Source organism: Podarcis erhardii (genome assembly GCF_964252035.2).
Source record: "Podarcis erhardii genome assembly, chromosome: 4".
Lineage (NCBI taxonomy): Eukaryota > Metazoa > Chordata > Lepidosauria > Squamata > Lacertidae > Podarcis > Podarcis erhardii.
The window spans coordinates 70,853,063-70,925,151 of NC_138508.1; the positions used below are offsets into that span (position 1 = coordinate 70,853,063).

At 42.7% G+C, this 72,089-nt stretch overlaps 2 long non-coding RNA genes across 2 annotated transcripts; one reads left to right on the forward strand and one right to left on the reverse strand.

The window, feature by feature from the left end:
• Positions 1 to 14,489: 14,489 nt before the first annotated feature.
• LOC309340196 lies at positions 14,490 to 21,843 on the reverse strand. Its single transcript, XR_014155854.1, has 3 exons — positions 21,655 to 21,843; positions 18,150 to 18,248; positions 14,490 to 14,589 (listed from the first exon to the last, which is right to left on the reverse strand). It is a non-coding gene; the product is annotated as an uncharacterized lncRNA (long non-coding RNA).
• On the forward strand, positions 14,499 to 27,710 carry LOC309340192. The gene is made up of 4 exons (XR_014155849.1): positions 14,499 to 14,606; positions 16,239 to 16,345; positions 26,725 to 26,897; positions 27,580 to 27,710. It is a non-coding gene; the product is annotated as an uncharacterized lncRNA (long non-coding RNA).
• The last annotated feature ends 44,379 nt before the right edge of the window (positions 27,711 to 72,089 follow it).

Below are 72,089 nucleotides of genomic sequence, written 5' to 3' on the forward strand. Positions count from 1 at the left end.
TATGATTCTATGATTCTATGGAAGTGATAGTGTCTGTTCCAAAATATGGAATCTCCATACCCTCCAACCGTTTCACCCCCAAAATTGGACATCAGCATGGGGCATGCTTTCTAGTCTGGTGCTCGGGTGAATGTCAGGATGGTTGCTTCAAAGTGCTTTCTAATCCAGCACTTTGATAATGAATATCGCCAGAGCACCGGACCAAAAACCAGGACATTCCAGGATCCAAACCGGAGGTGTGATTAGCTTTTGCAATCCAGAATGCCCTGCTTAAACTGGGGCACTTTGAAGGTATGGAATCTCTAAGGGTTCTTCCCAATGGTCTTTTTATTGAGCATTCATCTTCATTTGCTTTCACAAGGCTTACATGAAGCTTAGGTAGTTTCTGGTTATTATTGTGCTGGTTTACTTTCAGTGTATTCATGCATCCTTTTCACACATTTCCAAGCATTTTCCAATCGTGTTCCTAATCACAAAAACTCAATTTATTTTAAAAAGTGGATTTTTGTATGTGTTAACACAACAGAGGACTCTAAGCAACTTTAATGATGCAATCCGAAATTTCCCAATATGCGTTTGGATCCTTCCTGCAAAGTACTAACAGTTTGAAGGCACCCCAAGTCAACAGTCTTTTAAAAAAACTTAATTAAAATAAGATTTTAAGGCTGTGTGCTGTGCTAAAATTGGAAAAATAAAACAATCCCATCAACAAAAGAAAATAGAAAAGCATTAATAAGAGCAAACAAAACTAGGTAGCTGAATTAACAGCCACTCGGAAGGGATGAATTTTGAATCTCCTTTGGACAATCTGTAAAAAGGAGAGCTGCAGAATTCAGAGCTGGGCAAAGTTTATTAAATAGCCTAGGAACAAATGATGCAAAGGCCTGATACTCTTCATTTCACACTAGGCTGGCACCTGAATATACGCCTGCACAGAAGATCAAAAGTGTGTGGGCAACAAGATAAATAGAGGAACTCTCTAAACGAAAGAAAAACTTGGCTACTGTTGGTCTTGAGGTAGACTAGTTTATGCTTAGTCCAGGGCATTCTGACATCCTAGTCTGGATCATGTAATGTGCCATAAACACTGTACAATTCTATCCACACTTATCTGAGAGAAAGTTCCATTGAATTCAATGGGGTCTGCTTTTGAGTAGATGTGTGTAGTCAGTTATTAAAAGAATTGAACTGTTAAATAGGAGAACATATTTGCCCATTTGGGTCCTGAAACCCAATTAAAGAAATTTTGTGTCTGCCTTATTTCTGAAACCAGTCTTCTCTTCTGATCTCCATTGCTGTGCCCAGATGCTCTGACAAGCAAAGCACCATCATGAATAGCAGTTAGTAGATATGCAATAGGTTTCCCCACCTAGCTGCTGTTGGACTCCATCTACAAGAACAACATGGCCAGTGCTCAGGAATGATGGGATTTGGAGTCCAACATCTTCTGGAGGCCACCAAGTTGGAAAAGGCAGTACCAAAGCAGCCATCATAGTTGATAAAATTGAAAAGGTCAGCGAAGGCAAGTTGAAGAAGGCAAAACCCACATGATTTTATGTACATAAACCAGTTATGTCATCCCGGAATAATTTGTACCCAGCCGTGAAGCAAAATTACTGTAAGCAGCCAAAGCTCATCAGACCAGGTTTAAGGGTGGGAGTGGTGGGAGTTTGGACACAATCCCCAAATGATGCAGAGGAGGTGGAAAGAGAGGCAGAAAATGTGAAGAAAAATCACAACTTCCAAGCCACGGGTAGACAAAGAATATATTTCCCAAATGGCCACTTTGGTGTTAGTGTGAGATTAACATCCTGTGCCAAAACCCAATTAGTTTTCCTTCCAGCCCACCAAAAGGGCTCAAACCTTCCAAAATTAGCCCTCCCACATGCCACAGGCTTATGCACCAAGTGAAGCCAAAAAGGCATTTAAATTTTCTTTAATGATGCCTCCTCCTTAGCAGCTGAGTCATTAGTCTCTTGCTTTTTATTGCCCTACACTATACCATTGCCCTTTCCAATAATAATTTTAATGCTCCCAAGCCCCATCTTGCTTTTCAAAATGGGCATGAATTAGCCTTGGACTTGTATGGGATGAAGCTGTGCCTGTAGAGGCTGCCTTTAAACTGGTGTTAGGTTTAGTATTTTGGCTATATGTGAGGCAATAGATGCCATGAAGCGTTACAGAAATATTGCATCTGATATATAATGAACTCCTGGCTCACAAGCTAAGTGCACACACCTCACAAAAAGACTTGAGTTCTCGGCTAAGGCCTCCCAAGGAAAATCACCTTAAGCCAGATTAAATGGATCTTTACCAAAATCAGAGAAATGAAACTGTTGTGTACATCAGTTAGTATGTTTTGGGGCAAACAGGCTGAAATAGCTCCTCAAACCCTTGTTCAGGGGTCCCTCTGACCTGACATTTGAGTTGTGGGGAGGCTACAGAATAACATTTGGGGGGCTGAATTAAGGGTGTTGCTCTGGCCCTGTGGAACACCCTCCCATCAGATGTCAAGGAAATAAACAACTGACTTTTAGAAGACACCTGAAGGCAGATGTGTATAGGAATTTTTTTTAACGTCTGGTGTTTCACAGTTTTTATATTTGCGTGTCGAGGTCCCCAGGGCCACCCCAATAACTCACACATCACACAGAATTTTTGTTTAAGGTTTTTGGCATAATTTTGGCCACAACTTTATTAAAATACAAACATGTGAGTGGTTGCTTAGGCATTGGTTGCGACTATCTGCCCCCACCGTGGGGGACAGACTGACATTCCGCTCGCCTGCGAAAGTCAGAAAAGTGGAATACACTTGGGGGTAGCAACGGAGCAGGGAACCTGCCCTCACCCCTCCCCAAATGCAGCCAGGAGCTCTTGCAGTGGCCCAAGCCCCCTTGACAGTGTGGACAAGCAATAGTTAGCCCCCGATTCCTTTAACGGAATCCCTTGCAGCAGCAGCAGCATTAGAGGGGCAGGCACAACCAATCCATGCCCCTCAACCAACCAAACCATAAACCAATGCCTAACTGCAACCTTACAAGTTGTGACGATTTGCCCCCCCCGCCCCCCCGAATTTGGGTTGTTCACTTTGACCTTGCTATGCCTGTCATGGGGTCGTCTGCTCTTGGGGCAGGGGCCCAGTAGGAATTTTGTCCATCTGGCTGATTGGCTGGGGCCATTTGGTTTTTGCCTACTGTGTAGCAAATCATCACAACTCTAATGCTGCTGCAAGGGATTCCATTAAAGGAATACAGGGGCTCACTATTGCTTTTGTCCACCCTGTCAAGGGGATCGGGCCATGCAAGAGCTCCTGGTTGCATTTGGGGAGGGCTGAGGGCAGGTTCCCTGCTCTGTCACTACCCCCAAGTGTATTCCCCTTTTCTGACTTTCGCATCATGCGGAATGTCAGTCTGTCCCTCATGGGGGGGGGGGGCAGATAGTTGCAACCAATGCCTAAGCAACCACTCACAAGTTTGTATTTTAATAAAGTTGTGGGGGACACCGTGGGGGACAGACTGACATTCCGCTCACCTGCGAAAGTCAGAAAAGTGGAATACACTTGGGGGTAGCAACGGAGCAGGGAACCTGCCCTCACCCCTCCCCAAATGCAGCCAGGAGCTCTTGCAGTGGCCCAAGCCCCCTTGACAGTGTGGACAAGCAATAGTTAGCCCCCGATTCCTTTAACGGAATCCCTTGCAGCAGCAGCAGCATTAGAGGGGCAGGCACAACCAATCCATGCCCCTCAACCAACCAAACCATAAACCAATGCCTAACTGCAACCTTACAAGTTGTGACGATTTGCCTCCCCCGCCCCCCCGAATTTGGGTTGTTCACTTTGACCTTGCTATGCCTGTCATGGGGTCGTCTGCTCTTGGGGCAGGGGCCCAGTAGGAATTTTGTCCATCTGGCTGATTGGCTGGGGCCATTTGGTTTTTGCCTACTGTGTAGCAAATCATCACAACTCTAATGCTGCTGCAAGGGATTCCATTAAAGGAATACAGGGGCTCACTATTGCTTTTGTCCACCCTGTCAAGGGGATCGGGCCATGCAAGAGCTCCTGGTTGCATTTGGGGAGGGCTGAGGGCAGGTTCCCTGCTCTGTCACTACCCCCAAGTGTATTCCCCTTTTCTGACTTTCGCATCATGCGGAATGTCAGTCTGTCCCTCATGGGGGGGGGGGCAGATAGTTGCAACCAATGCCTAAGCAACCACTCACAAGTTTGTATTTTAATAAAGTTGTGGCCAAAATTATGCCAAAAACCTTAAACAAAAATTCTGTGTGATGTGTGAGTTATTGGGGTAGCCCTGGGGACCTTGACACGCAACAGCCATATTCTGCCCCATATACAGGCATGGTATGTGAAAAAAAGAAGTTTCATTTGGGCTTTTCCCAAATTTCAGACTATTTGATAAATTGATTTGCATTACACTTACACAACTATCACCAACTGCAACCAAATATAGTTACATCTAAAGCAAGAAAATACTTATTTGTAAGGAAACATTTGTCTGCAAATATGTGTTTCCTTTTTAAGGCAACGTAAACCTGACACAATTTTAGCAGGTTTTCCCCAAATGCTGCCTCCATAAGCCAAGGTGAATTGTAAGTCAGGTTCTGCAGAAATTGCATGGACATCTTGTAAAACTTAATCTCGGGAAAGTAGATTCTCCCGTAGAAGTTGAATTATAATTAAAATAAAATGGATTTACATTTATGCCTTGAAAGCAAAGGTCATAATAATGCTGTACAAGTCCAATAAAAATATTGTATGGGAACAATACTCTGCAAAAAATCTACTTCTTTTTATAACTTATCGAAGAGGAAAGAGTGCAAATGGTTAGTCACATTATCATTTTCAGATTGCTCTTGCATGAAAAGGGCTGTTAGAATTTTAGAAAACACTTTAAGAAACCACCCAAGAAATGTAACCAATGTCCTTATTAGTTCCATGTGTAACTATGAAGGAATCATTAATAAAATTGCAATCAGTTGATTTTATATGAGACCACAGATTATATGTGGGGTTTCTAGTTACTACTTTGGAAGAATCTTTATATGGTTCAGCCTTGATTGCTTAATAAGCCACTAATTTTTCAGCTAACAAAAGTAAACAAGAACTATCTGAAAGAAAAACAGAGTTACAGTGTTTGGGGATGGGAATCAGATACTAGTGAAGTTTCAAAGCTCTGAAACTTGTATTTAGCACAAAAGCACCCAACCAAATATTCACATATGACTTTGGGATTTCAACCATATGAAGTAGTTTCAGAACTCAAGATTTCAGAACTCAAGCACATTTGTCCATTTTGAAAGCTATTTTAAAAAGGCACACCACAAAGGTATGATTCAAATGTTTGGGCAATGCACATGGTGCGGTCCTCATGTCATTAGGCAAGGCATATATGGTATAGCCCTACATCACCCTGGAACCAATGAATTTACTTATTTGAACGAGAAAATTCCACTACATGTGGAATGCCTCAGGAAAAATATGTTCAGGCCTTATCTTCTTCGTGATATATAAACATTTGGACAGGAGAACTTTGCTATGAAACAACCCACCATGTGTATTTTGAGATGGAGATGCCATGAAATACGTGGATTTCCTATGTGAAAATGTGAATATGGAAGTGGTCCTGGCCTATGTGAGGACACCATCCTATTAGAAACAGCACATTTCAATCTACTTTTAGGTAGAGGGTTGTATTCAATAGCTGTGAGAACCGAAGGTGCTTGCACAACCTATCTCTATATCCCCTTCCTCTCTGCAGCCCTTACAACCCCTAAAATCATCTCTGGGTGATTTTGGGGTCCCCTCTTGAACCTTATGAGTGGGAGGCAGAATTATCAGAAATTGGACAGAGGAACATGATTCAAGTGCACTCTGAGGGAGCGTAGAACCACCCAGTTTTAGATAATTCCTCTTTCCCTTTGGAGTCCTGTACAACACAGCTCACACTGCTCAAAATACACCCCCCCCCATTCCCCCCATAGAGGCTTTCTGGGGGCAAGGTTGCAAAAAGGAAGGAGGGAAAAGAAAGATATAATTATATAATAATAATTTATTATTTGTACCCCGCCCATCTGGCTAAGTTTCCCCAGCCACTCTGGGCGGCTTCCAACAAAGACCAAAAATACACTAAAATGTCACACATTAAAAACTTCCCTGAACAGGACTGCCTTCAGGTGTCTTCTGAATGTCAGGTTGTTTATCTCTCTGACATCTGATGGGAGGGCGTTCCACAGGGCGGGTGCCACTACCGAGAAGGCCCTCTGCCTGGTTCCCTGTAACTTTGCTTCTCGCAATGAGAGAACCGCCAGAAGGCCCTCGGCGTTGGACCTCAGCATCTGGGCAAAATGATGGGGGTGGAGACGCTCCTTCAGGTATACTGGGCCAAGGCCGTTTGTGCAAGCTGCCTTCTACGTTTGCAAAGCTTATTCATTGCAGGGCAATAGTTATAAAAATGTTTCAGACATCTGCTGAAACCTGAACCTTCAGAGGCCCTTAACCTTAGTAGATTTTCTGGGGGCTCATGCAAATAGGAAGCTGCTTTCACTGGCATCTGGTTGGCCACTGTGAGAACAGAATGCTGGATTTGATGGGCCATTGGCTTCATCTAGTAGGCTCTTATGTTCTTACCAAGTCAGACAATTGGTCCACCTAGCTTACAATTGGTGACATTATCTGGCAGTGGCTTTTCAAGGTCTCAGACAGTAAAGTCTTCCCCAGTCGTTCCTGGAGATGCCACCTGGGATGCTCCACATCAAATAATGTGTTCCACCAATGAACTGTGGCTCTTCACTTATGATTCTGCCATGATATCCTAGATCTAGTGTGGACAGCTCTGTGCTTCCCATCTTAGAGGAAAGAGGAATGAAAACTGTTAAAAATTAAAAAAAGACAAATAAATGCATTCTAATTTGAAGAGCTATTTAGCCATGAAAACCAACAGTCTTGTTTGTTTCCTAATGAAATACTTTGCATTACTTGAATACCAGACTCAATACTTGGTTTGGATGCACAACATGAGAGGCCACTGCAGGGTGTGCCATGGCAGAGGAAGAGGTTCTAGGAAAGAGACACCAGTGGGTATCATTTAACTCAACTGGCAGAAAGCAGGATTTCAATGTAGATGGAAGAGACTGTCAAGCAAAACTGTGGCTCAGCTACACACTTCAACATTCCAAAGTGATCTTCCTGCTCTTTCCAGCTGTCATAATGCCAAAGACTTGCACTTTGTTGTGGAAGTGTGCTCTGATCCTTCTCAAAACCGCCTTTCCTTTCACAGTGCCAATATGCCAGGTATTTGTTCCCATATATTTCAAACATCTTTCAGTGGACTAAAAAAAATGTGGACATACTCAGAATATGGAAAGACTGTCAAATTATATTCATTAGTCTATAGTGAAAACAGGCAAAAACTGAGTCTGAGAAACGCTTTATTAAAAAAACCACAACCCTACTGTTATATACTCAATTTCTACTTATTTTTGAAAAGTCTAGATTAATTAGAAAAAGCTGTGTTAAATACAAGTTTAAGACATTTTGTAGAACTCCTACATGTATGTTAATTGCCAATTTGACATGGTTTTTTGATCTGTTGTTTCAGTTATTTGCCATCTGATCTTTAATATGCACAATTCTTTATGTGTAACAGTTTTATCATTGCTTTTTCTAACTTGTGGAATACTTGCAGAGTTGGACACCCCCTCCCTTCTACTTTTGCTTCTATAGCACACTTTCAGGAGTTCATAGTATTTCTAAAAATGTGACTCAAGGGAAATACTTCCTGGAAACACTGTTCTCTCTCATTATAAAATGTGATGGAAAGATTATTCTCTCTTGGGAGTGTTTGTGAAAGTGCTACTAAGAAGAATTAGGAGAGAGACATTTTCTAATTATGTTTCTTGTGTGCATAATCCAGAGCTTGGAAAGTTCATTTTAAAAAGGAATTAGATCCAGTTCAGTCCCTGCAAAAAAGAACTATTTCCACTCCAGTTCAATTCACATGGGTAGTCCAATTGCACTAGTGGGAATCCTTGAAGTGACTTCTGCTTGTGCAATAACTTATTTAAATACAACCCACTGATTCAAAGTTAAACAGTATTTGAATCAGTGGGTTGTATTTAAATAAGCAGTATTCTGACACAGGCACATAAACGGGATCTTGGTGGTATGTTCCTTTTTGTCCATCATAGGGGAATGTACTATATCCCAGGGCTGGGCACCAGCCAAAAGAAATGACTGGTATATGTGTTCAGAGCTGTTCCCGGGTCTTCCCAGTTTGACTCAATATTCAAAACTGAATTTGATCGGTTAAAACTGAAGTTCTAATACCTATCTCTATTTACTATAACAGGAAATCTAAAAACAGCTATAATACACCCCCTTCTTCCAGAACTGGATGCAATTTGCAGGCATAGACATCCCTGCAGAGTGGATCAAATCAGCCAACTTGAAAGCAGACACATTTAGGGATTTTTTGTGCAGTAATTTATAAGGTTTGATTTTAGTTTTAAAGGAGAGCTCTATAACGTTTTCATTTTCTTCCAGAACTGGATGCAATTTGCAGGTATGGGCACCCCTCTGAAGGAAAGAAGCATGCCAAATTTCAGAATGGACAGTTTTGGGGTAGCTACTATAGGAAACTTAGGGGCAGGGGGTAGAAAAAAGGGTATAGGTCCCCAGAAAAAATGGGGTGGGTGAAATGTCACCACTAATAAATAACTCTGTTGCCCTGAGGGCCGTTGATGGCTTCTGCTCCCTACTGATATTGGGAGGGGATACCATCCCTTGTCTCTGTGAAAGAGAGAGAACTCTGTTGACTTGCATGGGAGAAAAGTCTGGAGGAGAAAAGACCGCAAAAGACCGTGGATCTCCAGGAAAGACTGAGATTGGGGAAAAAATGCCATCCTCTCAGAAAGGGCCCTGTTACTCCAAGGGTTATTGGTGCAGGTGGCTTCTGCCTTTTGCAGATTTTTGGAATACAGTGGTACCTCGGGTTAAGTACTTAATTTGTTCCGGAGGTCCGTTCTTAACCTGAAACTGTTCTAAACCTGAAGCACCACTTTAGCTAATGGGGCCTCCTGCTGCCGCTCCGCCACCGCTGCACAATTTCTGTTCTTATCCTGAAGCAAAGTTCTTAACCCGAGGTACTATTTCTGGGTTAGCGGAGTCTGTAACCTGAAGGGTATGTAACCCGAGGTACCACTGTACAATGAAGATCACTCCAGTGACTTGCACAAGGGAAGGAATTGTCAGGCTTCAGGGAATCGGTTTTCTCCCCCCTTTGGCAATAGTTAAGCAGAACAAAGGAAAAGGAGTCTTCTTACCAGGCACTTTAATGATCACAGCGAGAGAACAAAGAATTCCTTCCTAGGAATGGCAGTGCTCCCAATTAAGGGTTCCACCCACTTCCTCCCTAGTCACCCATGTCACTACCACATCTTGTAACCTGATCTCATAACCACTGTGCTGTCAACTTATCAGCTCTTCTTGACCTTGGACTGAGCAGATGGCTGTTTTCTAGAGACAGTGAATCTGTTAACCCTCCCTCTCCTAGTGCATCTTCTCCTAGTTGTTCCCCATCTGGTATTTCCCAGCTTCTGCCTATGTCCCTCTGCAAACCACTGTTCCAAATCTATACTGTCCTCCTGCTCCTGGGAAGATTCAGGATCCTCCTCAGGAGCAGGAGGAGAGGGAGGCTCCCGCCATTCCTCCTAAGTGCAGCCCTCCTCAACACGGTCCCTGACAGGAATTGCTTTACGTGAGGGCGAGGGGACAGTTTTAAATCCTTTATTCAAATCACTCTATTGAAGTGCCCTGGGGAAATAATTCAGTGCGATACAAAGCTAGACCTGTCAATCAAAATGAAACTCTCCCCCCCCTCCTTCCCATCTTAAACTTTGTTTGCTTCTCTATTCTAATTGGTCTCATTTCTTGGATTGGCTGGGTGAAATGGTTGTGTATGTTTTGGACAGCTAAGGCCAAAAAAGCTCAGGGAGTCCCTGAACTACCATGATCCACTTTGTTCATGGTACCACCCAACTTGGAAACATAAGAACCTACCCAAATCATTCTGATTCTCTTTGTAATTTGGAGTATATCCCTAAAACGTATGGATCTCTACTGTGTGTGTTGTGGTTTTCCTGACATTGGTAAACCAGAGGTAGGATGTGCTTGTGTGGTCTTATGTAAGCATTATAACCTTTGTTTGTGTCCTAGAGCTAAATGCCATCTTATGAGTATGCTTAATAGACACTATGGTACTGCAGAGTCCCATATTTTTTCTGCATTCTCATGTATTTTCTCAGTATGATATATATATGGAATGTCTGGATGTATGAACCATCACTATAGCTAACTCACAATTATTGCGTGACAGTGATCGGAATCTTAAGGAAGCTTTCTTATTTTCTATTGCAGCCCCAGTTCGGTATGTTTCTGGTTTAATTTTAGTGTTTTTCTACTGAACAAATCTGTTGAGACTAATACAAATGCATATAACAGTTTGGAATTAATACTAATTATATCAAATCATTTTTTCATGAGTAAGTTTTGAAACTTGCACTCAAAAATACAGGTTCAGTCTTATTAATAATTTTTAAAAATCTTATTTCATAAAGAGCCCCATGAATCAAATAATTTAAAATGATTCTCAGGTCATATTTAGTTTGAAAAATTAATGAGGCGACATTATCCACATATAAAATAGACTATGAACTGTAATTCTGACTGCAGAGAAATGGAATTCTTTGAATTTAAAGTATATGCCATTAAAAAATAATAATCAACTCACCAGACGCATTTGACTCTACATCGATATAAGTGTGTATTATTTTATCTCAGCAAGCTCAAGAAGCCCATAAAAAAGATATTAAACTTTAAAACTGTTTTTGGAGACCTGTAATTAATGACTAGGGACGCGGGTGGCGCTGTGGGTAAAACCTCAGCGCCTAGGACTCGCCGATCGCATGGTCGGTGGTTCGAATCCCCACGGCAGGGTGAGCTCCCGTCGTTCAGTCCCAGCTCCTGCCCACCTAGCAGTTCGAAAGCACAATTAAGTGCAAGTAGATAAATAGGTACCGCTTTATAGCGGGAAGGTAAACGGTGTTTCCGTGTGCTGCTCTGGTGCCGGTTCGCCAGAGCAGCTTTGTCACGCTGGCCACGTGACCCGGCAGTGTCTGCGAACAGCGCTGGCTCCCGGCCTCTAGAGTGAGATGAGCGCACAACCCTAGAGTCTGTCAAGACTGGCCCTTACGGGCAGGGGTACCTTTACCTTTACCTTTTAATTAATGACTGATTCTGAGCTGTTAGGAAGAAAATATGGTTTTGTAGACTAATTTGGATACCTGCTCCAGAAGGGACTTGCTCTATTTTATTCATTGTACAGGCCACTGTACCATTAAGCACCAGACAAATAACAGCAACAATGGTAGTAATATCAGACCAGCTCACACTTATCAGAATATCCCCTCCATTTGTGGTGGTGAATGCAAATATTTACAAGCAAGGATCATGCATATATGAAGAATGAACTGCATCACATGCTACATTCCAAATGTGATGGGTGCCTGCAAATGTCTACACTTTTCTGCCATGTATATGGTGGGGAGGCCCTTTTCTAGTATGTGTATGAACCATCCAACACTAGCCTATTACGCAACCTCTAGGATATCTGTATGCCTTGACCCGGGGAAGGGAAACTTGTAGCCCTCCAGATGTTGTTGGATTCCAGTTCCCATGACCCCTAACCAGTATGGCAAATGGTCAGGGATGACAGGGAGATGTTGTAGTCCCACAACATCTGGAGGGCCTCAGGTTCCCCATCCCCTAACACTGATAATAGATAAGTAATCAGTTATTTGATTTGTCTCATTCCAGCTTGGAGGACCTTCAGCTATTTGGGCAAAAGTCTGTTTACAAACTGAGGATTTCCTTCCCCTGCTTTAAAGAAACAGATGATGGAGCTCCTAGCCTGTCCGGAAGTTACTGCATCACAGATGTGGGTGATGCAGCCCAGATGTTGTAGCTCGGCAATGTGAGTAAAGCATACTTAATATGTTTAGGGCAACTTTCTTCTTTATTAAAAACTCTTTATGAAATGGGTACCTGGGTTCAGACTGGGCTCAAGTAGCCCAAGAAGCAGAGGCTACACAGCCACAAAATAAATTTACTTCTGAGCCATGTCACTGAGTTCAACAGGATTACCCATGAAAGATCTTTACAGCTGCAGTACTTAACTTGATGTATATTGGTTTTTAGTATTACATTATGGGCCTTTGAGGAAAACACCATCAGTATCTATCAAAATCACCTAAGGTCAACAGAAACAAGTTTCACTTTGTTTTCCTTTTCATTTCCAAGGCTATTTGGAATTTGATCATGCCAGGTGAATGAATGCTACGTACAGGAATGAGCAACAACAGATTGGATCCAACGATCCTTCTGAAGTATCAGAGTTTCCCCCAGGTGCTTTTGACTCAAGTGTTTCCAACTTGGGGAGGGGGGGGGGAGAGAATATAGATTTAAAATGAGATTTAAGTTAATCAGTTTCAAACTGAATGGTTGCATTATTTCCAAACCAATCTGGTGGGTTGAACACATTCCAAACCCACTTCATACAACACTGTGCCTAATATTTCTGCTGGTTGTTGGAGATAATTGTTTAAAACTTCAGAAACAGATGCTAGTACTGGATCTGCTAATGACTCCTGTGGTTCTGCCTCCATCATAAGAGCCAACTTAGGGGCTGTGGGGGCTTCAGCTCCCACAATGAAATATTTGAGGAGGCCAAGCCCCCACAAAGTTGACGGGCATTCCCATTCAAATGGTGTGTGCGCACTGCGTCATGTGATCGATTATGTGGGGTGAGACCCCACAATATCTTATTCAAGTTGGCATGACTGGCCTCCATTGTTAATGGAGATGGGGGAGAAATCAATAACAGACAAAAGTACAGTAGTGTGGAGCATATCCACTGAGCTCCAATGGGGTCCAAAGAATAAAGACATCCTCCAGTCAAGGGATGGATTGGGGAGTCTGTAAAGCAGTTGATCTTGTTGCCAGGGCCACACACCAAGATGGTGCTTTTCCCTAACCTTTAAGGGTTGCCAGTTCACAATCTGGACAGCATTACCCTGTCTCCATATGGACAACTGCAACAGAGGATGGGTCTGTGGAGGGAACATAGCTCAGTGGTACACTACATGTGTTACATGCAAAAAGGTCCTTTTTTAGTCCCTGGCATCTCCTTGTAGGTCTGGGAAATCCTAGAAAGCTGCTGTCGCCAATCATTGTTGCTAATATTGGGGTACACAGACCAATTGTCTGAATCAAGGTACTTTCCCCTGTTTGTCTGCATATTGCCATTCCACTTCCCACTACTCCATTTCCACTGCTGCTGCAGCAATATCCTTCCAGTTTATAAGTCTAATTTTTGTGTGTGTGTGGGAAGGAATTAAGATATGGGTTCCTCACATCCTTTTGCACTTCAAAGCTTCCTTGTTGTTGCTGGGCTGCTCCTGGATAGGAACTTAATGTTGTAAATGGGTGAATGAGATGTCCTAAATGGATTTTTGGCAACCAAGGTTTTTAAAGAAACTTGTTACATATTTTCCAGAATTTATTTTATCCAGTTTCTCATGTTACATGTATTTCCTCCACCATGCTATCAGCTAGGATTGCCATCTTACATCACAAACTTTGTGCCAAACCCTCTAAGTCTTCCATCAAAGGCAGTTAGGTCTTCTCCCCCGTCTGCTTCCTTTGTGTCCTTTCATCCTCTCCTTCCCTCATCCACTGTGCAGTACACGTGAAAGGTAAGACATCTCCCCTGCCATTATGCTATCTAGTTTTCTCTATTTTATTTTCTTCTCTATGGGCACCTCCAAACTGTTGCTATTTGGGGGCAGAATTAAATCACATTCCTGCGAATTCAGGTTGCCGTAACTTGCTTTCTCATGAGATCAGATTTTTGCTATAGGTGGTGGGGACATTCACTGAAAAGCCTGTTCTGATGCAGGGTTACTGAACATCCTTGCAAACAAATCATAATGAATGCTTATCAAATGGCCCATGTGGTCTTGCATCTCCCAAAACAAATTAGGATTAATGTTCAATAAACAGGTCATTTGGAAGCTCCCTATCTCTTTTTCTTTTTCTTCATGAAGGGATATTTGGGATTGGGGCAGGATTTTTCTTTGATGGGAATATGCTTGAAACTTGCATCCATAGTTGTGCGGTAATAGTGTCATAAAACCAGCATGAATGCAAAAATCTATATAAAAAAGAATAAGTATGGAAAGGGAGGCTGCTGGCTAATGAAACCATCCACAGGAAACCTAGTCAATTCATGCAACTCTTTTTGATGTGTTAAACCTGATAGCAATTGGCTTTTTCGGTAGCTTTTGGAATGCTTTAACCAGACAAATGCTTCACCGTTTGTCCAGATCACAACTGCGACGTACTGAATTTGCAAATCATCAAACTGGTTCTTCTAGATGCTTCTGTGTTTTGCTGATCCTGGACCAGTTTCTCAGTCACTGAACCTTATGTGAACTGAGTTCCTTTACAGTCGCATGACATTCCTGAAAAAGAAAACAGGGTGAGTTACTTTGATAGATGGATCCCCAAATTTCAGTGAAATGTATCTCAGCCCTTGTTTTCTTTGGTACTTAGCTGCGACAATTCTTTCCTGGTTTTTTTCTCCTTCCCCACCCAATCTCTCCTTAGGATGTGTTGATCATGTTATTGCTGCTATTCATGTGCCCGCAAACTATTTTTTTAAAAGTTGTATTATGGTAATGCATCTGCATCTGGGAAAGGGTGAGGCAAGCACAAAACCCCTTGAGCAATTATTCTGTGATGGTGCACAGAGTTTCTTTCCACTTTAATTGCATTGCTCACCGCATGTGTCTGGCTGTCTCCTTTAAACATTACTCCTTTTTTTTTTAGTTTAGCATTTTTGGACCCCAACTACTCGCCTAAGCTGAGGTTTGCCTTAGCATCAGGGGCTTCGGTGCTATGTGGTGTGGATCATGTTGCACTTGGGGGGATAGAGAAATATAAAAATTAGCAACAAATCTGAAAGCACTTACTCATGATGAAAAATGTGTCTTGTATAGAAATATTTGCGGAGGGGATGTAACGCAGGGAGTGTATTAAGATTCAAAGATATCGGAGATGTGGGTTTTTATAGTTTTAATTTCATTTGCTTTTAATCTACTATCAAGTATCCTGACTGCATATTTTTATAGTGAGCAACACCAGTTTGAAATATGCTATCTACACTGAGCAACAGAAAGGACAGATAGGGTCTGATCATGTAAAAAACAACAACACCAAGGTAGAGGTATCTATTTATTGCTAAGCATTGCCGGACAGCTAGATTTGCTGGCATGCTAATCTGAAGCTGAGCACTATAGTCAACCCACAGTCTAGAGCCTGTTGCCAGAAGGCTCCCCACTCCAACCATCTCATAACCTCTAAATTCCCTCTCCTCCCTCTTGATGGCTGTTTTCTGAAGGGCTTCCTCCTGATTTTGGCCAGCTAGATCATGTAGCATACAATGTTCCTGTTCTTGGAAGAGGGAAAGGAAAGACGGCAGAGCAGTCATCTACACAATTTTTGCAACCGCCCCTGCTTCCTCTATCACGGCTGTATTGAAGTATGATATATCTGGAAACATGTGAATAATAGCAGCTAAAGACACAATTTGACAATCTCTGTCTTTGTCTTATGCTGTGATTTCCAAGTTCGTTTATCATCCCTGGGTTGTTGTTTCTGCTCCACCACTTGCTACTACCTTTATCAATTCCCTCATTTCAAATCATCAAATAAAGTTTATGAATTGAGTTGCTGGTTTGGTGATTGTGGCTCTTCCTAACAAAGTAAATTACCTAGTTAGGAGTGTGCAATGTTTAGTGTATGATCCTCTCTAAATTCATAGCCAGCATCTATGGGAAAGCATATATTAATTCCTGTTTATGAGAAAGTTTGGTACATTACATTGTTGCGATAACAGGCTACACCAAATATTTTCATGTTTTGCAATCCCGTTGAGTGCCATGGTTCATTCTAGCTCTTGTTTCTGTTTGCCACTTCTGTACTTTTTCTGTCGTGAACTGCTCTAGGATCTTCAGATGAAGGGCAGTACAGTATACAAATTTTAACACAACAACAACAATACTATTGGTTAGGACTTCTTTCTTCTTTCTCTTACCTCCATTACTCACAGAGTGGTCACAGCTGATCAGAGACTATGCAGTGAAAATGGTGACGCCATGGTGCTACAAGCCAGTCAGCTTTGTCATCGAGGGCAAGCAAAGTCAACTTAGAGTGAAGGTACTTCTTTTCTTCATTACTTACATGAATGATCTAAGTCAATCAGGAATCGAGAGAGATTATAGTAGTACATTCCTAACCAGATTTGGCAACCTGCTGGTACTGTTAAGGGATGGAAATTAGAGTGCAGGCACCACTTTCTGAATGGATTGAGTTTTATCAAAATTGTAAATAATTGTTCAAGTCTGTGTGAATTCTTGACCTTGGCAAAAAGGTTAATGAAAAACAGCAGATACCAATTCATGCCTAGTTGATCATCACCTTCATTTTGAAAAGCCTTTTCAAACATCAAAACTCTAAAGTCTTCTGCACACCTGCTAAGAGTGTTTTAAATCAAGAATGACCACCATCTCATTATCTGAGAAGAGGCTTTTAACTCTTCCCAAACCTGATTGTAAGTACACATAATTGAAGCTTTTTTTCCTGGCTTTTATTGCAAGATAACTCTCTAAGCAAATATGGAAACCCTGAAGAAACAGAGATCAGAAAGCCATTTTAAGAATCAACACCCCATTATCTGGCTGGAAAGAGAAGTGCTTCAGATTCACCTACAGATCAGATCATGTATGCCCATGCTATGCAGCGTTTTCAAAAGAGTAGATGGGAAAATGCAGATATTTGGTGCGAGAGAAATCTGAAACTTCAATAGCTATCTTATCCCACTTTTAGGTTGATCTCTCTCCTACCATCTCCCTCTCATTTTATGATTTTTTTATTGATGGAGAATGCTCAGAAACTTTGCCAGGAGCTTGTTCCTTATAAGGGACACCAGTTTGACTATATGCCCTTCAAAGTCAATTTCAGTTTTCAATGGACTTTAATGTCAAATGATTCATTCCTGGAGTCAGAGTGAACCATTCTTCTCTACTGCTTGCCATGATGGGGGAGGCAGTGAGTTCAGGATGAACAAGCACATCAGCAGAGCCAATCTGGTCCTCCTATCGATGGACCTGTACAGCCCTGACCTAACCACTTCTCCTTCTCCTGGTGAGTGGCAGCAACACTGTTGCTGGGAGGCTATTGCTCAACTCTGTCCTTACCTGATGTCATTAATTCCTGCACAGCTTTACAGCTAAGATCAAATGTAGAATTATCTTGCCATCATTCCTTGTTCTTCTCATTCATGCCTGTCTTCATAATTTCAGAATGATAGATCTGAGGCTGATCAATGGAAACAGATGGGTCAGCACTGCGATTTCCCTACGAAGTATTCTTGTTTGAGTCCTCTGTCATTAATATCTTTTGTACATTTGTTGCTTTCATGTGCATTTTTAAAACCAGGATACGGTAACAGCACCATCAGCTCCTAGTCCCAGTCTGTGGCTGAAAGCCACGAACACCAGTATATTGAGAAAACTTTTGATTAGTTTCCATGCTTGTTTCAAAACGTTAAGGGAGACAAATCAAACTGCTCAAGGGTGACCTCTGGTCTGACCATTTCTGTTTAGAGGGGGATTCATGGTGTTATAGTTTAGAAATAACAACTTTGCACATGATTGGCCACTAAAGTATTTAAGGCGGCAGTATGGCACAAACAGAAGACAGAAATCATATGCTGTCATTTCCAAACCTTGCTAGAGCCATGCTTTTTTAATCATAAAAATGAAGCAAGTGAAAGCCATGATGAAGTAAAAGGTAAGTGAGGCCTATGCGGGGAAAAGGGTTCAATCGGCTATTCCTAAAAGCATTTCAAAATGGCAGGATCAAAAAGGGTTAGCTAAGCTATTAATCTCAGTTCAAAGAGCCATCAAGTAAACTCCCCACTGTGCTCAGAACTAGATTGAATCCTTATGAACATACCAACCTGTTGGCTCTGGACCTTGTAGAGCAAGGAAAAACAATTGGGAGGCAAGGGATTTTATTGTTCTTTCGACCAAGTTCCATGCCTGCTGGCTTTATCAGTCTGTCAATAATATTTTAAAACAATTCCAGTTTACTTAGCTAAATTGTTATTCTTCTCACTGTATAGGACCCCCCCCCCAGCCCAGAAATGTGCTTCACCAAGAAATGTGCTTGCTTGTTATTTCTCTTTGTATGTGTTCTGAATATAGTAGATATTTCAATTTGCGAGGTCAACAATATTACACTTAGTGCCTTTTTCATACGTACTCAGAATGTTCCATGTAAGTATCTCAGTAATTTTCACAACAATCTTGTGTGATAGGCCAAGATATTTTATCCATATATGAGGAGCAGAAACTTATCTAAGGCCACCCAGTGATTTTGTGGCTATGTTGTGATTTGAAGAGGGGACTTCAAGCATCTTGCTCGTTCTCTTAACTACATTGGTATTTTCTGAAAATTGAAACTAAATATAGATGGGGCAGGAAAAGAACTGAATAATACTTGGCTTCTGTGAGGACTAACTGTTGAGGAATGTGATAAGATGAGAATGGGCCATCTTTCAATTTCATGTTGTGAATGGTGATGAGAGATTTCTCCCAATCTCAATTTGGCATGGCTTTGTTCTTTCCAAACCTTTCTAGACAGTTCTTCAGAAATGAATGGGTTTCCATCCCCCATGAAATTTTGAAAGGATCTGACCCACTCCAAATGCCTCCCTGCCAGTCATTCACTTACCCTGTAGCCAGATTACAAACTCTATTTTTTGAGCTCCCACCACCCCCCTCTCTTTATCAAAAAACTTGTCTTCCAACAGCCATAATAAAAAATTAAGAATGACAACGCATGAAACAAAAGAAGGCACCAGAAAGAGTGAGTGCTTTGTTTATATAATCAGCTGATCTGAGAGAACATTATGGTCTAATCTTGTGCCATGAGAACCGATATAGTTTTATTAATATTTATGAACATTAACTCCTTAATATCACAAAATCTGTATCAGTTAACAAAAAATATATTTTACCAAATCACATTCCTTATTTGCTTAAATTTGCAGCATCAAACTGAAAGAGTGTGGTACATTTTGATCTGATTCACATGCACTGTAAATTATTTCCAAAGGCTGTTGCTTTTTCAAAGAGCAACAGTCTTTGGAAATGATTTAAGTATTGTACAAATGGTTCATAGAGAATGACAGAACAATTATTTTTATCACATGCACAAATCCATTGTGTTTTCAGAACATGTGAAGAATATGTGTTCTAACTGGATAAAAGCGGAGCATGAACACACACACACACACACACACACGCTATTGTTCAACGGGCAATCAATACCAACAATTCCATCAGTAATTTTGAAAATGCTCATGCAAGCAATGAGTACCAGAAATTTGATCAGACTGAATTCAAACCACTCTTAAACATTTGCCAGTAACTGAAACTGAAACCAAACAATGTGTTTTGAGGTTTATAGAAACAACAACAAAGTATTTTTTTTAAAAAAAATGATTTAGAAATTCTCAATTGCAGACAAAGCTGACATGTGATGGTTCAATGGAAACAGAAATAGCTATGCTAAACTATCCATGGACAAGCATATATTGGGCATAGTCCAGCCAATATTTTAACTCTCATTGAGTTCAGCGAGAGAGTTGAAACACATGCTTAAATGTCTCCCACAATGGAAAAGAACTTAAGTTAGCTAGATTATGGTCTTCATTTTCTAGACTGGATTTCAAGTATATGTGGCCAAAGAAAATAGCTAATATGAGTACCCCATTTTTAACCAAATCACACATCTGATCATTTGCAGAATAAAATAGGCAGATGGTCGAAAGATTCATTTCTATTGGACTGGATCTGGACCAAGTAAGCCACATGTAGGTCTTATTGAAATCAATGTGAAAAGTTAGTCATTACTCGCTGAGCTCCCATTAATCAGAATGGGACATAAGCGCGGCTACTTTGGTTTGGTTCCTACCCACTTGAGGTGGGCAGGGAGGCTACTGCACACCTGGTCTCCTGTTATCGGCATCAATGTGCTTCTCCAGAAGGGAAGAGGCAGTAGTGAGGATGGCACAACAGAGAGCCAATCAGGCGCTCCCAACACTGCACCTGCATTGCACCAAATTCCTCACCACCTTGCTCCTCTCAAAGTGATGTAGTTTATGGGAAGCCAGGTTGTGGTGCAGCTACTTCCTGCCCGGCTGCCCTTCACCCACTGATTCCCCTCCCCTCATTTCTAACTGTAGCATAAAGTGTGCCAATCGCCAGCTGCAATCCTGCATACAGTTATACTCTCTATATGTGACAAGTTTGCCCACCACCACGCCCCAGGCTTTGAATTTTCTTCCCTTGGGGGCAGTAGTGGAGGAAGGGGGGTGCGAGGGGTGCGGTCTGACCTGGGTGTCATCACTGAGGGGGGTGACAAAATGACAAAAAAGAGTTGTTGTTTTTTTAATTTTAAAATGGGCTCATTAAACTTTTTAGTTCAGTCAACAAACGTAACGAAACATGGCTGGCACTGGGCGCCACACCGCAGGGCCTGCAGCGTGCCTGAGCCACGTGTCTCTCCTGGGAGTGACGTGGTGGCTTGGGCGCCTGCAGGTTCCACGCTGCCTGAAATGGCAGCGTGGGACTTACATCTGCCCTCTGCCTCTCCCTCAGCTACCCTACAGTTGAGGGGGAGGTGGTGGAGAGTCTCCATTCAGCGCCCCCTGCTCCCATGGACAGATTGCCCTGCCCATGGCTGCAGGACACGTGGGCCGCACCCAAGACCTGAGCGGCTAGCTACGCCACTGCTTGGGGGTTCCCCAGCTGGTTCCTCCCACCATTCCTCTGCGTCCAACCAGTCCATGACGATGCATTATTTTAAAACATTGATTCCAAGGAATTTAAAGATGGACAGCAAAAAACAATGTATTTTAGCTTACCAGAACTTAAAATGGTTCCAGAACAGCACATTGTGTTTGTGTATTGTGAACAGATGTGAAAGAAGTGAGAGCCAAAGAAAAGCATGAAATTAAACTTAAATGCAAATGCCAGTATTTGAAAACAAAAGTACATACCCACTTCTTCTTTTTCAAAAAAAGTTCCCTAATAGTCCTTAGTACTCACTTTAATTTTGTCTCCAGCTGCCAAGATAATATTGGACATGAAAACTGCTACCCATCCCTGTTAATCTAGAAATGAAACACCTATCGCTATTGTTTCCAAATTATATTAATGACTTCCATCTGATTTGCTTTTTTAAATCTAAATATACAATGACGTTGGCAAGTAGTTATGTTCTCCTATTCCACCCAGTGAAATGAACACATTCTTAGATTAACAGAAAAATAAACCCAAGAAGCAAGTCACTATTCCCCCTCTAATATTTTCCCTCACCAGATTGTTGCAATTTGATATTTTCCCAAAGCAGAAAGCAGTTCACAAAATTAAAAAAGGGAGAATTAATCATTTTACCTTCTCCTTGACACTTGTCACTCTGCAACTGAAGTAACGTAAAGTAGTGGCGTTTGTCCTCAGGTTTTCCTGGACATGTTTGTCACCATAGCAGCAAAACAGACCTTTTTCTTTTTTCTTTTAACAAAAGCAGATGCAAAGTCTGCAAATCCCTGGTCTCTTCAGACCACCAGAATGCTTTGAGGTGTATTCATATAAGTCCTACCATTTAAAAGGAATGCAAATGAAATGCCTCTCTGATTTGGACTGTTAGGCGAATTGCATCTCTGCTCCCCCTGTACCTTAGCTTATATTTCCTTTGAGTGCCGGCAGATTACAGGTGGCTTTCTTTTTAATTTTTGTTTTATGTTTCTAGGGCAGACAATGGAGTCTTGTTATAGTTAAGTAGCTGCCAGTGAGCAAAAGGGTTCGGCTTTATGTGGAGCATTGCTGTGCTGTAATGAGACCCAAAGACAATATTGGCAAGCATCAGTAGCACGCTTCATTTTTAACTGTCTACACACCCAGCTGGAAGTTAAATAGGAAAGTCAAAAGATTAGATATCATAGCAGGGTGGGTTAGGACAGTGACTTTCAAATTTGCTACCATCACTTTCCACAGATATTTGACTCCTGAAGTTTCCTGTGAGTTGCAAAGACTGGTGGACCATGTTGCAGAGTCCTATATCAATTTCTTATTCTGGGCATGCCTCCAAAGTTGTTCTGGTTTCTCCCCACATTTTTTGTTAATTCCATTTCCCCAGTTGTCACATTCAAGGATCATTGGAAGGGGGAATAAAGGTTACTGGCCCCAGTCATAAAAGAGGATTGTGGTTCAACGGAAGAGCAAGGGCTTTAGATGCAGGAAAATCCAGATTTAATCTCTAGCATTTCTAGTTATAACTTCTACTCAGAGTAAAGGTAAAGGTAAAGGGACCCCTGACCATTAGGTCCAGTCGTGACCGACTCTGGGGTTGAGGCGCTCATCTTGCTTTATTGGCCGAGGGAGCCGGCGTACAGCTTCCAGGTCATGTGGCCAGCATGACTAAACCGCTTCTGGCGAACCAGAGCAGCACACGGAAACGGCGTTTACCTTCCCGCTGGAGCGGTACCTATTTATCTACTTGCACTTTGATGTGCTTTCAAACTGCTAGGTTGGCAGGAGCAGGGACCGAGCAACGGGAGCTCACCCTGCCATGGGGATTCGAACCGCCAACCTTCTGATCGGCAAGTCCTAGGCTCTGTGGTTTAACCCACAGCACCACCTGCGTCCCTCTACTCTTAGTAGTTCCATTTAAATCAGTGGTCCTAACTTAGTCATGTTTATTAATGTGAATTTCTATGGGTCTATTCTGAGTAAAACTTACTTGGATACCATCCACTGGGAGCTTGTGCCAGTCAGTTGGTAATATCAAGCTAGATAGTCATTAGTAACCTCATCCTCCCTGGGTGTGTCTAATCCTCTTCACTACATATTCTGAGAGAGAATTCCACAGCTATATGTTGTGTGAAGTACTTTACTTTGTCTTTCCTCATCTGTATTCATTGAATGGCTCAAAATGAGCAAAACGAAACCCAACAGCTCTAACCACGTGCTGAATGTTGTTTAAGTTCTCCCTTCATCTAGGCTCAGAAATGCCTCTCCAAGCAAAGTCGAAGGGCAGAGCCACACCATACATTCAAAGCATGCAACATTTCCTCACCCCCCCCGAACATCCTGTAGCATGTTAAGCAGATTGGGATATGTTGTTCTGGGCAAGGGGAACCTACAATGCGCAGAATCTTTTGGGGGAAAGGCATGTGCTTTCAATGGGTGGGGAATTTGCTTTAAATGTACAATGTGCATCTGGTCTAATAGACTGTCTCATTCCTGCATCCTCCTGTTTTCAGGGGGAAGCACGTTGATCTGGAATGCAGGAAATTTGGTGAAAGAAATTGCCATTGATTCTATGGAGCTTTAGGATGATTGATTTCTGAGCAGAACACAAAGTATCCGAAGCGTCTTTTGAGGATCTTCCTTTCTGACTTTTGTACTGTGTATAATTATTAAATTATATTGGTATTACTTTTGTCCCAAATGCATTGCTTCACTGTTGCATCTAGGAATGAGAGTAAATGGGGGACGATACTTATTTGTTGATTACCATGTTAACTGTCTATAGAGAGAGAAACAACAGCACATTTGTTTGAGAGCTGTATAGCAACTTCCATACCTAAATGTAAATTCAATGCACTTTAGATGAGGGTTACAAAGGAATCAAATCCTTAATGGCAGGGTTAACTGCATGCTAATAAAAGTCACCTAGGGGATATATTACTTAAGCTTTTCTTTCTGCTGGAAAAGTACAAGTGAGTGAAGATACCACATTCAGGAAATAAGATTGTCCTCTGCATAGCAAGGGCAACTATGTTTGAAGGGTATCACTAACATCAAAAGCCCTCTCTGGGGTGAAAATGAAGCCCTCCCAATAGGTCTGACCTCGATATCCATTCCAAACAAATATAGCATTCCTTTCCAGTAGTAGTGATGGGCTTGTCAAAAGAATTCTCTGTTAGATAGATAAACAACTGGTGGCTTCTGCAGCTCCACAGATGCATTCCGACTCCCTGCTAGTTAATGGGCCTCCACCACAAGATGATGCATGAGAAACCAGACCATGAGAACAGCTTGGGTCAACATCGTACCATTGACACTTTCGGTTTAGAATGTGGAACATGTGCTGCTCTATAAAAGTTGTGCGTAGAATTCTACATGACAACACTGCAAATGCCACCACAGGCTATGCAATGCCATCAAACTTTCCAACCTTTGAATGTTGTGGTTTCAGAAATTTACTACATATTCCATTATTTGTCTCATATATATATATATATATATTCCTTATTTCTTAGTCAACCTTCATCAGAAGATTCCAGGATGGGATGCAACCCTGTGAAGAAAACTAATCACACAATTTAAGAATAAAGTGTATAAACCAATAAGCCACAAGATTAAAAAGCAGAGTGAAAACATGAAATGTTCTTAGAGGAACTGAGAAGGCAATCCTGACTAAAATGTTATCTAAAATGCTGGGGCGAATAGGAAGGTCTCTGAAAATATTGTAATTAATATTAAAGGCAATCATATCTCTTTGGGGAGGGCATTCCAAAGTAGAGGTGCCACCACAGAAATCTTAGGATTTAAGCATCTATTTAAAATGCTTTCTGTAACAGAGATGCTCTCTTATGTCTGTTTGTTAACTAATTAGAAAAGTGATTCCATCTTTATTCCATCCAGTTGTGCTTTCGGGCATAACACATTACTCTTAGCGTGTAAATTCTATACATTTTTTGGTTTCTTCAGACATGATATAAGAATTTAATCGCCTTATCTAAGCATGTCGGCAATGAGGTTAGTGGCTTCAGTTCCCCCAGTGCATAAATAAAGAAAAGTCAGATTATGTTGAAAAGCTTTTCTAAGTTTAGGGCCTGAGATAAACTTCGCAATGGAGAGAGAGAGAGATCTCAACTGGGATTTCTAAAATGACATTAACCCTTACTAATAAAACACAGATAATTAGCCAAAATAATGATAAAACCCCAGCAGATTTATTTTCTCACATGCTTTCCTTTTTATTGTGAGCCTTGTGGTATTACTTGGCAACCTTCAAGAAGAGTAATGGCCACACTGTTAACACATGCCCAGTCATGCTATGCAAACCCAGAGTACATTAATCTACTGACCCATGTTCTTAGAAGTTTCTACTTCACTAAATTTATGAAAGTCTAGACCCAGAATCCTGCTATTCTGCCTTTGACTGAATACTGTACATATCACTGATCTCCATGTATGGTTTATTACATCTAAGGTATAGTAAAATCATCGATCATCTACGACCTGCTGGTCACTAGGCAGGTATTTTTGTTTTAGATTTATGAGAAAGTGTATAAAGAAAATGTCCTAAAAGAATAAAGATATCTGTTAAAATCTTACAGCCGGCACCATCTGGTATAGCCATCACTAGTGTTTTACGGCTTGCATTTGCTTGAAGTTAAAGTTTATAGCGTCCAATGTGTGGTAAAAGAATTGTGTCACCTCTCACCCAGTTGTTGTCGTACTATATATAGAGGGTGTGTTGCATCCATCATCACTGTGGCGACCACTTCTCAAAATATATATCTGGGATCTGTGATTTGCCTGAAGGTACAAAGGTGCTGAATAGTGAATGAAAACAGATACACTCTAAAATTTTACTAGCCGTCTCTGCCTGAGCTCAGAAACAGGGTGTTTTCTCCTGGTCCTTTTTCTTGAGCTACATAGCCAAAGTGCTTGGCACAAAGTTAGGAAGGACAAGGGGCGCCCCTCAGATGCAAGATATTGGGGACCACCAGATAAAGGTTATCACAATTCAAAATTCTCAAATCAACAGTTCCTTGATTTTAAGAGCATATTGTGTGGTTGAAAACCTAGGCCTACTATCTTAATAGGACTTTATAGAGTTGTATCCAGATGTAATCATGCTTTGAGTAGACCAACTGGAAAAAAAGTAACTTAAATTTGAAGGATTGCCATGCCCACTTGTCCGCTTTGATCTGTGGAACTGGCACTTTTATCAGTGCCATGTTCAGTTTGCCCTTGCAATACTTCATTGTGGCAGCACCTCTGGAACTCCCTGCCCATTGGTATTATACAGGCACCTCAGATGAACTTTTGGTGCTTGCTGAAAACTTTTGCTTCAGGCAAGTCTAACTAGGCACACAATCTTAATGATTTAAAGTGCACAATTTTTAGCATGCTCTTTTACTATGTAGAATGATTTTCAAATTGGTGATTGTATTTCTTTTTTTTTATTTTAAAAGACTATTAATTTGTTTTTAGTGTTTGCTTTTGTTGGTATTTTAAAGGAATTCTTTAGACCAATGGTGGCCAAACTTGGCCATCCAGCTGTTTTGGGACTACAACTCCCATCATCCCTAGCTAACAGGACAAGTGATCAGGGATGATGGGAATTGTAGTCCCAAAACAGCTGGAGGGCCGAGTTTGGCCACCATTGCGTTAGACTGTAAACTGCCTAGAGGGGCTCTTGAAATGCTTGTTTGTTTCCTGTCATAGGCTCCTTTGGGAGGAAGAGCAGGATATCAGTGGAATAACCAACCAACCAATAACCAACCAGGACGACTGGTGGTAGATAGCGCTGTGGATGGAAGGAGGGGGTAGCCTAGCTAGATCAAGCCTTCAGGTGATATTTGCCTGCTTTTCTCACTCGCCCAGAGCCCTTCCCACAGGTCAGTTGATGGTGGTCAGTAAATACATAACAAGTAATCAGGATCCATCCCACAGGACAATTAATGCTGAATGGCCTTCTGGAAGCCAGAAGGGGGAAGTCCAACTGAAGCTGGCAAGTGGTCTTCTCCTTCACCAATCTCTTTCCCAGAATCCTCTTCAGACAATTGGTGAAAGATGACTTTGTGAAAGGGCACGGGAGTGGGGAAGGAAAGTCCAACTGAAGCAGATTCTGAGGTGTTTCCACCTGCTTCCTGTGCTCAGGATCCTTTCCACAGGGCAGATGGTGGTAGAAATACATGATACTGTGCACATGCGTGGCACCATCAACTTGCATGTGCCAACATTACAGAGAAAGGGATTCTGAGGGCGGGAAGCACATTTTCTCTGAGACCTTTGAAAAGCAGCTTGCGAATACCAAGCTGATGATAACTAACCAAGCCAAGAGAGCTTTCGCATCACTAGCTGTCAAAGCCTGTCTGCTTCAGTGATGCTCGGAAGCAGGTGTGGGGAATCTTTGGCCCTCCAGATGTTCTTGAACTGTAGCACCCATCTGGAGGGCCACTCCTGTTCTGGAGGTTTCTGGCACCAGTTCTTTACTGGGGAATTGTTGGTACCTTGTTTCCAGCTGGCTTTGTCTCTTATTTGTTGCCGTTCTTGTTAAATCTCCTCTCTCTTCCACAGTGGTTCTGGCTCTGGTCATCATCACCTCCTGCTGCCCGTAAGTCACTGTGTGTCTCCACTTTCAACTGGCAAAGGCGGGAAACAGGAAAACACACACTCTGGTCATAAATTTCTGAACCAAGCACTTATCTCCAAATATCGGTGTGTTGCTCTGCTTATATTAAAATCACATTGCAGTGCCCCACCCTTAACAACTTTACTTGGAAGCAAATTCTATATGAATGCTTGCAATTAAGTGTGCTTAAGATCATGACTGAAGTCCTATTTTATGGAATAGCAATTCTGGGATCAGAATTGGCCCATGAGCCAGTGAATATAATTACTAATACAAGCACACAAGTGCTTTCCCTGTGTGTCTATAAGGTCCGGCATGTGGAACTATTTATTATCTCTCCAGTGATTTTGGGAATTATCTGGCATCACATTGGTTCCACTTTGGCTTTATGACTGCAGTTTGTCCAACTGTGTGAAAAACACATTATTTATGACAATGCGGTATGAAGGCATGGCGTTTTAAAACAGTATCCTTGTTAGAATGCGGATGCTTGCTTCCTGCTTGCTGTTTGGAAATGTTTGCAAAATGTGGACCGTTGCTCTTTTCATACTATGATATTCTGCTTTCTCCCGCCTTTAATCTGAAGCTGCTTGAAGTTTTAGATTAGGAGTGGGAGGTTTGAGGTTATTTTAAATGATGTGGGGAAAAAAAATCTCATTATGCTGCCAGAGAAAAAGACTATTACTGAAAATTAATGATAATGAACCAAAAGCATTAAGCTATCAGCTGTCGGAACAGCTAAGCTACTGACACATTTTAACATCAAAGCTGAGACTAAATTATGCCTATTATTGCTAGGTAATAAAGTGATATATTCTGTACATCTGCCTTAGCTGAAGAATTATGCACCCCCAACTTTATCTGTTCTCAGCATGTCACTGGGATGTGCTAGAACAATCTGACTAGTTTAAAATTCACATAACTCTTTCCCTGCTAAATATATCAAACTTGTAAGGAAGGTGCATATATTAAATGCTCTTGCAGAAGTAATTATTATCCAGATTAATCTACTTTTGTCCACAATGACAGGGCAAGGTGCCCAAACCTTTGTGTGGCTGTCCACAGAAGGCATTACTGCTGGCAGTGGGCCTCAAAGTCAGGGATACTGAATTTAAAAAACCCCACCCACCTCTATGCTATTCTGTATTTTATCTATATATCTTAGGTGTTTATATATCGGCAAGGCAAATAAAAGCAAAATTAAAATGCATGCAACAAAGCAAGCCAATCATTAAAAATGTAGAAGTAGAATAAAAGAAGGCGACAAAGCTAAAGCTGACAATACCTGAATCTGATTAAAAAGCCTGGGAAAGTAAAAAGAAGAAGAAATTTCCTGGTGCCAAATGAACAGAGCCAGAGTCCCACCATTGAGAAGGTCCTTTTCCTAGTAGCCATCAATCATACCTCACCCACAAGGGCACCCAAATAAGAATCTCATAAGGTTTAGGTAGGTCCATTTGGGACCAAGCAACCCTTCTGGCATTACGTTGAAACTCTGAGTTGTGAAGTTAGAGTCAATTTTCTCATTTATTACACTAGAGAAGGACTTCTCCAATTATGGCGCTTCTTCTCTGCATGCTTTTCAAGTGCCCTTTGTTTAGAGATAAATCTTACATAGATTCATCCCTTGCACCCCCTCACCCCGAGAGCAGAGACCAGACATTATGCCTGTTGTGTGCACAATGGCAAGAATGACATCACACTGGCAAGCTCTATCCTGCCCCGTAACTTTTAGGAAAGCTCACTACATGATTCAGCATTGCAGTGTAAATTTTCCCACCCAAGACTGGTACACAATGACATGGAATGAGGGTACAAAAGCTTCCTAAGTGGTAGTGTTGGAGCTTGTGTTAGGGATTTCGAAATGCTGTGTAATGGGAAGGAACTTGGTATAGTGTTCCTGTTTTGGTGCCATTCCCACTGTGCACATAACATCCCTTCCTTTCATACCTTACTTCTTCACCCATCCCTCTAAACTATTGCAATTGCTCTACGCATAGAAGGTCACATAATGTTATGAAGTGAAGAATGTGTGCAGAAGATATGCAGACCAGACTCCATCAGCCAAGCTGGGAGTATCAATAGAATTTTGTCTGAGGCTATAAAAGCATAACTTTAAAGATGATCTCCTTGTAGGTTGCTTATGTCTCAGCAAGTCACATTTTGGAACATCTGAACCTTGTCTGGCAGAATTTTCTGTACGTATTAACATGAATGTGGGGAGTGAAACCACTTCTCACTCCTGGAGGACCAACAAATTCTCCTTACACCATCTGCATGACATTATGGGTGAAAGAACTCAACCAATTATCAGGTGCTAAAGTACTTCGGTGCCCATATAGCCAGAAGGGAAGCTGATAATTGGTAGCATCTAGTCATATTGTGCATCCTCATTTAAAAATCTAGAGAAGCAGGGGAATGGCGAAATTCTCTATAAAAGACCAGGTTGGAATTTTTCCTTTGCAGATAGGCTGCAGTCAGGGCAAAAAGTGTCTGCCCCATCATTGATGGAAATATCAATATTATCTTTCCTTAGAAATTGTTATGGTCAAAAACTCTTGGCGGTTTTTTCGTACCACAAAATAACGTAAATCCACTTCCCAGTGGGGAGGAGTTGCGGTGGACCGCGTGGCCACCCACTCCCCTCTGGGGTGGGGGACGAAGTCCCGCATCACCCGGAGGTTCCCGGCCATGTCATTGTCCAGCCAGCCAGTCCGCTGGCTGGGAGGGGTGTGGCCAGACCCCATTTAAACTGAGGCGTGAGCCAGAGAGCTTCCTCCTCAATTTCCTGCCTGCCCCCCCCCCCCTATTTTCAGGTTTCAACATTGGTCTTGCTATGGACTTTGGTTGGTTGCCATTGAGGGGCCTGGTAGGAATTTTTCCACTTGGCAAATTGGCATGGGCCATTTGGTTTTCATCTACCTCATAGCAATCATCACAACTTTGTAAAGTTTAGCGGTTAGGCATTGGTTGATCTTATGATGGGGGAGGTGAGGTGTGGCCATCACCTGCCCCTCCAAGCTTCAGGGTATTCTGTTAAAGGAATCTGGGGGTGTGGATCTTGTCCAAAGCCCAGGGCTGGGCTAGGGCCATGCCACAACCCCATCAGCCACCCAGGGGGAGCTCGAGTTGGTTTGCATCGATGGGGCTCCCCCTACCGGTGGTTAACCCTTACAGGACTCCCTGCAAGACGGGCAGGAGTCAGATATAGTTGGGTCAATTCCAGTGGCCTAAATTTGCCCAATAACCATTAACCTAATATCCGTGTCCTTGTGTCTTATTCATCAATGCGGGGGTGGTTTTTGGGTCTCAACACACAGTAAACATCTTTCCTCAGTCCTTGAGAATTTCCTGTGCTAAGCAATGTTGCTTAACGTAGGTGACATTGTCCTGTTCTGGAAAATAGTTACTTGTGAGTATGGGAATGTTTCTTTTGAACCTTTTGGAAAAGTTAAGCGCAGTTCCATACTTTTATATGCAGCGGGGTGGGCTGGGGGTGGGGACATGTCGTCTATGCAATGCATGAAAGAGACAGATCTAGGTTGCATTTAGGAACTCCAGCATCAAAGACAATGTTCTTATTTTGTGCTCATATGCATCTCTTTCCTGACTTCCTGACGAATTCTATTAGTGCTGAGCATTCAGTTTTAAAGGATGCCTTAAAAGCATGGTTCCTCAGGTGAGCCAAGCCTGGATACCAACAGAGTCACAAGGAAATTATACTGGGCCTTTTTATAACAAGAAAAGGGCATACTCATTCATGCATTAAAAGTACCTGTCATCTTGTACTATGTCTTTTTAATGTACTCTTGCTGTGATATAAAGGATCCGATTGAATTCATACTCACACACAAAGATATACTTGTGACTCTAGCAAAATAAGCTGTCCAGTTTTCTTCCCTGACACAATATATACCAAAATATATAACAAAATTTGTCTTTTATTTCCCTGTGTTTAAGAGGAAAGTCAAAAACAGGCACCTCCTCCCTTCCATGGGAGTTACGTTCCACATAAAGAAATCACGTAAAGTGGGGAGCTCCCTCTAATCACCCTTTAAATGCCCTCTCTGCCACACTCTATTCAAATCCATACCAAAAATACTATATCCAAAAATATCCACAACTAGAATTGAAGCTCATGGGGGGCTGGAGGAGCACGGAGGATGTGCAGGAAAGCAGGGGCTGCGCTACCCCAGATGCCAGCTGTTAGGCAGGGAGATTGAGCAGTGTAAACAAAGCCCCGTTGAACTTTTGGTCTCTTTGGGGCTTCCTCTGCCCCTCACTGACTTCCTCTTTGGGCTCTTGGGAGGGCCTCCTCATGAGTCACAAGAATTCCCCAGCTCTCTTCCGCCATTTCTGGGTTTGAATTGAATTCTTTATTTCCTGGTAACATGCATGAGTCGATCGCATGTAACTTGGGGGGGGGGGTGCCTGTAATCTGCAAAGTTAACTTCACCAACTTTGCTCATTGAAAATGGAGACATTGCTTAGTTTACATTTTTATCCATATCTTTTGTAAAACTCTGTGTCTGCTAGTGATTTGGAACTCTAACAGGAGATGGTGTCAGATATGTGGGCTGGGAGGACTTGGCAGGTGGCTGCACTGCACAGGTGGAAATATTTTGTATACTGAGTAGAACATAGTGGAGGAAGCTGTAGGGTCTGTTTCCCCATTACTCTGCAATTTAAAACACACAAACAATTTTGCATTGCTTTTGAACATATGTCTCAGTCAAATATGTTCTTTAGTTGTTGTTGCATTTTTTTTTAGCCTAAAGTACATTTTTAATACACATTTTTTGTACAGGTTTTGAGTCCCGAAATGTATTGCCAGAAAACTGAAGGACCACCACATTCCGCCCATGTGTTAGCCTGGGAAGCTCACATTAGGTTGATTCATTTGTGGACTGGACAAAGAAGATGAGCTTCCACAGCACAGATGCAAGCCTGAAAAATACATGGTTTATCAACTTGTGAATGAACCTTGTACCCACATGGTCTCTTTTAATCTCTTCTGAGATCACATATCCAGCTTCAGAGCTTCTCTCGTGCTTGCTTAAACCAGTTCACCATGACACCCAACCCAGGAGACATGCTTTAAACACTTTAAACAATCCAGGATCTAAAACCAAGATCAGGTTCTAGGAAAAAGATTTTATGCATTTTTTGTTTTTTTTTGTAAAACGCAGATAATAAAACATTTAAACTTACTCATTCTCTGAGAGTATTCTTCTTATTTCTGTTATCTTTATGTTCCCATAAACCCTCCCATCATCCCATCAACTCTCTCACATACTCACACCTATCAGGAGTACAGTAATAACTCTCAATTCCAAGCGCCAAATGCAGCACTCCAGGTCTGTCTGTCTGGCCCAGGAATCTCCTCAGGTGATGGCCCTTCCTGAGACACACTGTTCACTGACTCTATTTGAAACCCCCAGGGGTTTTTTGCCTGGCTGGAATGTGTCCTTCAACTCTGGCCTCTAGAAAGTTGTCCGGATGGGAATGCATCTGAAAAAGAGTCTTGATGTGAAGAAAGGTTCCCATCTGTTTTCAAGAAAGCTTTGGCCATCATAAGTTTGTTGGTTTTTAAGGAAGAACAAGATGGCCGCTATTTTGAAAATATATGTCTACATGTATAATGAAATAGTAAGCCTTGAAGGTGTCAGGGATCTCAGTCTCTTCTTCCTGCAAGATACTAATTTAGATCCTTCTCACCCAAACCCTTATTTGCTTTTTGAAAGACTGCAGGACCTTTAACAAAGCAATTGTGGTGCTTATATATTTGTTCATGTGGAGATCAACATATACTGCTGGGAGTATGGAAGGTCTGGCTGTTGTTCACCTGTGGTTCTTATAAAGTGTTATGGCCTGTGAAAGACTTGCTGTAGGGCCCGTACCTTTCATGTGTTAACAGCCAGCATGTTGTTCTGTTTGCTTAAAACTCACACACACACCATAAAATGAAACAGTGTATTAAATACAAGAGGTAAAACAAGTCCCCAATGTAGGAAATCGCTTTTACATATGGCCTATAACAAAAATAGCATGTATTGGGCAGCTGAGGAGATGTAGCAAATTCTCTAATTATTATTTTGATTTTAACATAGCAGTTGTGATGGGACAGTATCTTCCCCTGCACCGAGAGCAGCACGTTAGTTTAGGCCACAGGTTAAGGATAGGTTGTGTGGCTCACACAGTTCTATTCTCCACAGAGGGTTATAGCCAGAGGCTGCCACCCCTGCCTTCAGCAACTACTGCCTGAGGCACCTCTGCCTAATGGTAGGGCTGGCCCTGTTAGTTTAATTACCAACCTTCGATTTCAGCACAGATTTATACAAGGAGTTCTCTTTTCACTCCTCAGATGCCGTAAACTGGGAGAGGTTTTTGTCTGCATGTTGGCTTTCTGATGCAATCTTCTTTGCTTTCAAGTTGCTTTTGCAGCAGATGTTTCCTGAATTAATCATTTGTTACATGAGGGACTTTCTTCCACATAGACATCAGATAACACCCCTTCTCTAAGGCCATTAGTTTTCTTTGGCAGCCATACCTATACTGCATGCAGTGTATCATTTACTCACCGTTGTGTCCGTAAATTGTAACATCAGGAACATTTTGATCCTGTGAATTTTGCTTTTATGCAGCTTTCTTTTAAAATAGTTTTACAAACAGAGCAAATATTCATTCACTCATTATTCTGCTATCAGGGAAGAATGGATCCCCCTCAACAGAACCTATTAGTTGTTCAAGTTCAGAAGGTTGCTCTGTCCCACTATGCATAAAAACCACAAGGAAAATGCCTTGTCCTATACAAAAGAGAACGCCTTCTAAAGTCAATCCACTAATTGCTTACCAAGTGTACCATGAAGGTTGCGTCATAGGGTAAGCTGAAATAAAATCTAGAGCATGGCAGTATTACTCCCATTATTTTTCTCACCACGTTACAAAACTGTGGCATGGAAGTACATTGAAAACTGGATTGCTCTTTCCAATTTGGCAGTTTATGAAGAATTTACATCTTTGAATTTTATAGGTAGCCAAAATATGGAAATTTATAGGTAGCCAAAATGTGGAAATTTTCCATATAATTCTTCTGTGGCTACTTTTTCCTTTGTCGATAACACTATACAACAAAAGTGAATTCCTGAGTTGAAGAATGCCAGTGCCTCTTCTGTGTCTCTGTTTTGCTGCATGGGTTCCATGTGAGAGAGGCAAGTAATCATTTAAAAATTGGAGGTGTTTTGGTCACGTGATTTTTCTGTTAAAAATGGTCATATAAAACCCATCCTTAGATGCAGATCATAAAAGTGCAGCACTTACAAAAGACTCCAAGTGTGAATGTGGACCTGAGGATGACCCTGCTTGATCCCCTTCCCTTTCTTTGTCCATCTTCATTACGCCTCTATCTGGCCCTCAGGATTTCCCCCTGGCCACACCCATCACTAGCCCTGCTCTGTGGCCTTCTCAGATGCTTTTGCCTGGCTGGATTGTGCCCTTGTGAACATTATTCCTGTTTGTTGGATGGAGAAATGTGAGTGGGCATAGAAATGTTTAACCAGGCAGAGGGCCTTCTCAGTAGTGGCACTAACCTTGTGGAATACCTTCCCATCTCCTGTCAAGTATATTGTATTCAGGAGACACCTGAAGGTAGCCCTGTACAGAGAAGCTTTTTAAGATTTAATTTTACTATGTTTTTATGTATGCTGGAAGCCACCCAGAGTGGCTGGGGCAACCCAGTAAGAAGGGTGCGATACAAATTATTATTATTATTATTAATGATAGTTTTAACATTTGTATAGCTGGAAGGTAGCCTACTGCACACGTACACCTATTGCTCTACCTAATCTTGCCTGCAGCTCCGCTCACCCCTTGGAAGTTTCCCCATGAGGCAGTGTGGGCCTTGAGCTGAGGAAGGTTACCCTCAGTTCGAAATAATTCATTGATGAAAGTGGATTCTGTTTTATTCAATATTTGAATGCCCCAAATGAAACAAATGAAAGCACTATAGTGAATCAGGCAGTTCCTTGAGTCGCATAAGGATTCGGGGCATGTCCCTATTTCATTTTTTTACAAGAGTTTGGGAATCCTAGTGGGCATGCAATTGAGTAGAAGTCATTCTTGGGCAGGTGAGAACAGATGGAAAAGAGAAAGTGAACAAAGAATGGACAGAATCTGGCATTGATTAGTATTTTCTTTCATAGGTGGGATGAACAGAAAGGAATACTTATTAAATTCATAAGTTGAACAAAAGCCAAGGATGGGCTGCAAACACTAAAGGGCATGACCAGAATACACAATAATCGTGGTCTATTGTGATGCAACAGAACAAGTCTGAGTAAGAAACAGTGAAATGACACTCAGTGTTTTTATCCATAGTAAGGTCAAGTTGACTAGTACATAATGATAACTAATTGGCTAGACAGGGTAATAAAGATTCCATAGTGGTTTAGTAGCTGAAGTTTCCGAGCACTTTTCAAAGGCAGCATGTTGCAGTAATCTTAATGGCATGTAGGTAAGGCATGAGCAACTGTGGCCAGATCAGACATCTTCAGGAACAGGAGATCCAACTCTACCCCATATCATGGAAAGAGAAGCAGAAGATTAAGGTCCATAGGCCTGGATGAAGAAGAACTTTGACTGGTGACTAAGAAACAGATAGTGATGGCACCAGACCATTAGATTATGACAGGACCTAGATTATTATTTTAGAGTATTACGGTAAATCCTAAACATTAATGTGGACAGCAAAATAAATTACGCTAATTTGGTATGGTGGGTGAGGGCTCAAGGTGGGCTTCTGGTGAGGCGACTGAAACCACTTTCTATTCCTTTATCCCTCCTGCTGCACCACTGTGAGCAAAGCCATAGTTTCATCCAAACCTGGGACAAAGCCAGAGTTTAGCATTGAATTGCAATGATGTGACCAAGAAGTAAAGCAGTGAGCTGGAGAGCTCTCTAATCAGAGCAACATCTGTGAGTAATGTTTGATTTCTGTTCTAATCCAAGGTTGTGGGCTATGGGAGAAACAAGACCTTTTGGGGGTGTTAATGCTGTGAACCCCTCCATTGTAGGCTCAGGTTGTATATATGTGTAAATAAATCATATATCATAATGACACCACAGTCGCTGTGTGATTTATTCCAAATGGAAACACGAACCCTGAGTAAGTGCCTTGGACTTCTGGAATCAAGCACCACCCAACGATTGGGGTGGCATTTGGCAATAAGTATACAAGACAGAATTGGAACATGGAAGAGATCTGAAGAGCTCTCTATGTCCAGAATGGAAATTTCACTAGCTTCGATTCCTTTAGGGAACACTTCTGTTTTCATTTTTATTCCAGGATTATTAAGTACACTGGACCTTTCTTGGTTTGATCTATGGCTCAGGTTTTCATAGTGAATGTGACTCCTTTGATGAAATTCTTCTTTGCCTTCTAAATAAAGATTATTACAGCTCGAGGTCAATTCAGGTTGCACTTCTGTTTAAAGGACTGCTGCTTCAGGGAATCATTTGGGAAGAGAATATTTTTGCAAGACATAAATCAACTCTCCTTAATTCAACTTTTAAGAAAAAATAGAAAACACAAAAAAACTTCTGGACGATGGCTCCTATAAATCCAAATGTGATTTTATTCTTGCCCTTTGGCTAATATTTAATATTGAACAGATTTATCTAGGTTTCACTGCAGCTTAAGGCCACTGCAGATTAAGTTAGAGGCCCCAGGACAGTCTGGCCTTTTGAGTAATGCCATCATATTTTACTCTGTAAGGCAACATACACACAAATATATACAAATGAAATATGGACTGCAGAATATTCCAAGTCAACCTCAATCACGTAGTATCTCTGTATAGAGCTGCAAGCAGTTAGCATTCTTGCTTACCAATGATGCAAGTAAGCTGGATCTAAAGTGATATAGGCAGCATTCTGTTCATGCATAGGTGTGTTCCAGTTTTCCCTCCTGTGCCAACTCCAAAGTAGCACCCTATGTACAGTAAATATCTATTGCAAGAATCAAGTATTCTCCCCTCCTCCATAGACATGTGGAAGCATTTTCCACAGAGGTAGGGTTGCGAAACAGGATTGAAGCCAGTCCTAAGCCAGTAATGTTTTCTTGCATTGTGCACCAGTATGTAACCTGATCATTATTTATGAGTCACAACATTTTCTGATATTATTGTCATGAAGTGGAAGGACATTCGAAAACCTTGCAAAAGAAAACCCAGCTCCTATATTCCAGTTCAGCTGTACTGAGCATGTGCACTGCAGGGAAGGGCCATTGCTGAGTAGATAGATAGATGGATGATAGATAGATAGATGATAGATAGATGATAGATAGATAGATAGATAGATAGATAGATAGATAGATGATAGATACATAACCATTGTAGATTTTTGTATGCTTCTTGAGATGTTTGTTAGTCGAGCAAGAACTACTGCCAAGGACACATGTGGATAAATGTAACATGTAATTCAATATTTATTGACTCCCCTGACTGGTGGTTTTATTTGTGGCTTTTGTTTGTGTTTGTTTTAAATACGGCATTATTTTGATTAATGGGATATTTCCTTGATTTCTAGGTAAACCACTTTGTGGCCATCTATGGTGAAAAGTGGTCTATAAATATTGAAAATATTGAAAATAAATATCATATTCTGCTTGCTGTGGAAAAGCATTTCCTTGCTCCCTTTTTCAGATTTTGTATATATCATCACAAAGCAGTTTGTGCCATCACAAAGCAGTTTGTACCTATTTGTCTACTTGCACTGGTATGCTTTCGATCTGCTAGGTTGGCAGAACCACTTTGTTGTTGTTGTTGTTGTTGTTGTTTTTAATCTATCGGCTAATGCACCAATATCATGTTGCAGACTATTTTAGCAAAACAACAACCTCACCCTGTCACTGAGGAAGAAACTACATTCTGTCTTGACTGAGTAAAGTTTACTCTCTCTATTTGGCAAAGCCTAATTGAAATTTCAGGCTTGTAATGAAATACACTCATGAAAGCTGTCAGAGCTGCCTCTAGGTCCCAGCTCACAGAGGACCAACGCCAGGCTGATGTTATGTACAAAAGCCTTTATTGAAGTTTAATTTCCATTTCAAAGCCAGAGCGTGCAGCCCTACGTCTAGACTCTAGATCGGCGAAGTCCTGTCTGAGTCTCCGCCCCTTCCACACCAGTTTAAGATCCTAGCCCTGCTCCACCTCCTGCGCTGCTCTCTTCTCCTCTGGGTCCTCCTGCCCTCTGGGGCATTGCCCTTTCTGGACTCTTCCGACGCTGAGTCGCTTAGCTCCTCCCCCTGCCTCCGGCGTGCTTTAGGACCCGGTTCCCAATCCTCACTCTCTGCTGTCCCGCGCTCCTGTACATTTGAACTTGCTTCTCGCGCCAACCCAGTGACCTTTCTCCTAACCGTTACACTACTTCTATCACTGCTTCCCTCTTCCGTGACACTGGCCGGATCTGACCTCCCTTCCGTTGTCCGACTCTCCGAGGGAGGCGTGGTAGACTCTGCCTCGTCTCCTCTCCCTGGTGGGGAAAGCACTGGCCCCGATGCCTGGGACTCTTCCCCCCCACTCTGCTCTGGTGGGGAAGCTGGTCCTGATTTCCAACTACTGCTCTGGGAGTCCCTGCTGCCCCCTTGCTCCTGGGGCGTTCCCCTTGGGACCCCCCTGCCCCTGGCCACTGGCGCTCCCTTCTGTGAATCTTCCGATTCGCTGGAGAGGCTCATGGAATCCCTCGGACCACTGTCCCCTCCTACGCTCCCTTCGGATTCCTCCCCCTCGCTCTCCATCTCCCATCTTCCCTGTGCCTCAGCTCCTGAGCCCCTGACAAAAGCTTTTATTGTATAACAGGAAATTCACTTGCAAGTTTTGAGTGCTGTATACTTGCTTTCTCCTGAAAACGTTTAACCAAAGAGCAGAAGAGTTGACTAAGTCCTAGCTGGTCAGTTTGGTTTTTGACACTGAACATTTGCATGTAACTGGATCAGACAGAGAGACATGTTTAAAGGCAGCTGATTTCTGTCCACAAAAAACCAGCAACAGCACCTGTTGGAACAGGCATACTTCTTCTGTAAATCTGTCAGAGGTCATCATCATATAGAAGAAAATTCTAGATAAATTCCCTTTAAACACATGGAAGTTAGCATTAAGAATCATAATGGTATTTTCTTAACAAAGAAAATAAACCAGCGACTAAATTGGAACCAACCATCAGCAAAAGGCCTTGGGATCTTGAAACAGCTTTAGCCAAAGTTTCATGAATGACTGGCTGAATATTAGTAAAATAATGGTTTTTATAAGCAGACCCCATTTAGTGTCACTCATGACTGGAAAACAGCAGAAACCTAAGAGGAACATTTTAACAGCAGGAAAAGTATCAGTGTTATTTTAAAACTGGAGCTGGGGGAGTTAGGGCAAAATTCCCTGCCAAGAAAACATAATGCTTTGGAGACCTTTGTAAGTCTCAAAGGAATTGTTAAAAAATTAAAAGGGTAACAAGAGATTTTAAAAAAGAAACAATGAGAATGAGAATTTTTAAAACATGGTTTGATGTGTCCTGGATGTCAAGGTTTATTATGCTATCAAGATAAAATCATGTAGAAGTCTGCAAGATAAAATGCAAATAAAAATTAGTTAAAATAGTCCCCTCCTCAGCTGAAGGATGTGTGGTTCACTTCATGAAGGACCTTCCGGCACTGCTTACCAGTTGCCTGGTGTCTTTTTGGGCTCCTCTTTTCCACTTCATACCACAGTGAATGCTTAGTGAGGGTTGCGTTGTCAAAGAAGGCATCCTATCTGTCCTCTCCTATATGAATGTCTCTGAAATTACAATTACATGCTATATGTATGACAACCATACATCAAGTTGTCAATACAAGTCTGTACGTCATCTTGGCCACTCTTGCTCTTGGTTGTGTCTCCTGTTTTATTCCCCAGCTTCCTGCAATGTCCTTTTACTATATCCAGTTTGCCTCTTTCCCCTGAAGTCTGCCTTGAAATCTCCAAGCTGTCATCCTTTGCTGCCCCACTCTTCTCCCTGAGGTGCTGTGATTCTGGCATGGTAGAGGTTTGAAACAGAAGATCTTTGGTGCTCCTATCAACTCTGTTACTGTATGAGACCTGTTTTTATTCTGCATGCAAGTAGCGTTCAATCATGTTTGCCTCCCATGTGAAGTGATATGGCCTAGACACAGGACTACCAACTCATTGAAAAACCCATTTCCACTGAGCCAACCAAAGATCTATGAATGAACTCGTTTGGAACAAACACAAACAAACAAACCAAAGCAAAGTAGGGCTGGTCCAAGACATTTTGCTACCTGATGGTGCCCTCTCCTTCCACATGCACAAGCTAACTAGACTTGCAGTTACATCAACATTGGAAATGAGACAGAATCCTCCACTCCATCTGAAGACAGCAGGCTAGTTTAGGGGAATGTTAGTCCCCAAGAATCTGTCACCTGAGGGAGTTGTTTCACTCTGCCCAATGAAAGGGCTGGTACTGAAGAAAAGATATGTCTCTCTCTGTTTTAATTTCTAGCTGAAGGTAATCTGTAAATAACTCCGTTAATATTTTAAAGCCATGCACTGCTTTTTCCACACACACTGGAGTTGGCAAATGGGTGAAAGGAATTGCTTTAGAGATGTGGAAAGTGCATTATTCCCTCTGACAGAATTTGTATCTAATAAAATAACAAATCCTCAAAATAAAAATATTCTCACTCTGGAAATGGTCTTGTTTTATTTCTGATCTGGCCTCATCTGGCTTCGTTGTTCAGTCCCTCAGGAATAGCAAACCACTGAAACTGAAATATAAAAAATATATATGGGAGACATGAATCCATTAAACAATCTAGGAATGCTGGATTTAATATATGGAACAAATGTATACAGCAAAACTGGCACCATGTGTCACACCCTTTGTGAGTTGAAAAGTTGAGCTCGTACTGTAATGCAATTTTTGCGATGACCAAATAAACAAAATGTGACAGTCAGACAAGAGTAAGCTAAAATAGAGCAGACAAGGAGGACCCTTGCACCCAGATGAAGGAGGATGGAATCTAGGACACAAACTAACCCTTCAAGAGCAAAAATCCTTCCATCTGTGCTGGCTGAGCTCTGGCTGGAGAGAATTGGAAAAGGAAGTGGCTCTCTTTTCTTAACCATACCACTGCTCCCATATCTATGCAACTTGGCAATAAAAGGCTGCAAGTATCAAGTGTTCCTCCTAACAATCTTTCTTCCCTTCCCCTTCTCTTCTGTGTCATCTGTCCACCCTTTTAGTAATATCACTGCCTGATATGCTCTGGTGTCAGATATTGGTTGTGTACGCACTATAACTTCACACATTCAAAACACAAGGTTGCTGGGAATTGTAACTGTGAGGCCTAAACTACAGTGCCCAGAATTCTTGGGGGTGGGGATGACGATTGTGCTTGGAATGTGCTTTTAAGGTACAGTGTGTGCGCACTAAAAAGGGTGGTCTTATGGCTTCTTTGACTGCTATTGGTTTAGCCACCAGATGTACAATAGAAGCTAAACTCCCTCAGGGCGAGCCCACAAAATGAGTGTTCAGGGCAGCATTCCCCAAACTAATGTTGTCATGATGCTTTGGACCTTTAACACCCATCATCCCCTGCTAGTGCTGGCTGGAGTTAATGGGAGTGGTGCTGTAGTCTAAACCACTGAACCTCCTGGGCTTGCCGATCAGAAGGTTGGTGGCTAGAATCCCCATGATGGGGTGAGCTCCCGTTGCTCTGTCTCAGCTCAGCAACATCCTCCAGCAACTTCTGATGAATTAAGCCTTCTTTTCTATGGCCGTACCATAGCCATGGACTTTAAAACTGCAGTTTTATGGGGCTCCTGATACTATGAAAATTTATTCATACAAATAATTATTAAGTGACTAGTTCTAGTTAATTAGTAGGAATACTCGTGCTTGGCTACTGTGTGACCTCAGACATAAACTATGCTGGTGAGGAAGTCATCCAAAATGGGTAATGCAAAATTAAAAGGCAACAGCAATACACCTTCCAGAAGAAAAGGGCATTTATCATTTCAGATAGTGTAACACATGTCTCTGTTTAAAAAAGCAGGCCTGTTTTATTGATAGGTATTCTACTGCACACTTTTACAGACTTGAGGAGATTGTTCTCCGAATACTGGATCTGTCTACAAATGTAAGGGCCTTGTCATGGTCTGGTTTCATGTGATGAAAATTGACTTGTGTATGGAATGGAAACCAGCTGTCTTTTGACATGCCTGGATAAGAAAGGCGCATAAGCGTCAAATTCAAAAGGATGGAAAATCAGATCGGAAGCAAAGACACCCAAGAATGAAAAGCAAAAAAGAGAGAGAAGAAACAAAGAATTCTTTCTTTCTTTCTTTCTTTCTTTCTTTCTTTCTTTCTTTCTTTCTTTCTTGCGAAGAGCAGTCAATTTAAGAGACCAAACTTGGTAGAAAGATTGTATCTATTAAAAATATAACTTGAGGACCTGCACCAATCTCTCAACCAACAACTGCAGGCAGGTGTAGCCAGTGCAGGCAGAGAGGGAAGTCCTCCTGTCCTCTGCAAAGGACCAAACCACCCCAGAATAGCTTTGTCACACAAGCTGGCATGATGGGTGACCATGTTTCCATCTGTTCTTAATGAGGAGCACAAGAGATGCTTGACTTGACTAGTGCTAGCCACCTCCACTGTTCAGCAGGTGGTACCTGCCAAGCTGCCAGAGCACCAGACCAAGCAGCCCACCCTCAGCCTGTCGCCAATAGGAGGCAGTTAGAGAAATGCCCCCACCTCCCCGTGCCTCAGGATGCTTACCCCGAGTGCTCCAAGCCATTTACCTGTCGTCCCTAAAGGCCAATTAACTCCAAACAGTCAAATGGAAAACCCAGACCCACAGTAAGTCAATCAAAATTAAGAGGTGAAAAAGGCTGCACCAAGGACCACCCGAGTCCCAGAAAGAGATTGTCAGCGTCCACAGTGCCCTAATGCTGGGAGGCTGCGATGTTGCAGGGAATTAAGAGGAAGTGTTTCAGAGAGGCATTGTCTTTTATAGCACACATCTGGAGAGACTTCCAAGAAAGAAGGATCGATTATTAAACCAATCTGGGAATTGTAGCTCTGTGAGGGGAATAGCGGTCTCCTCACAACTTTCAGCACTCTTAACCGTTCCTGGGATTCTTTGGGAGAAGCCATGCATGAACCTGCTGTAGATGTCTTGTGCAGATCAGGCTCTATGCATGATTTTCAGTGTATGCATGGTTTTCCTGCGTCCCCATGCAAATTATTAAGGTCACCAGATTTTTTTCAATCAATCCGGGGACACTTTAAATAAATAAATAAATACATACATACATACATACATACTACATGTTCGGGACATTGATGCTGCAGCGATGGCAGTGGCGGTGGCAGCGGGGTGGCCACGTTTCCCCTTCCTCCGAGGCTTCTATCTCCTTTCTCCCTGAGCCTGGGCAGCCCCTGAGTTGTTGGTTCTTTGGTGGTGGTGGTGGGGAAGCGGTGAGTGGTGGGTCAGGCATGGAAGGCGGAGAAGGAGGGCCGAGAGTGGCAGTGGTGAGGCTCGGGCAGCACAATGCCTCCCTTCCCATTGGAGCAGCCCCAATCCCATTCCTACTTGTGTGCAAGCAGAAGAGGGCAAGGATCCCTCAGTTGGGAAGGGAGGCTTCCTGTTGCCTAACTGAGACATCCCTGCCCCCTCCAATAGGCAGCATGAAGCCTCCCTTCACAGCTTAGTTGCTGGGGTCAGGGAAGGTGGAGGCAGCCCGGAAGCTGCATCTTAGCCCCCGCACGACCATCATATGGGGACTTCCGAGCAGCTCCTGAAGCCAGCCAGAGCCAACTGCTCTGGGCTGCTGAGACTGCCGCTGCTGCGTTTCCCGGGAACATTAGATGAAATCTGGCCACATTCCGGGGATGGGATTTGTCCAGGGATGTATTCACAAATCCAGGGACTGTTCCCGGGAAACGGGGACGTCTGGTAACCCTAAATTAACATCCCTCTAGTGCTCAGCAGCTCGAGATCCATGCTACAAAAGACACGAAGGATGCTTCTAGACTCCAGAGCTGCAAGGAGGGGCCATGGTCGGAGGAAGCCTCCCACAAGCTGGGATCCTCAGTGGCGCCCCCTGGAGACTTCATCCAGGACTGTGACCCCAGCTAACCTCTGTTAGCTACAATCATGTTGTAAGCCAAGAGGTCAATGTTTTTGGCTCCTTTGTCAAGCAGCCTGGGGTTAGAGAGACATAATCTGCGAGAAACAGCATCTTCTTTTCTCCAGTGTCCTTTCAGATGCTAGCTCTTCTAATTGCATGCAAATGTGCTCATTGTTCACAAGAACCCTGTGGACTCAAAAATTCATTGGGAAGCAGAGTAACTTTCTGGAATGATAACAGCCAGTGCTATTTTTTCCTGGGGGTACGCAGGGGTACGCATACCGTTAAACATTTTGTGAATCTAAGTTTGGTCTCAATGAGGGGCAGTATTTCAATATGAGTAGGAAAATGAGAGGACCCTTAAACATATCTTTTTTAAGAAAAAAGCACTGACGACAGCCATGATTTTGTCACTATTGACCACCATGAAGTCACCCTCTTCTTCCCAGTCTTACATGCTCAGAGATGCGAGACAGAACATCTTCTGTCTTTTTTCCAGTATTTTCTCCGAAAACAACTGGAAACTGTGGCTCTATTAAACACAGATGTCAGGGTGCCAAGGCAAGGGAGCTGTCTGAAAACTGGCTCGAACAAGTTTCCTTTTTTGAGCTCATACAGTTTGAAACAATGTTCAGTACAATGCTGCTGTAATAAATCTCCGGTTGTGAAGTTTATGGCCTCTTATTTGAGTTTTAGTCATTTTCTGCTGTTTAATCTTACTCTTGTTTTGAAAAGAATTGACAGCATTGCACATCCGCCCAGAAGAAAGAGCCAAACCCCAGAGGCTCCATGCTGTTTGACTACAACAGACAAAATAATGGACTCTTGGCCACAGTGTCAACCATAATTTGTATGAAGGCTTACGTGGTTTCACACAAACAGGTAAATAGTCTGTGTTATGGATACTGTCTGTCATTTGACTGAAAATGCAATCTTTATATAGGCAGTATTGCCAGAGGCAAAGTCTTCTATTGCAATAATCAGATAGTCTCCCCCTCATCCTTCTATGACTGAACTCTATGAAAAATGATAACTCTTTTATTGCTATGTGGCTGCATTAAAGATTAGAATCTATAGGAGGCCTGTGCTGGTCTACAGCCAGAATATTATAAACAGAACCAAGAGAATTGTCAATATTTATTTTATATTAATTCATACTGAGAAACCAACGGGCACTGTTAGAACTTGGTGGTACTTCATAGGTTTAGTTATGACCAAGTTCCAAACCTCTAGTTGCTGAGTTCCGTCTTGAAAGATGTACAATCTGATAATCTTCTATTTGTGTTAACGCCACATGTTTGAGGAATGCTGATTTTAAAATACAGTTTGCTTTTCCCATTAATAATAATAATAATGAAAATTTTAGGCTTGCTTCAGAGTGGCTACTGATGGGTGCTGAGAATTGTAGTACACTACTTTATAGTGTCTACTGATCTTAATCCATAATTGTGGTGGCAGCCCTGGGTGGTAATCAACTTTTACTCAGTAGACCCATTGGAATTAATGAACATGATTAAGATAGGCCCATGAATTTCTACTCTGAGTAAAACTTAATTGAATACCATCATCTTTGTTTATTGCAATGTATAATTTCAGGCCTTCTTTCTAGGCAGAACTCACCGGAACTCAGTTCCAGCACCTCTCAGGTGGGCTCCATTGCCATTCTAAGAGAACGAGGGAGGTCTTCATGGTGAGTTCTGGCACCTTTTTTTCTAGAAAAATAGCACTGTATAATTGTAACAGTCTGCAGCAACATATAGGGAAGCAGGAGTACCTCAATCTACATCCTTCTCCCTCTCCACTCACACTCACAAAAGAGGGGGAAGGCCATGAGGTTCAATCTTTTGGAAGCTCCTAATAATAAAAGCTCAGCTCCCCTTCCTGTCTGTCAATGTGCAAAACACTTTCCTTTAAAAAAAGAAATCTCTCTGCACTGGGTCCAGAAAAGTCTGGTTATGGCTCTGTTTCAGTTATTCCTTGAGCAGACGGGAGAGCAAGCCAGAAAAGGAACACTTTGAATGTTGTTAACTGAGAACTGACTATGTCTAACAGTTGAGGGAGAATGTGTTATGATGTTTTTGTCTGATATCAGTGTGCTGTGGTATGATGAACCATATGGTGCTCTGTAGTTCATCCTTGAAAATATCATAATTATAAACATCAGTGAAGTTCCAGTAACCCCTCCCCCAAAATGACTTTTCATACATCTATTTAGAAATGCATTCAAGTTATTCTTGCCAACATTTCCTTTAATTAAACAGAAAAAGCACGCCAAGACCACCCACACTGATCACCTTAAGAATATGGAATTTAGCTCAAAAGCAGGCAGCTCAATCAGCAAATAAATAAATAAATAGATAAATAAATGTTTTTGATTTACAACCCCCCTTTTTGTTTATTAAGGTGCAAGTCACCTGTGTACCTAAGAGAGAGAAAGCATTTCCCATGAACGAAACTTAACGGTTGAACTTCTAGTTAAACATAACTGCTGAGTAGTGGGTTCTTGTTTAAAACTGGTTTGCTTCAAGCAATCGGTTTCCTTGAGTCTTTTCTTGAGTTCAGAGAACAGATTTTCTTCTGGCTAGGAGCAGGTCTAGGAGAAAACAACGTTATCTGGAACAGAACATTTTTAGCATCTATTCTCTCAAAAGTAGAAAATCAAAGATTCTTTTTCAGTCTGTGATAGTTGCAGTACTGTAAATCACTTAATTCCACAGTGCTTAGTCCTTTGATATCTGCAGGGCATTTTCGGTGGTTTTGAATCTGTTTTCTGCAAGTCACACAGCAATTGTGCTGGTCTCTGATCAACCAAATCCCCCCACCAGTGCATGCAGATTAGGGGAATCATAGTATCAGTGCAGGTGGCACAGCCACACAAAGGAGTACAGTCATACCTCCTCTTGCGAACGTTTCATGTTGCATTTTCTCGAGTTAAGAATGCAGCAAACCCGGAAGTGTTTTACTTTCGGGTTTTGCCCCATGTGCACATGCAGAAGCATTCTGCGTGGTTCACACATGCGCAGAGGCGTTCTGCGTGGTTCGCGCATGCGCAGAAGCGCTCTATCGCGCTTCACACATGCACAGAAGCGTCACTCTGGTTATGGACTTTTTGGGGTGCGAACGGCACCCTGGAAAGGATCGTGTCTGCAACCAGAGGTACCACTGATTTCCCGGAAATCTGAACACAACGCCTCCTGTTTTCTCTACTCTTGAACCAGAAATTTCTTAAGAATGAACATGTCCTACAATTGCAGTTCTGAATACTTGCTGTTATTCAGCACCACTGCTCCATTTGCACTAAGGTGCTTTCTTTCAGTTATTGGCTATATAGGAGCAGTGCCGTAGCTATGGGTGTGTGTGTGGGGGGGGGTTAGCTATGGGTCCCCCCCGAGTGAAGCCTCCAGAGGGGTGCCATTGAGGCCCCCAACCAGTGTGTGTGTGTGTGTATGCAAATGTGCATGGGTTTTGTGTGCCAGACTGGGTCTTTGACCCGGGTGAAATGAAGCCTAGTTCTGCCCTGGGAAGAGATTACACCTCTTTCCTTCCAGATTTCAGGGGTATGTGCTTGCTGGCTTGTTGGCACAGTCTTCCAATACAGTTAATGCCATATAGTTTGTTATGTTCTTCATAGCTAGATGTCATCCATGGCTGGAAAAGGAGGGATATAAATGCAATAAATAAGTAAATTCCTCTTGCTATGTGTTGGAACATTTTTAAAGAACAAACAGATAAACCTTTTGAACACCAAAGGGCAGTTATTTTATGAGATTTCCAAGAAGTGCCTCAATACTTTGGCATATTTATCAACACTGGATTCACCTTGTTGCTGTCGCTGTGCATATTTAAAATTTGCCCTGTAATTTGGGGTACTAGTTTCAGGGTCATACATTAAATGGAGGCCATCCTAAAGGTCTTATAATGAGGAGCACAAATAGATTTGTTTCATACATTGTCTGAGGTAAATGTAAGTTGAGTATACCAATTCTATTTTTTGAAGACAAAGAGGCACTGTGAAGGAGAACACTCAAATATCTCACTGCCCAGACTTAGGTGGTGCAACCAATTAATCATGGGAATAAGGGTGGAGGCATTCAAACTGGCTAAACTACAATCCAATTGTCCAAATAAGACACCGAACTGGCAATGTGTCTGCTTCTTTCATGCACGTTTGTGGTCACTGCTGATGTATTTGCTTGCAGGGAATGTCATAACTGTGCAATGAGGCACATTACCAGTTACTATCAAAGGGAAATCAATTGATTCCAGAGGGGATCTACATAATCACTGGACAGAGCCAGAGACTCTTAAGATGTGGTTTTGTATGTTATGACAAATATTTTCCTTGATTATCATATTTAAGCTATTAGGCAAAGTCTAACATGGATGTATTTGCAATAAATTCTGGACACGGCAGGCCTGATCTCTCTCCCTTTTCTAAAGACCACCATTGTCTCAGGATTATTGCTTGATTAAAGTGTCTGCCTGATATTGAGGGTTCCAACAGATAAACGCAGGCCAAGTATTTAATCAACAAACTGCATCATATTTACATCCGTCCCATATTCTTATCTCTACTTGCTGAAAATAACAGATGCAGGCTCAGTAGGAGTCAGAAAGGAAGAAATCCACAGAGAAATACATTAGCAGAATAACTTTCTGAATGCATAATCCAACACTCAGTTATACATGCTCAGATGTTCAGTTCCTTTAGTCACTGTTTTCCTAGTTCATGTTTTACTCCTTGGTGGTAACTAGTGATGTCTCCTCTGCTGTTCGCAGTTATTCATCATAGAATCATATAAGGGATCATAGAGGATCAGAGAAGGGATCAAGAGGATCATCTAGTCCAACCCCCTGCAATGGAGGAATCTCAGCTAAAGCATACATGAAAGGTGACCCTCCAACCTCTGCTTAAAAACCTCCAAGAAAGGAGAGTCCACTATCTCCCAAGGGAGTCAGTACCACTGTCAAACAGCTCTTACTGTCAGATCATTCTTCATGATCAGAGTCACCATTCTTGTAACATGAATCCCTTGATTAGAGTCCTATCCTCCAGAGCAGGGGGCAGGAGTGGCACTGTGGTCTAAACAACTAAGCCTCTTGGGCTTGCCGATCAGAAGGTCAGCGGTATGAATCCCCGCGACGGAGTGAGCTCCCGTTGTTCTGCTGCAGCTCCTGCGTTGTTCTGCTCCAGTTCGAAAGCATGCTAGTGCAAGTAGATAAATAGGTACCGCTGCGGCGGGAAGGTAAACAGTGTTTCCGTTTGCTCTGGTTTCTGTCACAGTGTTCCATTGCATCAGAAGCGGTTTAGTCCTGCTGGCTACATGACCTGGAAAGCTGTGGACAATGCCGGCTTCCTCGGCCTGAAAATGAGATGAGCGCCGCAACCCCATAGTCTAGTTTGACTGGACTTAACCGTCTAGGGGTCCTTTACCTTTTACCTTTACCTCCAGAGCAGGGTTTTATCCAGTACACTCTCTCCTTGCAGATCCCTATACTACTTCTCATACTCCTCTGTCTACTACACTGGAGCAGATTTTGCGTGCATGTAGGGGCTTCAGGGGGAGTTAGAAAAAAATACCCTGCCTCCCCTTTCAGCTGGTGGAAGCCTCTGCTGGATCAAAGGGCCTTCCATCAGTAGAGGAAGACCACTGAATTCAAGCCACAATTTCCCCATCTGTTGCATGTGTATGTTAGAATAAGGTCCCTTAATTGGCTTCATAGCATGTTTAGCATGAAGGTTAATCTAACGCTGATTTCATTTGTATGCACTTGCGGGGAAAACCCTGGATCCAATGCAGAAATCATTATGACTATTCAGCTGTGTTCAACTAAATATGAAAAGAGAGTTTGATGGCACAGAAGTCTTGATCAAAGCTACCAGCAGTCACCTGAGAGTCAAATGGTCTGTCTTCTTTATGAAATGTGATCAGATATGTGAGCTGCAGGTTTTCCAGCTTGTTGACAGATGTGTTGGACAGCTTTTGAGAACAAGCAGACAGCGAGAGTTAATTTGTAAAGAAGAGCCGTAGAAACTAGGCAACTCTAAAAACATTGAAAAGGGGGACATTATCTTCCATAGAAGAAAGTTTAAAGCTGAAAAATCTGGAAAGATATTTTTCGACAAGTTACCAAGGAAATAACAGGAGTTATAGTACAATGGGAACAGATAATAATTTTGCTAGGTTATCTAATGCTTGTAATCATTCACATACAGAGATGGTATATTATTTAATTTAGCAGAAAAAAATGGTCTAAAACAAAATGCTGAGAGATGGAATCACTGTTGCCTTCCTTTGCCGTGGCTATCATAAGTATGGGAGAATTGAAAATATTGAAAATGACCTCTATCCATTTTGAACTATGCCTTGGTCTCAAGGAATGAAATCTGACAATGATATTTTCCCTTCCCCCCTCCTTTTCTTTTTATATTATACCTATTAAAGAATTGCAGTCTACTCATTGTAATGATATGATATTTTTGAAGAAAAAAATACAGATGAAAAGGGGGAACATCAGGCTAAAGAATAGGATCTGAAACAAATTTGTCAAATTTTCTAGTTTTCTTGCAAAATCCCAAATTTGTATTTTCTGTATGATGCCCCCCCTCCAATTATAAAATAAAATAAAATAGCATGAAACAAAAGTTACAGGTAATATCCAACGCCAGACATGCCAGAATGGATGCAGATTAGATTTAAGTCCGTTGATTTCAGTGAATCTACTCAGGGTGTGACTAAGATTAGATATTATCCAGCATGTGTGTGAAATTTGTATAAGTTTTGCTGAATAGTGAGCCTGCTCTAATGAAAGTTTATGGATAATAAGAAATACCAGATATTCAGAACTATAAATGTTGGATTGTATAACCTTCCGTGTATGTCTGACAGATTACCAAGCACCCATGTTCTAATGCTTCCCACATCTAATTGGAGCTAATTACTTGCACTTTAACACCTCTTTAACAGTTTAACATCTTTAACTTCTAATTAACACTTATTTACAGTCTCCAGGCTCTTTTTCCTAGCCATTTTATCCTGTGAAGTGATAGAAAGGAAAGACAAATTCATACCTAACTAAATCCGAACAAACTGTCTTCCATGTGCAGAGCAACTTAAGGAGGTGAAGTCCTACCAGTATGGGAGTAATCTTTCTTTGATGGAGGCTCCTTTCTTTTCCAGGGGGAATCTAACTGCTAATGCATATGTTCCCAGTGGATCCCAGAAAAACTGTTTTGAGAAGGAAGAGGATCATATTATTCCTTTGATAATATGAACTGAGCACTGAAATTAAATGGCTGTACAGGCATTAGAAATGTTAAGTGCTCTGGCAGAATGATGCCCTAAAGCACATTGGCTAAACCCAAATTGTTATATAGGTTATTATAAAATTCCTTGCCCTTTGTTGTTTCTGCAACATGATTTATAATGGCAGTTTAATTAGAATTTAATGCTGTTGTTGTTTTTCATTTCTAGGAAAATAGTGCAAGTGTTTAAAATGTTTTCTATTATAGCTGACTTCAAATTACATAGACAATTTCTTTGTAAAAGAGATGAATATAAATACCTTTTTACGGCATTTCAAATACAATGGGTCCCCCCCCCCCAGCTACAACCTTTTGCTTTTACGTCAGGAAATACAGGGCCAAACTAGATGAGCCTTTATAGATCGGTAATCGGTGATCCCTGGCATACCTGGTGTAGCAATGTCATGATTCCTTCAATGAAAAGTATGTGATCTGTCACCTTATTTTGCATAGGCTTCAAGTTAATTTAAAAATCAATTAGTCTAATTTATTATATATGACTGCATTTTCTACTTAGGTTTATGAAGACATTTCATATCTTACAAAAAAGCTATAGGCTATTTGATACATTTACCAAACTATGGATCAGTATTAGTCAGAGAGGATATATTTCTTGTATTATATGTACAAAATACTGTGACATTTTAAAATACTTTTAAATAATTCTGAATGTATCTTTTAAGCCCACTCTCCAAGGGTTAAGCATCTCTAAATAAGGCCTAGGGCTAAATTTTCTGAGTCAATACTTACTGATCCATAGTTTGGTAAATGTTTCAAATGACCTTGCCACATGTGGTGTTTGCCTTTGCTGCATCCCATCGTGGAATGGCAACATCATGAGGCTGGAGGAGGAACATGTTTCTATGGCAGGAGCTCCTGAGAAACATGAATTGTGTCATGTGACCCTGACAAGGCTCTTCGTTTTCAGGGGATGAGGCTGAGAATTCAGAGTGGGAGGAGTTTCCCTCAGCACACGAGTTCTAAAATGCTCAGTAAAGACAAAAGGTCCTTTAAAGAATGTAATAATTCTAGCCTGTCTTTCAATCGAAACCTTCAGCCAGCAGATTTCCCAAGCTGTCTCAAGGAGAAGCATAGGGGATAGAGGGATAAGTCAATTCCTGTCCACATCTGTTTTACATGTTTATTAATAAGTCTGCTCCAGTCTGCTTCCATATTAATCTTTCCTTTAAAAAATCTACATTACAATTTTATCACAAAATACAGATCTATTTTATATCAGTCTTCTCCTTCTCCTTCTCCTTTTTCTTTGAGTTTCTATGTTGTCCTGCACCCGGAGGTCTCAGGATATCTTAATCTTAAAATATGTATGTTAACACAGTGGGATTTGTGTTTGTGCATTTCGCCGAGAGCTGCAAAATTTGGAGAAAAGTGCAACATCTGACGGATAATGATATTCCGATCGACACATTAGCCTGGGATGTGCACATCAGGTCAGTCCACAACGGAATTCACAGAAATCAAATTCCTCGATTCCTTTCTCTCTTTTTGAAAAATCAAATAGAAGGAGCAGGTGTCAGCCTCCTAACTCAATGGACAATGAGCCTCAAATTGATACTCTGAAATCCCTAGATTCAATGATTTTGACTGAAATCTTTGAACAGCACTTTTCAGCAATTGATTGTTTTACGTTTCAAGCTATAGCCTAAAAATAATATTTACTGTGTTTCTTTTGTCAGCATTTTAGTTCCAAAACAAGACTCTTGACCTTAGTGTGTTTTTTAATTTCCTGCCTTTGATCCCCAGTGCCATTGGGCTTGTGTTAGAATTAACTGCTCTGAACTCTATGTATTTGTGAAATATTTCCTCCCACCTCTCTCTAAAGTATCTTTGATTAGCTGCTTTTGGAAGCTGCCTTATATGAAGTCTGGTTTATCCATTTGGCTCAATATTGTTTACACTGATGAGCAACAGTTCATCAGGGTTTCAGAGAAAGGACATTCCCAGCTCTGCCTGGATATTTGGGGACTGAACTTGCATGCAAACTAGTGCTGTCAAAAACCTGTCTTTCAGATTCTTAAAAAAAAAGAATAAAACATCTTTCTTTGCAAAAGGGGCTTCCGTTTTTATGCTTTTTCTTAGAGTACCTGAATAGTTCTTTGGAATATTGATGGATGTAGGATTTTGTGTTCACCTTATCATGGCAAGTTTGGCATACTTGAATTTAAATAAAATTTAAATATATTGGTGACAATAGAATTTTTTGTAAAGAATTGGAAAAACAAAATAATAACAGGGCACTGTGGGTAAAACAAGAAAACAAGAAATGAGAATAACTGAAAGTATATTTTACTTATTCTATCTTTTATCTTTTGTTCTTTTTCTTTTCTTTTCTTTTTCTTTGTAAGATATGTGTATGTAGGTTGTATATATTATATTATTGTGCACTGATGTGTTGGTTGATGTTGAGTGTTCAATAGAGTTCTATGTTAATAATAATAAAAAAGATTTTAAATCAACTCATTTTAATGTACAACAAAGAATTGCAAAAATCTATATAAAACAGTGCAGAAAAATTAGACACCACACAAAAAGGTTTGATATAAAAGCCATTCAGCAAACTCAAAACTTAATAGTATCTTTCTGCAGCATTTACCTAAATCCTGCTGGAAACCCTCAAAATCAATATGTAAGCTTCTTGCTCAAGTACACTATGTATGTTAAATGTATTATACAAAATCTTCAAGAGTACATGTAGAAGATGCAGCACAATTTGGGATGGAGACCATCATTACCAGTGCCAACATTTTACTACATTGAAGGTTTCTTTTCAATATTTAAGTTTGCAGTCAGGTAATTAAACACATCCATGCAAATGATTATTTTCTATAGAGCACAGTCAGATAATCGTTTCATTGTATAGTGGGCGATCTCACAATCTTATGAGCAGTGGCTGATGTAGGTTACTTCTCATTTGCAGTTTTAGTCTTTGTTTTCCCATCTGCCTATAATTAGAAAATGTACATTAAAAAGCTCCATATAGTATGGATGCAAATACATTTCTTCTACATGGAGAAAAGCTCCTGGGTTAAGATTTTGGGGAGCTGCTTTTGTGATTGTATCCCCTGCCAGTCCTATTCACCATCAATGAGATGCCGACAAATAGCCTGAATGGTCGCCGTCTCTCTTGCTTTGCTGTTATATTTCAGTGTGCTGAAATATTTCGTGTATTCATTGGACTTTTTAAAGAGGCAACTGCCATATAGCTATGCTCTGAGCACCGCACAAGCCAACCTCGGGGTGGGGTGGGGGGAATGTTGGAAAGGTCATTTCCACAGCCAACTGCCTTCAGTCATGTTGCATTGGCCTATATGATAAAAAGCACAATAAATTAATCCCAGCTTTGCTAGCAGCGGTCTCTCTTTGGCTTTGGCTGCAAGACAGATGATGCAATGAGAAAATAATAATAGAACTCATTCTGAAGTTTATTGAAACCCTTTCTTGCATTGGGATTTTCCAGGAAGGTTTGGAGGAGAAGACCTCTTTTGAACTCAGTCCAGCCTATACAGATGGCCGTTAAGCTAGAAACATTAACATTTGAATGCTGGGTGGATGCACATTTTTACCATGTGCGAAGGAGTGTAGACCATATTCATGCACATGGCAGCACCAAGATTCTAAGGGGCCTCCCAAAACACAAATTACTCTGCCAGATGTAAATTCAAGCAGTAGAGGACTCACAATCCACAGCTGCGGGAAGGGGGGGGGTGCTCTATGTTATGGGTCACAGGGACTGTGGAAGTGCCTTTCCTGGATTTTCCTGGACCGCGTTCAAGGAGTGACTGTTGTTTGTTGCTCAGATGTCTTATCTGATTTGGTTTTTTCTGGGGTGACTCCAGTGAGCTGGAATGGAGCGGTAGAGATCAGTGAATCAACCTCATCAGGAATAAGGTGGAAATTGTATCCCCAATGTACTGATATCCCTTATGACAAGTATTGGCAGATGCCTTCTTTTCAGAGGCGTTCTCCATTAATTTAGGAGCTTAGCTGGGTTTATTCACTTTCCCATTCCAGAGGCCTGTAGATTCAATTTTTGTGGATATGGTCCAAATCTGCTTTTCAGTCAGTGGTTCTGCAGTAATGGCCTGTGGGGTGGCACTGCTCATCTGGCTACCCAACACCATGCACCATTGCTGGTGACACACAGGCAGAAGGGAAGGCAGCAAGGAACTTCATGAAGTGCAGGTGCATCAGCAGAGCCAATCTGACATTCCTGCAGTCCACCTGCACCACACCAGACTCCCCGCAGCCTTGGGTCTTCTAACCCAACCCCCTGCAATGCAGGATATACATTTTTTGCCCAACCCCACAACCCTGAGATTAAGAGTCCCTTGCTCTACAGACAGAGCTATCAAACCACTCAAGTGGTTTGGGGCTTCATGTTTGGGTTTGCGCCTTTCCTGGACAACATTGCTTCTGCAACTCCTTTAACTTTGACCCTCAGACATGGCCAGACTTGGCCCTCCAGCTGTTTTGGGACTACAACTCCCATCATCCCTAGCTAACAGGACCAGTGGGCAGGAATGATAGGAATTGTAGTCCCAAAACAGTTGGAGGCCAAGTTTGGCTATGCCTGCTCTAACGGAACACAAGTTCATCTCTAACATTTACCTATGGCTTGGTCCTGACTTTGAGATAAGTCCTTAAAAGCACTGCTGTGTATTCTACTGATTTTCTTTGTACACATAAAGTACAAAGGATAACTCAATTGTCCATTTTAGAAAAGGTTCTCTAGTGCTCTTTTAGCAGAAATTGATTTAAGATGAAGAACCTAATCTGAAGTTACAGCTAATGGTCTTTGGCTTGTGCATTAATAAATCTGAAATATCTTTGCATCTGAACAACTGAATCATTCTTATGACTTCATAAGGGAACCCTCCCCAAATAAGATATGGAGATCTTTGCATTTACAGACAGTGATTCATCTCACAATCCTATTTGACTTCAGAGGTAAGTCCACTATAACAGACATCCTATGGTTTTTATTGAAGCTGATAACTGATAGCCAATGTAACTTGGAACTTCCAATTTATCCAGTGCATTCTCACCCAAGAATACATGTTTTGAAGAGTCAGGAAACACATCTTAAAGCAACTTGAAATGTAAGCCATATTTCAGGATCTTCCAGTTTTCCATTTAGTTTGCCAAGTCTTCTGTTTCACAACTAACCAAGACAAACACTCATTCCTTCCAAATTGAGCAACTTATAGATAGAAAGGATTTCCTCCCTCATCCCATAAATAATCTGGTTCTGGAAAAAAAATGATGGAAGAGGAAGTCTTGACAAGTTGACATTGGTTCTGACCTCAAAAAAATAATGGAAGCCAAAGCCTTGACATGATGGTGGTGGTTCTGTTTTCAGTTTTTAAAAGATTTCAACATTTAGGCTTTAAAGTAAGACACATAAAGGAGATGTTGTTGTTTAGTCATTTAGTCGTGTCCGACTCTTTGTGACCCCATGGACCAGAGCATGCCAGGCACTCCTGTCTTCCACTGCCTCCCGCAGTTTGGTCAAACTCATGCTGGTAGCTTCGAGAACACTATCCAACCATCTCGTCCTCTGTTGTCCCCTTCTCCTTGTGCCCTCCATCTTTCCCAACATCAGGGTCTTTTCCAGTGAGTCTTCTCTTCTCATGAGGTGGCCAAAGTATTGGAGACTCAGCTTCAGGATCTGTCCTTCCAGTGAGCACTCAGGGCTGATTTCCTTAAGAATGGAGAGGTTTGATCTTCTTGCAATCCATGGGACTCTCAAGAGTCTCCTCCAGCACCATAATTCAAAAGCATCAATTCTTTGGTGATCAGCCTTCTTTATGGTCCAGCTCTCACTTCCATACATCACTACTGGGAAAACCATAGCTTTAACTGTACGGACCTTTGTTGGCAAGGTGATGTCTCTTCTTCTTAAGATGTTGTCTAGGTTTCTCATTGCTTTTCTCCCAAGAAGCAGGTGTCTTTTAATTTCGTGGCTGCTGTCACCATCTGCACCATCTGCAGTGATCATGGAGCCCAAGAAAGTAAAATCTCTCACTGCCTCCATTTCTTCCCCTTCTATTTGCCAGGAGGTGATGGGACCAGTGGCCATGATCTTTGTTTTTTTGATGTTGAGCTTCAAACCACATTTTGCTCTCTCTTCTTTCACCCTCATTAAAAGGTTCTTTAATTCCTCCTCACTTTCTGCCATCAAGGTTGTGTCATCTGCATATCTGAGGTTGTTGATATTTCTTCCGGCAATCTTAATTCCGGCTAGGGATTCATCCATCCCAGCCTTTCACATGATTAATTCTGCATATAAGTTAAATAAGTAGGGAAACAATATACAGCCTTGTTGTACTCCTTTCCGACAAGGCTGTATATTGTCTCCCTGCTTATAGTCTGTCTTATTATACATTTCCACTACACTTAGTGACTAGTGGCAGTTGGTGCCCTTTCAGACTGGTTGGGTGGAAGACAGGGAGGCCAAAAAGTATGAATTTATTCACAGGAATTCTTTCTGATTGGCTGCAAAATGCAGAGACTTTTGTAGAGCAGTGTGTGTACCTTTTCATATTGGCGTAAGGTATTCAGATAATTGATTTGACCTATCACACTTATACTTTAAGCTTCCTTTGACTATATTTCAATTTCCCGCAGAGAACATTATTCAGTTTGGCATTATAGTGGACAGCAAAAATTCTGGGCTGCAAACCACCTCAGTGTTTAAATGTTGTGATTGCCATTTTCTGACTCTGCTTATAACTTATTTCTGCATTAGCCCACCATTTAAAACTTGGGTAACCAAAAGCATATGTTGGGATATTCTGTATTTTTTTTCTGGCAGCCGTTATTATAGTCACTAACCTTTGTAAAACTGCATTATATAAAGGTTAGCTTTTATGCTCTGTAGGACACTTAAAAGACAACAGATTTGCTTGGATTATGCAATTTTCCAAGCAGACAGCTTAGTTTCTGCTTTTGGTCCAAATACACACTTGGGGTGCTGCTACAAGCAGCCATTCTCAATCTGATTGATGATTTTCAGATCCTAATGAGACCTCCTGAGTGCGGTATGACCTAAAAGCTCAAGGCTAATGGAATTGTAACAGCCATGTATAAAAATAATGTTCAATCTAGTAGGTGCCAGGACTTTAGTGAAACAATGCGTACTTGGAATAGAAAGTATATTGCATATATAGAGCCAAAAAAGTAAGAGCAAAAGAATCATAAAGCTACTAACAAGGAAAAGGAAAATTCTTAAAAGATGCTATGGCAGTGCCATGTGAATAATTGTCAGGCAAGAAACTTCAAGATGACAGAACTGAATGTAGCTATTCCTATGAAGTTGAAAAGCAGATGGTCACCACTTTTAAAAAATGAGCTGTTCTATTAATTTGATGTAAAGCAGACCCATTGCTAAGAGGAGACACCTTGTAAATGGCTTTGCCCCCTGATGGAATATGATACATTCCAGATTTGGCTCCGGTTTCTTAGCTTGCCTTTTTGTTTCCTGTTAGAGCTGTTTCGTGGGATCATCTTTGTGGACAGCATTTGGACACAATGTTTGACACAAGTATTCCATGCGTCATGGCTGTCCAATTATCTGCCCAAGAGCATGACACATTACATTAGAATGAACAAATGACACTGTACTTCTGATATGGAAAAAATGTAAATGTTTGGCTCTTCATATTTTATGCTGTTTTTATTTTTGTCACACTGTAACTCTGATCCATATGCTTATGAACAGTCAAGTCTGTGTCTGTATAGCTTCAGTTAGAAAAATCAGCAATACTAATGATTTGGGAGTAGAAGGGAAATCTATACCGAGTTTTCTGTTCTTCCTGCTGAACTGCTGATTGGCACTATTACTGGCTATTTGACTGTGTTATAGAACTTGATCAGGCAACTGGGTTGAACTAAGAATCCTAGGAATACTCATGAGAGAGTCTGCTTTTGTACTTGTACGCTGGAACAGGGCAAATAGTGGCCCCATCTGGACTATATGTTTAAAGCAGTATCATACCACTTTCAACAGCCGTGGCTCCCCTCCAAGAATCCTGGGAGCTGTTGTTTAAGGGTGCTTAGACTTATTAGGAGACCCTAACATAAGCACCCTTAAGCAACAATAGGATGTACAATTCCCAGTCTTTATTGGGAAGAGGGATTGATTTCCCCATTACTCTGGTAACTGTAACTCTGTGAGGACCAGTTTCTTATTTAAGCTTAGTTAAGGGGATGAGGAATGAGATCTGTACAGGAACAGCAAATATGAGTTTATTGTTAGCCATTTACATTAATCTCTTTTTCTTTTCTTGTGAAATGTGTGAAAATAATATCCTGATCAGTTATCAACTATTCTTTTTGGAAAGAAAAATCAGATAGTGGCAAACAGTATAAGCACTGAAGTCGCCTTTTCAAATTTTACCTCAGCTCTAATACGGCTAGACAAATCTGACTATTTCAGTTTCTCTCAGCTTCTCATTTTCCCAATCCTAAGTCCCCTTCTGCACATTTCTGCATCAATGTGCAAATGTTTTTCAAATAAATAGTCATTAAAATTCACCACCATTTTAATGTGAATTTCTCTGAATACATAATTTTTGTATGTCATTTTGCCAAATATGCACAATTTTGTAGTCATTTCTCCTAGTATAATACATTATCATATATTATTTTCACCAGCACATACATTTTTATGATGCTTTACTTGAATATATGAACTTCTTTTCAGTACACATTGTTTGGAGAACCATATCACAAAATACCAAGAAGTGTGAATCCTAAAGAACAGCGTCAGTGCATATATTGTTTCAGGAAGTGTAAATCTGTAACTATAACATCTCCAGGTGCCTTTTGTGAGCCATTGTTTCCCAGCATCTGCCAGGTATCTCCAGTTCAGGAATAATATTGACTTCACTTATAGGTGTCATTGGAATAACACATGTGAACATGAAGTACTCCGAATATTCTAAATACAGATATAAAAATGCCTAAATATATTAAAATTGCAACAAGCAGACCTACTCAACTAGCCACCCAGCATAGTGAAATATAGCCACATATGACACCAGGTACTTTAGGGTCTCCTCATTTCTATTCAGGCAGCATTTTGAGTTTTAGGTAGGCAGCAAAAACAGAGGTTGAGCAACTGCACAGTGGATTAAATGGCAGCTGGAGTGTTGAGGCTGAAAGCTGGAAACCCTAGTTCAAATCCTTGTTTAAGCCCTTTCTCAATCATTATCTTCTGCATGAACTCAGTTGTGTGGAGGAAGAGAATAGTCACCCCATGAAACCATGGCTTAGGTTGTGTGTTGATGGCTTAGGTTGTGTGTTAAGATGACAAGTTTCTCTCTGCCAGTCTGCACCATAGGAGGGGAGCCACAGAGGTACTGTGCTACTGCTGTTGGTTGTGGGGCTCCTAATGGGTAGAAATCTATTGTCAGTACTTATCCCAGCACCAGCAGCAAGCGGTAAAGTGAGGTGTTTGTGGGTGGGGTGGAAGGCTGGCAGCTTCAATCTGCTGGATCCAAAGCCAAAGTCAGTGGGACTGACTATTAGGCTCCTCAGCTATGCCAGCCTGGAGTTGGCATAGCAATAAAGAAAAATACTTGTGAGTCTCACCTTTGTCCCTGGTTGGTATAAGCTGGCAGGCAAGCAGCTGTTTATCCACCACATTGCTCCTCACTGGCCTCTCATTTGAAATGCTGTAACCCTATAGATCTGAGCTGAGATGTTTCAAATTGCTCTGGGGTATCTGTAAGTAAATTGCTATCTTCAGCTAGGACTACCTCAAAGGGCTGTTTCAAAGACAATATAGAAGGCATGATGAGCTGCTTGGGAGAAGGGAAAGGGAATTAATTGGATAATGTATATAATGGGCAAATATGGGAAAAGCACACACAAATATCTATCAGGAATTTTTGTGTGTCCCCCTCTTTTTTATATAAAACTATTACCCATTTTCCTCTGTGAGTTCACACTTCTCTATCAGAAACATTAATGGATTGATTGATTAATTAATTGAGTGTCCCATGCACTGAAGGCAGGATCAGTGCCAGGTTCCATTGCCAGTGTACAGTATGAAAGGCATCTAAGTGCTGCCCTTCGTTCTAAAATCTCATGGAATTTCCCGGAAATGACTGGCAGAATCCGAGTCCAGGGAGAACAGATGGTGGAAGAAGATTGGAAGAAATTTAAAGATTATCTACAGAAATATTGTAAAATTAAGGAATGTTAGAAAGATGTTGGAATGAAGTTACATGGCTTTAGCAGAAATGCTATAAAGAATTAAGTACAATAGATTGTAAATGGATTAAAGGAAAAAATAATGTTAGAATTTGTTAAGTTAAATGATAGGACAGAAAATTGAGGAAGATGGAAAGGATTTGCTGAAACAATTAATCGAAGTGGAATACAAAAAAAGGGAGGTGTGAGGAGGTCGCTGAAACAAGTAAATGAAAGTTAACAACATTGAAAGTATTGGGTGTGGTTTTTTTTAATTGTTTTTGTTTTACTTTTGTTATGTATATGTAGTATTTTTGTCTTTGTATTGTATTGTATGGTTTTGTTATGTTTAATTCTTTTTCTTTTCTTTCTGTAACTTTTAAAACTTTAATAAATATTATTTTTAAAAAACACACTCATGGAATTTCCATTAAACATCTGCCTACAATTATGGCCACATAGGACATATATTTTAGACAGCTTTAACCAGTAATCTTTTAAAATAATCATTAAACCTTTCAACCTTGTTGGTTTAAAAATGGCACCATAGGTTTGGCTAGCCACTCTAGATTCTGTACTATAGGCTACACAAACCTCAGACCATTTACTGTGAATTTGGTGGGCTAGTGGCATTGAATAACAACTATTAGTAAATGGTGCTAGAAATAAGATAGGAAAAAAGAAGTGCTTCTGTGAAATGTTTCGGAAGCTGTAAGTACTCAACAATAAGAAGCCTAGATTATTATGAAAAGGGGAGAGAAAATGGTATCAGCTCATTTTGAGATTCTGGGATATTGCCACGTTATCCAGGTCTTGAGCTAGGAACCTAAGATTCCCCACCAAGTCGCAGAAAATAATAGTTTTGCACATTCAGCTGTGAACGGCAGGCAATATTAGGTGTCTGGATTGATCAGGCCAGGTGTAAATTCTAGGTCTACCTTCTGCTTACTGCACTAAAGGGCTCAGGCTCAAACCACTAAACAGGGCCAATAACGGGACCTAAAGAATGTTGTAGGAGATACAGAGGGGATAAGCCCTTTCCATTACACCTCCATTGCCACTGTTATCATCTTCCAAATGTTGGGGGCTGAACTTCTGCAGTGGGCAGTCTTCTTCCATTCTGTAGGCTCCCTGTACAGTGATCTTCCAGGTTCTAAACAACACATGAGGTCTGCACAAGTAGAAAAAGCTGTCATCTGGAGAAGTTCTTTTCCTAACACATGAAAGGCCATGAAACCACTGATGAGGACACAATGGACGGTGCAGAGTCAACAGGTTTGTCCCCACTCTCCCCCGCTTTAACACCTGAAGAAGGCTGTTATTGTGTAACCAAGTCTTATCGCCTCCATTGTGCTGTGTGACATCATAGCAGTCACTTTCATGAGTTGTAAACATATGGTCCCACAAAATGGAGAAATCCTGACTACAGAAATGATTGAGAAAATGCACAAAACAGTAGAAGGTTGGGATATTTTGCCGACTCCTTCCTCAAACCTCATGAAAATTCACTTTGGCATTAAAATATACTTAGCTGGTCTAGATTTTGGTACAATTACTCACTGCCCATCTCATGTCTGAGAGGTGTCAGGATGAACTCTTCAAAAATGTTCATAGTCAGGGGCCATATCTGCTGATTAAATGAAAGCGCCTTTACAACTCAGTTCTTTTTCTACACTGGAAATCTGCCATTTCTAAAACTTTTCAGTTTGAAATTATGACTGGCCACTTTTCAGGACCTGCAAATAATATTCCCTTTATAATTCTTTCAAATTAAGCAATTTAACCAGCTTTGTTTTTAAGCAATGGTTTATTCATTATTATTTTTCTTCCTGTGTCTGGCATTTCTGAAGAATAGTAGGGGGAAATTGCAAAACAGGAACAAATAATCTGGGTCAGACCATGCACTCTTCAAGCATTTTGTTTAATTAAAACAGTTAAAGGATATGTTCTATACAAATGCTGTTATTTTAGGGGGGGGGGACTAGAAGCAATAAAATCCTAGTTATATTGAAACACACTGAAAATTTGCAAATCTGTGCCAGCTGTCTACTTATGCTTTTGTAATTAGACGAATTTTATAAGATCTGGCCCAGGAACAATTCTCTGTAACCTTCTCAGATGTCTCCCAGGAAGTGTAAATGGCAACATTCAGATAATCAAAATAAGCCATTTGAAAACCACTGCATGACAGTAAAACAGTGTTGGGTAGGTGTTATTTGATAGTTATTAAACCAGGGAAAGATACTAGAAAGCTTTCCTTCCTTCCAAGGAATAAAGCTTTTGAAATGTCAGCAGAACATAAGATGTTGAATGTCAAGAAGCAATGTCAGCTTTCTTCAGATAAGGTCAGCTTGTCATTTTTTGTAGGTCTTCAGCTTGAACATGGCTCCAGCAACGGTACAAAGCTCTGTGTTTCAGACCTATGATTGCATCTTCTGTTATTCTGTTATAATATTCACAGGATTTCTCTGGTGCATATGGGATCAGTTTTGGAGATTATCATGGGGGCACATTTACTCAAAGGGCTGGATTTGGAATTGATTGATGTCATGACTAGGGACAAATCCACCCATTTCATTTGCTCTCAGTTTCTCATTTTTCCAATCTTACATTTGGGGCCTTATCCAACATTGCAGCTCCACTGGCACAAGGGATTTCCATGCATGCAACAGAACGGCCTCTCCTCCTGTTCCCTGCAGGACCCCTGTATACTCTCAAAATCATTTTAGGGGTTTGTGGTGGGGAGGAAAGGAAGTAGAAATCCTCTTTTGCCAGCATTCGATACTGTCTCAGTTCTTCACCTCTCTGCAACAATTTCTATGTGTCTTTAAAAAATCCTCATGCAAATTTATCAGCATTTTACTGTATTTTCCTAATGTTTGTATGCAATTTTGCCTAATATATACATTTTTTTTGCAAGCATTTCCCTTTTATATCCTGCATTTTTATGTTATTTTCACTAATATATGCATTTTTATGTGCATTTCGCCATAATACAAGCATTTCTATTTATACATATTGTTTGACTGGTGAACTCCATCGCAAAATTTGGAGAAGTGTGGATTTCAAAGAATAGGTGTTTTGGTTCTTATATTGATTCAGGAAGTGCAAATTAGGTAGTGCTTCATTAAATTGCAGACAAAACTTATTTTCTCCACCATGTCTAGTTATGACTAAATTTTAAGTCCCATTGATTTTAGTGGGACTACTTTAAGCATGACTTAAGTCTGGCTCTAACTCACAGAATTTACCTCAGAATTAGAATCCACATTATTTTCTGGGGTAAGTAGGATGTGATCGAAATCTACCATTCTGTACAGCTCTGTCTCCATGTAAATTATATGTATAGTATTTATAGTATTTATAAATAGTATTTTAGTATTAGTATTAGTATTAGTATTAGTATTAGTATTAGTATTAGTATACCACCCTACATCCGTAGATCTCAGGGAGGGTCACAGTATACAACACCAAGTGTTCTTTTTTGAAGAAATGTTTGATTGCCAGCTCAGAAATAAATCCTATCAAGTCATGGAACAGAGAACAGTTTTGCTTATTTTTTATGCCAAGTGTGGGTAAAATGCTTAAATCCTGTTTTCTTAGAGCTAGTCCCCTTTACTTTAGCAGTATTACTTGTTTTAAGCAAAAACTGGACCTAATGGTCGGGGGTCCCTTTACCTTTACCTTTATAGGAGGAGGAGGAGAAATATATGAAGCCAGAGTTGTAGTGTGTGGGGTGTGTGTGTGCCACAGAAGTGGTTGCTTGCTGATCAGAAGGTCGGCAGTTTGAATCCCCGCAACGGAGTGAGCTCCCGTTGCTCGGTCCCAGCTCCTGCCTACCTAGCAGTTTGAAAGCACATCAAGTGCAAGTAGATAAATAGTTACCACTCCAGCGGGACGGTAAACGGCGTTTCCATGCGCTGCTCTGGTTGGCCAGAAGCGGCTTAGTCATGCTGGCCACATGACCTGGAAGCTGTACGCAGGCTCCCTCAGCCAATAAAGCGAGATGAGCGCTGCAACCCCAGAGTCATCCGTGAATGGACCTAATGGTCAGGGGTCCCTTTATCTTTACAAAAATTCAACATGCAGTGCTAGCTCAATACAGCTGTGTGCTGCTGTCACTGGGCTCCGTTGAAAACGGCTTCTCCATGAAAACCAGGAAGAGACCACTCCAGACAACGGAACAATTATTTTCTTATTTCTGGGTGGCATGGAAGCCATTAGGCATTGAGTGTACATGCATGCTCTATCCGTTTCCCTCCCACTCCCACCCCTCTGTGTACTGGCAGCCCGTGCTTTGCCAGAGTGTGCAGCTTTCAAGAAATGAAAGCCTGGGGGCTTATCAGGTATGCTTCCTGCAGCTTTTGCCTCACAGAAAACCACTGTGATTTGAATATGCCGAATGACAGAAAAGCTAAAGCACAGAATGAACTCAGGCTTGCTAGAGAGGTTAAAAGCAACAAAAAAGGCTTTTATGGGTATGTTCGTAGCAAAAAGAAGAACAAAGAAACAGTGGGGTCACTTAGAGGAGAAGATGGTGAAATGCAAACAGGGGACACAGAAAGGGCTGAACTCCTCAATGCCTTCTTTGCCTCAGTCTTCTCCGATAAAGAAAACAATGCCCGACCTGAAGAATTTGGAGCAAATGATTCAGCAGAGGAAACACAGCCCAGAATAACTAAGGAGATAGTACAAGAATACTTGGCTAGTTTAGATGTATTCAGGTCTCCAGGGCCAGATGATGTGATGGCCTGGGATTCCGATTCAGAGGATGAACCAGAGGAATCCCAGCCTGCACAGGAGTCCCCGCCTCCAGGGCCGGCTGAACTGGGGCAAGGCCTAGATGCTGAAGAGCCTGCACCTGTGACAGAGCATCAGGAGCTGGCCCCAGGTGAAGCCCTTCTGGCCCCAGAGGGGCTTGACGACTCAGTGGCCACAGGTGAGCCTCCTCCAGGGCCCAGTAACCCTTCGGCCTCTCCTGATCTGCAGAGGCTTAGGGCAGAGAGGCGAAGGGAACTGGTTGCCCCCAGGAGGAGTGCTCGCCTTAAGGCCAGAGGAGGCGGGGCTCCTGGGGGCCGGGACCGCCCCCGGCCTTAGAAGAGGATAAAAGCCCAGTCAGCCTGGCCCCAGGTTGCGGGAGCAACGTCGTTGTTGGCTTTGGACCTTCCTGTGTTCCTGATCCCTGCTTGGCCTCCTGTTCCTGACTATCCGGTGTTCCAGTTCCCAGCTCGGCCTCCTGTTCCAGCGTACCTGTTCCCCGCCCGGCTCCCCGTCTTGGACCTCGCCCCTCTTCGTGTGGACTCTGCTTACACCCACGGTGCCTTCCCCCAGGACCAGCACAGTTTGCTCCCGCCACACCCGCACTCCCCCTTCGTTGGGGTGCGTTCGGGAAGAGCCAGAGGCCATGGCTGACCAGGCGGCTGCGCTGGTGGCATTGGCCCAGGAAAACCAGGCCTTGACCCACACCGTTCAGCAGCTAAGCGATGTGGTTGCGGCGCTTCAGCAGCGGTTGGAAGCCTTTCCAGATCCTGGGGCCGACGCCCTAGCTCCAGGCAAGTACCCAGTGGCCTTGCCAGAGAAATTTGATGGGACCCAGGCCAGTTTTCCCATGTTCCTCGCCCAGGCCAAGTTGTACATTCAGGGGCGAGCCCGGAACTTCCCTGACGACCGCACCAAGGTGCATTTTTTAATCAGTTTGTTAAAGGACCAGGCGGCCAAGTGGGCTTTGCCACTGCTCCGGCAAGACTCTCCTTTGCTAACGGACTATGTGGGGTTTTGTAACCACTTAGAGACTGCGTTTGGTAACCCACTGAAGGAGAGCCAAGCCAATCGGGCGATTCGTCGGTTGAGACAGGACAAGTCCACAGCCGCCGCCTACGCCACAGAATTTCGGCTGTTGGCACAAGACTTGTCTTGGAATGACTCTGCACTACGGGACCAGTATCTTGAGGGACTGTCGGACGAGATACTGGACCAGTTGGCCATGATGGATCGTCCCACCACACTGGATACCCTCATTCAGCGGAGCCTGCAGATAGACGATCGGTTGGAGGACCGTCGCCAGACCCGGGACCGCCAGCACTCCCGACTCCTGGCGCCAGTCCTTCCCAGCAGGTCCACGCCCACAGCCGAGTTGCCAGTCGAGCCAACGCCGCTCGGGGCTGCGCGACCTCGGCTCTCCCCCTCGGAGAAGTCGCGGCGTCGGGAGGGGAACCTGTGCTTTTACTGCGGTGGGGGTGGACATTACGCCCGTTCCTGTCCCGAGAAGCTACCAGTCGCAGGGAAACCGCCAACCTCGGTAGCCGAAGGCCCTAGCAACGTGGGGTCCCAAACCATGCAAGAAGGGCCCTCACCAGTAGAATTGCGACATCTCATGGTACCGGTGCGTCTCTACCCTCCAGGTGGGCCCTGGATTCTTACCCACGCTTTGGTAGATTCGGGGGCAACCCGCTCCTATATGGACGCTGCCTTTGCCGCTCATCATCAGGTGCCACTTCAGAACAAGCCAGAACCGGTACAGGTGGAGGCAATTGATGGACGGCTCCTGCGTTCGGGTGCCGTCACTCGGGAGACCCAGCCCTTGGTCCTGTGTCTCCAGCAGCACCGGGAGGTGCGAACCTTGGACATTGCCTCCATGCCCCGGTTCCCCCTGGTGCTCGGAATGGACTGGCTAGAGGCTCACAACGTTCAGATTGACTGGGTCAAACGGACCGTACACTTCCCAGATCCATGTTCCCATGCTCAGTCGCAGATGCTAGCGGCCGCACCCACGGAGGAGGCAGCACCCACGCTCCCAGCCGTGTACCGGGACTACCAAGACGTGTTCGAGGAACGGGGGGCAGACCAGCTGCCGCCGCATCGGTCTTTTGACTGCGGTATAGACCTCCAGCCCGGAGCGCCCCTACCGGTGAGTCGCTTATACTCTCTAACAGAGCCAGAGCGCGAGGCTTTACAGGACTTCTTGCGCAAGAACCTGGAGCGTGGGTTCATTAGGCCTTCCACCTCGCCTACTGCGGCACCAGTGCTCTTTGTTAAGAAGAAATGTGGGGAACTCCGTCCTTGCCATGATTACCGAGCCCTGAACAAAATCACCATCCCAGACCGGTACCCCTTGCCCCTTATTTCGGAGTTGCTGGAGCGGGTGCAAGGGGCACAGGTGTTCACCAAGCTGGACCTCCGGGGGGCCTACAACTTGATTCGGATCCGAGCCGGGGATGAGTGGAAGACAGCGTTTGGGACCCGGTACGGGCAGTTCGAATACTTGGTTATGCCTTTTGGTTTATGCAACGCGCCTGCTGTGTTCCAACGCTACATCAACCACGTGTTCCAGGATTTGTTAGACAAGTACGTGGTGGTGTACTTGGATGACATACTGGTTTACTCCCGTGACCCGGCTCGCCATGAGGGACATGTCCGGACCGTGCTGCAGCGCTTGCGTGAGCACCGTTTGTACGCAAAGCTCAGCAAGTGCGAGTTCCATCAGCGGACTGTGGACTTCCTTGGTCACCGGCTCTCTCCAGATGGGGTGCAGATGGACCCTGGGAAGGTGGCAGCGGTTCGAGAATGGGCGGCACCCCGGAACCGCAAGGACCTACAGCGTTTCCTGGGGTTCGCCAACTACTACCGGACCTTCATCGCAGATTATGCTCATCGCACCACCCCGTTGACCCGGCTACTGCGCCCAAAGACGCCGTTTTCCTGGGACGAGGAGGCAGAGGAGGCGTTCCAGGGGTTGAAGGCCTGTTTCCAGAGGGCGCCGATCTTACAACATCCTGACCCCTCTCGACCCTTTGTGGTGGAGACCGACGCCTCCAGTACGGCTCTCGGTGCCGTCTTGTCTCAACAGAATGGACCTGAAGCGCCACTCTTGCCCTGTGCCTTCTATTCCCGCCAGCTCCTACCAGCGGAGCGTAACTATACTGTGTGGGAGCGGGAACTACTGGCCATCAAGGTGGCCTTTGAGGTCTGGCGCCACCATCTTGAGGGGGCACGACATCCGGTGGAGGTGAGAACCGACCACCGGAATCTGGAGTACCTCCAGACCACCCGCAAGCTGAACCAAAGACAGATCCGGTGGGCGTTGTTCTTTTCCCGGTTCCAGTTCCGGATCCGCTATATCCCTAGCTCTCAGAACCAGAAGGCAGATGCCCTGTCCCGGAAACCTGAAGACAACGCAGACACGGTACAGCAAGCAGAACCCACCACGATCCTACCTCCAGCTGCGTTCCTGGCCACCCAGGAGGCGGAACCACTGCAGGCTCGGGTGCGGGAACAGCAGCGGGTCGACGCTTGGGCCCAGGAACGACTCCGGGAGCTGGCTGAAGGGTCCAGCCCACAGTATCCGGGGCTGGTCCTGCATCAGGGCCTTCTGCTGCACCACGGCCGTCTGTACATCCCGCCAGGGCCACTGCGGCTGGAGGTTCTCCGGATGACCCATGATGCCCCAGCAGCGGGGCACTTTGGACGGTATCGGACCACCCATCTGGTCAGTCGTGAGTTTTGGTGGCCCCGCCTGAAGGCCGACGTGGCTCGCTACGTTGCTGGTTGTGATGTCTGCCGGCGCGCCAAGGGTCCTACCGGGCGACCCCCCGGCCTACTTCAGCCATTGCCAGTTCCACCGCGCCCTTGGCACACGGTTTCGTTGGACTTTGTAGTGGACTTACCCCCGTCTCGTGGCTGTACCTGCCTTCTAGTGTTCTCCGACCATTTCACCAAGATGGTGCACTGCACCCCCTGCCCATCTGTACCCACAGCCAAGGAAACCGCTCAGCTGTACCTTCAGCATGTCTTCCGCCTGCATGGCCTACCAGAGCGCGTGGTGTCCGACCGGGGCGTTCAGTTCACATCCCGGTTCTGGCGAGCATTACACCAGACCCTCGGGACAGAGGTCTGCCTCTCGTCAGCCTACCACCCACAGACCGATGGCCAGACGGAACGGGCGAACGCGGTGCTGGAGCAGTACCTCCGGTGTTACTGCAGCTACCAGCAGGATGACTGGGTCGACCACCTGGCATTGGCGGAGTTCGCCTACAACAACGCGGTGAATGCGTCCACCCAGCAGACCCCGTTCCAGGCCAGTTACGGTTATCATCCACGGCTGTTTCCAGATGTGCTGCCGGCATCCGCGGTCCCGGCGGTGACGGAGTGGCTTCAAGAGCTCCAGTCCCAGCAACAGCTTTTGGTGGAGCAACTGCACCAGGCCAAGGAAGCGTACAAGGCCCAGGCCGACCGCCACCGCCAGGTGGGGCCGGAACTTCGCGTCGGTGACCTGGTTTGGCTCTCCACTCGCCACCTCCACCCCTCTCGACCTTCGCGGAAGTTGGACGCCCGCTTCACCGGCCCGTTCCCTATCGTGGACCAAGTCTCTCCTGTAGCATTCCGTCTCCGGTTACCCGCAACCCTGAAGGTTCACCCGGTCTTCCACAGGTCCCTGCTGAGTCCGGTGGCCCCACCCGACGAGTTCCACCCGAACCGTCCCCGTCCGCAGCCAGTGTTGGTTCAGGGAGAGCCTGAGTATGAGGTGGAACGCATCCTGGACTCCCGATACCGCAGGGGAAAGCTGCAGTATCTCATTGACTGGAAGGGGTATGGACCGGAGGACCGTTCCTGGGAACCAGCGGCCAACGTCCACGCACCTGCCTGCCTCCGAGAGTTCCATGCGACGTACCCCGGCAAGCCGGGTCCGGACCCTCGGTTGAGGGGGGGGCCTGGGAGGGGGGATGGTGTGATGGCCTGGGATTCCGATTCAGAG